Source organism: Cucumis sativus, chromosome 2 (genome assembly GCF_000004075.3).
Source record: "Cucumis sativus cultivar 9930 chromosome 2, Cucumber_9930_V3, whole genome shotgun sequence".
Lineage (NCBI taxonomy): Eukaryota > Viridiplantae > Streptophyta > Magnoliopsida > Cucurbitales > Cucurbitaceae > Cucumis > Cucumis sativus.
In genome coordinates this window covers 8,180,983-8,244,027 of record NC_026656.2, presented here as the reverse complement: position 1 = coordinate 8,244,027, position 63,045 = coordinate 8,180,983, and the positions used below count along the sequence as shown (strand labels likewise).

At 32.2% G+C, this 63,045-nt stretch overlaps 5 protein-coding genes across 8 annotated transcripts in view; 3 read left to right on the top strand and 2 right to left on the bottom strand.

Annotated features, from left to right (window-relative positions):
* Positions 1-5,132: 5,132 nt before the first annotated feature.
* LOC101202992 (RING-H2 finger protein ATL52) lies at positions 5,133-6,730 on the bottom strand. The gene has a single exon (XM_004138948.3). It carries the CDS (start codon positions 6,519-6,521, stop codon positions 5,424-5,426), a length of 1,098 nt encoding a protein of 365 aa, XP_004138996.1. The 5' UTR covers positions 6,522-6,730; the 3' UTR covers positions 5,133-5,423.
* A 9,975-nt stretch (positions 6,731-16,705) lies between these two features.
* LOC101206987 (protein SCAI) lies at positions 16,706-23,152 on the top strand. The gene is made up of 10 exons (XM_004138882.3): positions 16,706-17,114; positions 17,434-17,821; positions 18,709-18,915; positions 19,065-19,283; positions 19,446-19,512; positions 19,601-19,768; positions 21,313-21,404; positions 21,609-21,785; positions 21,865-22,001; positions 22,760-23,152. Exons 1-10 carry the CDS (start codon positions 16,975-16,977, stop codon positions 22,962-22,964), a joined length of 1,800 nt encoding a protein of 599 aa, XP_004138930.1. The 5' UTR covers positions 16,706-16,974; the 3' UTR covers positions 22,965-23,152.
* Positions 23,153-36,240: 13,088 nt separating this feature from the next.
* LOC101206752 (mechanosensitive ion channel protein 10) lies at positions 36,241-45,570 on the top strand. The gene is made up of 5 exons (XM_011650761.2): positions 36,241-37,672; positions 42,142-42,265; positions 42,352-42,645; positions 43,512-43,714; positions 45,009-45,570. Exons 1-5 carry the CDS (start codon positions 36,447-36,449, stop codon positions 45,280-45,282), a joined length of 2,121 nt encoding a protein of 706 aa, XP_011649063.1. The 5' UTR covers positions 36,241-36,446; the 3' UTR covers positions 45,283-45,570.
* A 4,932-nt stretch (positions 45,571-50,502) lies between these two features.
* Positions 50,503-52,524, top strand: LOC105434577. Its single transcript, XM_011650760.2, has 3 exons — positions 50,503-50,738; positions 51,673-51,742; positions 52,225-52,524. Exons 1-3 carry the CDS (start codon positions 50,604-50,606, stop codon positions 52,269-52,271), a joined length of 252 nt encoding a protein of 83 aa, XP_011649062.1. The 5' UTR covers positions 50,503-50,603; the 3' UTR covers positions 52,272-52,524.
* A 3,170-nt stretch (positions 52,525-55,694) lies between these two features.
* The window catches only part of LOC101202754 (eukaryotic translation initiation factor 4G), a 9,196-nt gene continuing 1,845 nt past the window's right edge, over positions 55,695-63,045 (bottom strand). For all 4 annotated transcript variants that reach the window (XM_031881019.1, XM_031881018.1, XM_004138947.3 and 1 more), the window contains exons 7-10: positions 61,343-62,797; positions 58,086-61,237; positions 56,592-56,786; positions 55,695-56,464 (exon numbers count right to left, since the gene is read on the bottom strand). In XM_031881019.1, the coding sequence (XP_031736879.1) occupies positions 56,134-56,464; positions 56,592-56,786; positions 58,086-61,237; positions 61,343-62,797 (5,133 nt within the window). In that variant the 3' untranslated portion in view covers positions 55,695-56,133. The remainder of the gene's footprint in view (positions 56,465-56,591; positions 56,787-58,085; positions 61,238-61,342; positions 62,798-63,045) is intronic.

The following is a 63,045-nucleotide window of genomic DNA, read 5'->3' as shown; positions in this document are numbered from 1 at the left end:
AATACATGCAGGTGCTAATTAAGCTAATGCAAGCACATATAAAGTGACACATGCAACTAGGTTTGGCTCATGTAGTTTAAAGCAGCTTTATCATGTCATTCCTCGACGTTGTTGCATCTTGGTTTGGTTCACGTAGACTAAGCAACTTTATCATGCAATTCCTCAACGTCTTGCTGCATCTTGGTTTGATTCATTAAACTAAGCAACTATATCATGTCATTCCTCGATGTCTTGTTGCATCTTGGTTGTGAGGTGGTACACCATGGGATCAATGCACGCTTTGGAAATAACATCTCTTTGTATTATCCATATGCTTCAGCTCAAAATAGTCTAAAACCTGTTGGAATTTCATGATACTTTGGTTTTTATATATTCTTTCTTTCTAGACTATGTCATCATTACTAACTGATCTTTCTTTTGCAGCACGATGGTTTACTTTCCAAAAAAAATTCTTGTTTGGAGAGAGACTCCTTGTTATCATTTCTTATAAAAATCAACCAAAAGAAGATAGACTTAGTCTCCTTGTAGAGAAACTATTGGCTGACCCTTTTGCAGATTGTTGGCCAAGCTTAGACAACAACCTAATTTTTCCTAAATTATCAGTGGAGATACCTTTGTCTCAAGGAAAAAGCATATGGGTCTTGCAATCTTTTATCCATGATGAGGTCCCTAATTTCGACCAAGTTTTCACTCTCGAACATCGTATAATTGAAGGCCAAACACGTTGGAGGCCGTGGTTAAGGTCCTAGGAGAATTTATCTTTACTGATTGTTATTGGGAGTGGTTAGAGCTTGTAGTTGGTCGAAATTGATGACTTCTTTATGATGCTTGTTTATTTGGTGTCGTGACAACCTATGTATACACATATGATCGTAACAGTGATGTGGTTCGAGCATTTTGTGAAGCCTAGTATCCTTTAACTAATTCTCTACATACCATGACAAGAGAATTATCCATTTCCTTATGGGATTTGTGGTCATAAGCTAGATTTGTAATCAAAGGCTTTACACAAAGGAAAGGAATTGACTACAATGAAGTATTCTCACCGGTTGTAAAACAAACCTCCATAAGAATGCTTTTTTCATTAGCAGTTCAAGAAGATTTAGTACTTGAACAACTTGATGTTAAAACAACATTCCTACATGGTGATTTGAATGAAAAGATATACATGAACCAACCACAAGAATAAATTGAAAAAGGTAAAGAAGATTAGTTATGCTATCTTAAAATATCAATCTATGGTCTAAAACAATCACTAAGATGTTGATACAAAATGTTCGATGATTTCATCTCTAAACTTGATTTTAATAAAAGTTCCTATGATAGTTGTGCATTTATAAATTCAAATTCTTATTCTTCTAAGGTTTACTTACTCTTGTATGCAGATGATATGCTACTTGCAGGTAAGTCTAAAATAGATACTAAAAAGGTAAAGATAGCCTTGAAGGAAGAATTTGATATGAAGAAACTTGGAGAATCTAAGAGAATTCTAGGCATTGACATCACAAGAGAAAGAACAAAGAGGATTCTGACAATAGACCAAAGTAATTATTGTTATAAAGTACTTAAAATGTTTAATATGTTAGATGCTAAGCAACAAGTTGTAATTCCTCTTTCACAACACTTTAAACTATCAGCTACTAATTGTCCAAACCCAGAAGATCCCAACCATGTTAAATACATGGCAAACATCCCTTACTCACAAGTGATAGAGAGCATAATGTACCTAATGATTCCTACTAGGCCTGATTTATCTTACTCGTCTAGTTTAATTAGCAGGTACATGGCTAACCCAAGAAAAAGGCATTGGAAAACAGCCAAATGGGTCCTTAGGTACCTAAAAAGATCTATGAATGCTAAATTAATTTATAATATATGTCTTAAAGAACTGTTTGAGTTTTATGGTTTTGTAGATTCTGACTATGCAGGGGATTTGAACAAGAGAAGGTCACTAACAAGATATTGTTTCCTAATTGGAGTCAACCTATTAAGCTGTAAAGCTTCACTACAACCTGTGGTGGTCCTATCATCTACTGAAGTTGAATATATAGCTCTTTCAGAAGCTATTAAAAAATCTATTTGGCTAAAGGGACTACTGAAAAACTTTGGCTTATCACAAAAATCTGTAAAGTTCTACTATAATGATCAAAGCACCATTCATTTGTCTAGGAACCAACAATATCACAGTAGAACTAAGTACATAGACATTAAATTCCACTTCACCAGAGAACAAATCGAAAAACAGGAAGTGTAAGTGCTCAAAGTTCATACCAGTGAAAAAGCAGTTGATATGTTAACGAATGTAGTCACTCGAACGAAGTTCCTCAAGTGTCTTCGGAGAAAGAGTGATTACATAAAAGCTTTGGGAGTCAAGACATGCACAAATTTCTCATACTATATTTATCTTGTGTGTTCTTCTCCTTCTTCCTCCTCCCTTCATCTTCTCTTTATCTCACCATCTTCTAAAAGAAACCCAAAGAACGAAACCCAGAAAAATACAGTAAAGAAAGTAAGGAGAAGAAAGCTTGGAGAACTCTTCTTAATCCTATGTAATCCAAATTCACACAAAGTGAAAAGAAAGGGAAAGTAAAACACAGTGGAGAGAGAACCTATCATTACAGGCAAATAGGTGGTTGTAATAACTATATTAATTCGAGGATTCAATTTTTATAAATTAGATGTCTAATTTCTAAAATTAGTACAACTTGAAAGTCAATTTTAACCATTATTAAACGTATGATTCTTACAATAACAATTTTAATGTGCAATTACAACCATCACAATAGTTGAAGGTGTTTTTCTAATTTGTCCAACTTCTTTTGTTGTTTTTTGATGAAGTGATTACTAAATATGCTCTTCCCTCTCAAGTTAATATTCAACTTTATTTCCATTTCTTTTCTACAAATTTTTTATCTTCCTAAGTTTGTTTTTTTTTTCTTCCTCTCAAGATTCTACCTTTTTTTTTAAAAAAAAAACCTTGAATTGTAGCTCAATTTTTTAAAAAAAAATATTTATTTATTGTAGATTCTTTTTCCCACAATTCTTTGACAGGGTTCTCTCCTTTCATTCTTAAGTTTTACTTTTTCTTATTCCAATTTGCATGTATTATTCTTTATGCTTTTTTATTTATTTATTTCTACTCTCAAACTTATTCCTTTCTATATTTTTATATAAGAAAAATAAAACCTTTAGCCTTCTTTAAAAAAGAAATTGACCAAATATTTTCCTAAAAGAACAAATTGAGATCACACTTTAATTTACTACTGACCTAAAATTATGGTACTATACAATTCAAGGTGGCCACCCTCACATAAAATTGTACAAATATCCCATCATATTCAACATTAATTAAATTATAATATTTTAATTTTAATATAAAATTTAAAAGCAACAAACAAATACAAAAATTAGAGATAAATATATGGAATTTTTTTAAAAAATATAACAAACTTGTAGCAGTTTGTAAAATAATTTGAAGAATGAAAAAAGCTCACACGCTCGTAATGAAAATACAAAAAATGCTTAGTTAACACGCGGTTAATTAATCACTCGCGTTCATAATATTTTAGTATACGATCGTTTTCAAATCTAGACGATTTTTTTTCAAAATCTTTTGTATTTGGTACACGATTTTGAACCATATAACACTCTAAAAAATAAAAGATTTATAATTAATTGAAAACAAAAATCATGAATTTTAAAAAAATAGAAAATAAAATTTGAAGAAGAAGAGAAGAAGGACAGTGGGAAGGTAAAGGAAAGTTGCAGAAGAAGAAGAGACGATGAAAAGGAAAGACGTGGTTCACTTTGAAAATGGCAGGGTTCGCTGCTCTTTCGAACAATAGTATCATAGTTTAGGAAGCATGGAGGGTGTTCAAAATTGAACCTATTGACAAATTGAACCACAACTGAACCGAAATCGAAATTGATTTTAAAACCGATATGAATCGCTTTATTTAAATAAAAAATTATACAAGTCTAACTTAGCGTAGGGTATAAGTGTAAAATTAATTTAATATATGTTTGTAACTTTGTAGGACTTTTATTTATGTATAATGTTTAAAAAATGTTTTTTTTTTCAAATCGGTTTGACATAGATGTGCGGGTTCGATTTGGTTTCGGATGAGATTTTTTTGTACTTTTCGGTTCGGTGCGGTTTTAGTTTTAATTGAAGCTGCAACACCACTAAATGTTACTCTTTGTTTTCATCATGGCTTTACTTTTGAGATGTTGGTTTCATACTAATGGAGATAGTTGCTTACTTATATACCCAAAATATTTTTCGTCTTTATCACTACATGTAAAAAAAAAGATGATAAAAAACTTTGACACATTTAAAATAACCATGTAGAAAGAGTGTTTGTAAACAATAGTGTAAAAACAAAAAGTTATATATCAGTACAATAAGTGGTCATGACATCTCTGTACTTAGGTTGAAAAGATCATAGGGTGAAACCATTAGAAGAAAAGAAAAAAAAGAAAGGGAAGTTAGTGATGCAGATGATTCAATTGAATTTATTATGGAAGAAGCAATGAGGGAGGTTGGGTTTAGTAAAGGTTACATAAAGTAGTTTGTAAGTTCATATACCAAACCAACTGAAAACCCCATGAACAGGATGCTTGTTTTTTTTTGCAATAAAAGTAAAGTGTGATGGTACCAACTATTTGGACTCACTTTTCTTCTTTTCAATGGGTCCATTTTGGTTATTATTTAACCTTTTAATTAAATACTCACATTACTATTCTACAATTCTACTTTTAATCATTTGGATTCTTCTACTTTTCTTCCTAACATTATATTATTGATATGGTAATTAATAATGGTAAGTACCACTCATTAGCTTTTTGTTTCTATTTAATATTGTACTTGGGTTTAACACTATTCCTTCTATGACACTAAAATAATCAATTAACAAAGAAATTAATTAATTAATGAAAAACCCACTCTAATTTTTAAAATTAAACATTTGGAAATGGATTCCAAATACATCTAAGTTTTATTGCTTCTTCAAGGGTACGAAAAATATTTATTAGCTTATGTAAAGTTATAAGTTAAATTCGTAAGTTCAATTATGATACAAGTAAACTTAAATAGTCAATAACTTTTAAATATAAACTGAAAATAAAAAGGGTGAAAGAAGACCAATCCAATTGGTACAATTAAAGTTCTTTAGTTACAATAGCCTTTAACTTTAGTACTCTATTATCATTAATATTTTAACTCTATATGTTTCGAAAATTGCCAGATGGACTAAATCAGAACCGTCCAAACCGACAATCTTGACTTTGAGAGAGAGAGAGAAAAAAAAAAAAGAAGAAGAAGAAGAAAGAAATTTCTTCGTAGATCTTTGCCAAATGATTTTTGTTTTTTGATTCTTTGATTCTTTGATTTTTTTTTTTTTTTTTTTTTTTGTTTTTTAATGTCAAATTGGTGAATTCGAACTCTTCCCTTTTGCATTCCTCGCGAAAGAAAAGATTCCAGATGAAATCGACATTCTCACGGCGGAATTCAAAACCCCGTTTCTGTTTCTGCATTTTTCCGTTTCTTTCCCGTTGCCATTTGACGGACCACTACCTGCCGCTGCCATTGGTGAATCCACAGGAGCTTCAACCTCCTCGTCCTCTTCGTGGTTGATGCTCAATATATCTGCAACTGAGAGATTTCGATTTCCGTATGCAGACAACTGATAATCCTCTGAAACTGACCTAATCGAACCCACAGATTCTTCTCCACTTCTCCCTGTTCTTTCATCTCCTTGATCCAAATTTCGCGAGTTTGAATTTCGATTTAGACTTCCTTCCTCTTGATTACTCGAATCGGTTACGACTTCAACCACGACGGCCTCCAGGCTTACATTTTCGGACAAATCTTGAATGACAACAACGGCGGCGTCACTGCTATGGCGGTAACCTAGCGCCGTCACGGACGGCGGCGGAGGATTCGTAGACGCAATATTGCAGCGACAGAGAGGACAACTGGAACTGGATTTGAGCCAAGTATCAATACACGCGAGATGAAAAGCGTGGCTGCATTTAGGCAGCAATCGCAAACTCTCGTTTTCTTGAAATTCACTCAAACAAACAGAACAATCGCTTCCTTCGATCAATCCTTCCCCCTTCTTGAACTTGTAAATCGAGATTGATTTAATGAGCGCCTCATCCAATCCCGCTCCCGCACCGGACTGCCGTGTATCATTAACCACTCGATCCGCCTCCAAATTATCTCCGGATCCGCCTCCGCCACTGTCGTCGACTCTCCGCCGGCAATATTTCGAGACGATGGCGTAGTAAGTGACCAAAACAAAGGCGCTAGCTAAGATCCCGATCACTGCGACTATAAGAGGTGAGAAGAAGGTACCCGAATCGTCGGTGTCGTCGAGGCCGAAGAGAGGCGGCGGCGGGGGGAAGGCGAAGGCGCACCACTGTGGACAGAAGGCTGAACAAATTTCTTGAGAACAGTAGTCCTTGAAGTTGAAGGGATTGAAGGGGGGAGAGGGATCGGGGATTCCAACGGAGTCCATATGAAGTGGAAGGAGAGGTTCCGGAGTTGCTGAGTGCGGCGAAGGTGGAGAAATAGGCGGCGGTAGAGGAAAAAAGAATGGAGAGGTTTTATATTTGAGTGAGGGAGAAAACAAAAAAAGAAAAAAGAGATTCGGGAGGAAACAAATCTGTTGCCTTATCCTATCTTTTTCTTTCTTTTTCTTCTTCCCTTCTTCTTTTTTCTTTTTCTTTTCTCTTTTTTACATTCTCTCTTTTCTAAAAACAAAAACTCATTCATACATAAACATTTTTTCTATTTTGCTATTTCTTACAAATTATATATATATATATATATATATTTATTTTGAAAATGTATAATGAAGTAATGAAAATGAATTCTACTCCCCACCACCAATTGTGTACTAAAAAGGAGACTTCTACTTTCGTTTTTTCATATTCATTTTAGTTTTGAAATGATTTTGCTTCCTTTTACTTTTACCATTATACTATTTTCATTGCTGGGTCTTCTTTCTTACTCATTTACGTTTTCTTCTACACCATTTTTAATAAACATTTGAATTTCTAATCAAAATCTTCTCCAAAAAGTAATAATAAATTGTTTTCTAATTTCTAAATTTGGTTTCATTTTTAAAAATCTTCCTATAAAATAGACAACCTTCTAACATAAAATTGCAGGAATGGAATTAAACTTTGATATGCTTCATTTTTCAACCACTAAAAATCCAATTATTATCGAAGAGATATTAGCTTTTATTTTTTAGTTTATGGTTTAGGGTAAGTTTGGATAAAATTAAGTTTTTAAGACTTTTTTTTTCTTTTTCAAAGTTGGATTCTAAAACATCTCGTGCGTTTGGGAATAAATAAATTTGAATATAAACCTCAAAATTAAGATCTTAACCATTTATTTATTTATTTTTGAAATTAAAATATTCTTGCAATGACATGCATCATTGTTAAGTACAACAATTAAAATCTTAGGTAAATTTAGAAAACAAAACTTCCTAATCATTTTAAATTTTAAATTTCCTTTAGATTTTCAAATTTTCGCTCCGATTTAAAATATGATAAAGTGAAATTTGTAGATTTAATTTTAAAACAAAATTAAGTAATTACTAAATCACGGCTAAATGATTATTAACCCGATCTTAAAATGCTTACTTTAGTTATTAGTTTGTTGTTGATAAAGAAAAGTAATGGGTGGAAACTACATGTTGGTTTAAAACTTACCATTTTTGTATTGCATTTAGTCACATGTCCAGCAGTTGATGGCATTTGGGGTTCAACTTGAAGGGATTAAAGCTCTTAAATAGAGGAAGAAAACACACATACCAAAACTCAAATTTAATTCATATTTGAAATACACATGCATTGACAATTAAAATACAAAATAATAATTGATTTCTAAAATCTAACTCAATCGATTGTCTTTTAAATGAAGATTAAGCATGCATTTTAAAATATGAAATTGAATTCATAACAAGAAATTACTTACTTTAGGTCGTATTTGAATCTACCAATCATCTTATTGAAAGTTATGAATGGTAAGAATTTTACCAAAATGAAAACCTCAATATGTCTCTAAGCAATTTTGAGATTTGGTTTGGAACCAAAGTGTTGGAATGTGATTTTTAGAACTTTTTGTAGAGAGAAAAATTACATAACTATTTCTACATTTTTTTTGTTAACTAACCTCTTCTTTTTGTCTTCTACGTATCAATAAAAGGAAGAAGACATTGGTTGATGGAGATGGAGAACATGAGAGAGAATACGATCTTTCTGCAACTCCCGCGTAAACTGGTTATTTTCTATTTTAACTTAATATAATATATAATTAAATTAAATTAAGAATTTTTTAGAAAAGATAACGAACCGGAAAAATACTTACACTATATACAACAATTTTGAAAACAAAAAAAACTCTCAAGCCCAGAATGTAAAATACCAAAATTATCCTAATCAACACGCGATAAAATTGACCACATGCGCACGATATATGATCATATAGATTTTGATACACGATCTCAGGCATATCATTCCCCCAAATGTCCCAGGATTAAAGAATTTTACCTTTAATTCATTTGATCTCAAGCCTACAATGCACCAAGATGACCCAAGATGAAAGACAGAAGTGTAGATCTACACGATCCATTTTAAACGATGAATTTCAAATATAAATGATCGTGTAGATCATGATACACGATCTCGAGCTTTAGTTGCACTGAGATGTTCCAAGATGAAAGAATTATGCCTTTAATTCATTTGATCTCGGTATACAATGCCCTAAGATGTTCCGAGATGAAAGAATTCTTCCTTTAGTTATTGGATCTCGAGCCTTAGTGGCACTAGATGGTCTGAGATGAAAAAACATACATTGTCTTGAATGCCTCGGAATGAAAGACTTCTGATAATGTGTATAAATACTCGTTATTATAGTCTTTTTTTATCAGAATAATAAGGCCAAAAAGCATAAGAAGAGGATCAAAACGCGTAACTTATTTTGTAAATTCAAAGTATTTAGAAATACATCTTACATATGCATTATGCTTATTTTACGTGATTTCTATGTCTTAATGCGAGATGGTTTGAAAGGAAGAAACTAGTGAATCGCATGCAAGTGACATCTCGTACAAAGACTACGCGATGGAAACTCGTTTGGCGCTAACAGTACCACTTGATGAGGAACCACATCAGCACGTGGGGAAGATTCACTAGATGATAAGGATGGTAGTTGAAGATGGGTGTGACGTGACAAGGCTGCTATCAAGACTGCCATGATCAAAGTAATAGAAATTTCCAACAAAAAGATACCTATAAAAGGACCTCATCTCTACCAAGAGAAAGGAGGCCTCTATGGGCCAAAAGATGGTCTAAATGGACTAAAAAGCCCACAAGGGCAAAAACCTAGAGAGAGACGGAAGGGAGTTGTCCTTCCGTCGTTTTTGTAACTTGTAATACTTTCCATTCTCCTCTCTTGTCATTTTTGTATTTCTTTGTAATATATGTTGTTCTTATAGCACAATGGTCGAATGTCTAAATTCTTTAATATATTACTTGTTTATACCTTTTCAATTTAATACTTCTTTACTTTTCATTTGTCAATGTGTTATTAGTAGTTTAATTTAGCGATAAGTTATTGATAAGAAGTTTAGTTTATAATTCTCATCGCATTAGTTAGGATATGCTCATCGCTTAGCCAACGTCAATCGTCAACTACTTGAGAGGGCAAGTAGCAAGGATAAGGCTAATGCGTGCAAGGGGGAGTTTCACGACAAACTCCACCTTAGTGAGATAACTTCCATCATTTGTATATCGAGAGATGAACAAGTGTGGACATTAGGCACCGAGAGGTTGTTGTCCTTAATTGCGAAGCTCTATACGTTTTATAAGTGAAATCTCCTAGATATATCTCTCCTAAGCACACTTAATCATATGGATTCTGAGAGGTGACCATATGTGGCGTTTAATGACTCTGGGAGGAGCACTCCTTAATTATAAGTTAGTTGAGCGAGATATATCCTATTGAAGTTGTCGTGTTACTTAATCGCATTATAATGCATAGACATTCCTTTGTTCTTTCTTGCATACAAGTTAGTTCGCATTTCTATTTTGTCATCCATATTCCCTTTTATAGAATCTCTAAGCATAGATATCTAGTGGTAGTTTGTTCTTGTATTTCTTTTATACCATTCATTATTGTTTAATTCTTTTATATTGCCTAGATGACAAGTAATACCTAAAATTAATATCTTGAATCAATTTCTTATGTTCGACCCTGAATCACCCCGGTAAACCTACCATTTCACTTGCACTTGGACAAGTAGTAAGAAAACTTGTACTCAAGAAGACTTTGTTGTCATGCGATATGAAGGTCTAGTGAGCAATTCGCATGCAGTGAACATGTTTAGTGATATATTGCCTAGATTGAGTATAATTTTCATTCACTACTTACTAACACTAAGTCCTAATTGTTGAAGAGAAACAACACCTCAACAACCGGAGCGATCGACTTTTATATTTAGTTATTCGATCTTGAACCTTAATTGCACCGAGAGATGGTTTGGGATGAAACAAATTTACCTTTATTTTATTCAGTCTGAAGCATACATTGTCCTAAGATGCTACAGTATGAAAGACTTCTATCTTTAGTTATTCGATCTCAGGCCTTAATTGCACTGAAATGGCTCGGGATGAAAGAATTTTGTCTTTATTTTATTTAATCTCGGGCATACATTACCTTGAAATGCTTCGGAATGAACATTTTTGCCTTTAGTTATTCGATCTCGACCTTAATTGCATCAAGATGACACATTATTAATAAATCGCAAGGGCATCTATGGAATTTGTGAAAAAATAATCTCGCATCATGAGCTTTTCTTATTTTGTTATACAGACCATAAATATTTTGGATTTTGCTATATTTATGTAAATTACTCCTAAATCAATCTGATTAATATTTAATTAGAAATCACTGCCACTTGGATGTAGGAATACGTGAGCATCCCACATTCTCTAAATAACTACCATATATGGGAGTTATTATCTTAATTTAAATTAATGGTCTCAAATTGCAAAAAAATTGAAACTATTTACAAAAACACTCAAATGTGCTATATAGAGAGTTTAATTATTATGCTATAGTTTGTAATTAGTTTCAATTTAATTAGTATATTTGAAAATTCCACTTAAATTAGATTAACACTAAAATAATTAGTTAATATATATAATAATTATTTAAATCATATTTAATTAATATTTCATTTAAATGACGTTTAATTAATATTTCATTTAAATGACGTTTAATTAATATTTCATTTAAATCACATTTAGATGAATATCTCTCACATAACCAATAGTTTTAATTTAATTAAATAGAATTAAACTAAATTATTAATTAATTCTTCAATTATTTAATTTCTGAATTAAATATCTTATATTTGATTTAATATAGATTTGAATCATACTCATATATGAATTTCTCTCATAACCTATTGTTTGAATTTGTATCATATACGTAATAAATTTTAATCTATAGTTTTATTGCAAATTTAATTCGTATTAAACTAATATTGGAGCTCATTCAAATATTTATTATTTCATAAATTAATTTTAAATCATATACAAAATTAAATTTATATAATAAAGTTCAATTAAAAGATAAATTTTATATTATAATGTATCACCATACATTATACTAATTTTCAAAGTAAATTTGAACATTTCAAATTACAGTTAATATGTAATAACCTTAATACCCTTTACAAACTAGGAAGGGACCTAATAAATTTACATTTCAAAGTGTTGGGAGCTAGCTACCATAGTTGAAATCAATTTATTTACTTTAGTTGTCGTATTATCCTTAAGAGCACTTCATGCCTCCACATCAATAATCATTTTATCTCATTGCAACAATCACCCATATAAATATTGAATCAACATATGGTTATGTACCTAATGGTGAAAAACTTGGCATTACTGAGCCAAGTATCTCCCCTAATAATCGTAAAGTGATTCATCATTTCCTTGTGTGATGTCATAGATTTTCTTCCTCACACTAGTAGCATAAAAGGTTGAAAAGAACTTTTCCAAATATTGTCTTTACATCTACTCCCATGAAATAATGCTCCCTGGTGACAAGTAATAAAGCTAATCTTTCACTTCTTCGTGTTACGAGAAGGGAAAAGCTCTCATGTTCATCTGCTCAAGGGTTATAATGTGAGGACTCATTCCATTGCAAATAATATGGGGCTCAGCTATCGAGAATAATATGGGGCTCGACTATCGAGAATATAACGACTGAACACTAAGTGGAAGTCCATAAATTCACTTTAGCAGTTAGCTAAATGAAAATCTACTTATAATATGGAGCAAGCACTAGAAGAAATTTGCTCTTTATTGTCAGTTTAAAACCGACATTAATGGCCTTTGGTGTCAGTTCGGAACTGACATCTATGTTAGCGTTATTAAAGGCCTTTAATGCCATTTTTGCTTTGATGTCGATTTAAAAATGACATCAAATGCATCATTAATGTCAATTTAAAAACGACATTAATGGACATTGATGTCGGTTTTAAATCAACATTTTTTATGGTGTAATTGTTGACCTTTAGTGTCGGTTTTCCTTTAATGTCGTTTTTAAACCGACATCAAAGCATTGTTTGTTTTTTTAATTTATTTATTTTAATTATTTTTTATGGTGTCGAAATCGACATTATTTGTTACGAATTACGACATGAAATATTAAAAAAGTATAAAAAATATATTGTTGCATGATTGCTAGCTATCTACCACTCTATGGAAAACCTTATATATTACTTCCATATTTCACCTGCAAGGCAGAAGATCAACACCTACAAAACAAGCATACACTTCCACACATCCAATGACAAACTAATACTATTTCTAGCTATATAGAATTCAAACCTACAAAACCAGCACATACACTTCCACACTTCCATGGCAAACTACAGAAATACACTTTTCCACACTTTCATAATACTACAGAAATACACATATCAATCAAGTAAATAATATGTAAAGTATTAAAGTATGTGTACAACAAATTCCTCCACTAATACACACTTTCCACATAGTATACTACAACAAATACACTCTAAAGTCAACACCTAAAACACTACAATACAACACCTATTCATAAACTACTACAAGCAGAAAACCCCAAAATTAAAGTATGTACAACAAGTAGTACTAGAATCTCGTAGCTTATGTGCAAGTGTTCCATTCCAAAAGCCGCATTCGTAGCAATCAAGAGGCGCTTCCGCTTTTCAAGACTTCTGCATTAATTGTATTTTATGCTTAATCTAAGGGTGAAGATATATTATACTTTAACTAACTTCTAACAAATTAAATTAAACATATGAAAAATGAGAACAATTGTTACTTTTCATTCATCAACAAAGCATTTCTGAGCGAACCATTGACTATATATTTTGTTATTGAGTGAATCATGATCTCACTAATTCAATCAGTGTCATAAAATATGAAACATCTCACAAATACTCATAAAATACATACAAGAGGTACCAAATAATTCCATAATCGAGAAAAACAAATGACAACGCACGCCTTAACGAAAAAGGAAACTAATTTCTATTAACGATCACAAACAAATAAAAGAATGAATCAAACAATTGAAATTTGAAACACACCACATGGTAAATAGATATCCATAAATGAAGGTACTTAAATAAGACGGGGTGAAGATGACTAATCAATCTGAGGAGAAGAAGAAAAAAATATGTGTAGATGCATGTAACAGTCAAAATTACAAAAAAAAACTTGAGTAATTTGAGATTATGTTTAATTTAAAATTTGTGATAGGGTTATGTTGGAAAAATCATGATGAAAGAGCTTTTACGAGGGCAATTAGTACAAGAGTGAGAAAAATGAAAATTATAATAGTTCGACTAATCAGGTCAAGTCATCAGCATCTTTGAGCTAGACGGGACATTTCTAACAAAATGCTACATATAATAGAATAAATGTGTTTTACATAACGAGAATATTAGTTCTCATTTGTTCATTTTAGCACTTCAGTTTTTGAGTTTTTTTTTTTTTCTGTACGGGTGGATCATTTTTAGGATTCTAAATGAAATTTGATTCAAAATTTAAATTTAAATGAAAAATAGCCTTTTGCTTACGTCAATCAATTGTGTGTTAGTTCCATCTTATCCTTAAACCATGCATTAGGGCTTGGAAGTTAAAACGAGTTCTTGCTTCTCGTGCCTAGCTTTTCTTTCTTGCTTCTAACTTCTTTGTTTAGTTTCTCATCAGACAATTTTCCTTGATATTTTCTCATTCTAGTTTTTCTTTCTAACTTCTCATTTTAGCTTCTAGCTCATTTTTTTAGTTCTTTATCGGTCATCATTTGATATCTTCTCATTTTAACTTCATGTTCTAGCTTCTAGCTCCTTGTCAATCATTAGGTAGTTTTTTTTTTTTTTTATATATATTTTCATGTTCTAGTTTCTAACTTCTTTTTCAAGTTTCTCATTCAACACAACTAATATTCTTTTTATTCGTTCAATTTTTTTGTGGCTTCTACCATTGTTTCTCGCTTCTTCCCCTCGTTCTTTATTGGACAATTTTTTTATTTTGGAAAAGTTATTACATAACAAATAAACCAATAATGCTCTCTTTACTAAGATTTGAAGAACAAAGAAGAAAAGCGCATACGAGATGAAGAAGAAAGAAAGAAAGAAAGAAAAAAAAGGAAGAAGAAGAGGAGGATGCAAAGAAGAAAACGAAACAAAGAAAAGGAAAGAAGAAATAAGAAAGAAAAAAGGGACAAAAGAAAGAAAGAGAGAAAGAAAAAGGGCAACAAGAGGAAGAAGAAAGAAATGTTAAAATGTAATTTGATAGAACATTTTTATTTGGTTTCGAAGTTGGGACTGTTTTTTATTTGGGCCTAATTCCCAAGTTTGAAGCATGTCGTACTTACAAGGAGAGATAACCGCGAGAATGGTAAAATATTAGATAACAAACTAAAAAGTAGCAAATTTTCAAAATGTTAAAGATTAATGGTAAAACCGTCGGCTGTGGACATTTTTTACTCTTTTTTTTTTACCAATTATAGCCCTTTATAGAGGAAAATTCTTTTTCAACAAATATAGTGTATAGATTAAAAATGATGTAGGATATGACAATAGAGTGTATTCGCAAACGTTTAGTTTTGAAAAATCTTAACTAAAATTTTATTTTTGGGCTGGATAAAATTGCACAACAACCCAGCCTAGATTTATGTCTCCAATTTATACCCGATTTTTAGAATTTTAGATTTCAAATCAATTGATTAACAATTTATTTCTATAATTCATAACATATATCTAGTAATGAGTATTTGAATTTAATTTTTTTTGCTACCCCTAAAATGATGGCTAATATAATTTTATCACTCTATTTCGTAAAGTTCTACATAATATTTATTGATGTTTTATTATATAATACATAATGCATATTTGTCATACTTTTAATAAGAATTTGAATTTAGATTTTATAACAATATTGAATTCTTTTAGACGATCATATCCTCTCGAAAACATAAATTTAAAATTTAAGAATTATTTATTTGCTTTTAAAATTTATATTGTTAATAATAATTTGAATTTAAAATTTTATCATCCCTACAATCGTCCAAAGATGTATCCACTTATTTTATTAAAAATTTTATCATCCCCTAAAACTGTACTAATTACAAATAACAATTTGAAGTTTGAAATTAAAATTTTATTAGTTTTGCTATTTTTTCATAACAACGGTTTAGTTTGATATAGGAAAATATTTTATTAGTTTTAATTTGTTTTGATAATTTTTAAATTTTTTTATTAACAAAAAAAATTAATAAATTCGATTTAATCCAAAATATTTGATTGAGCTCCTTACAAATATTTTTATGGTTAGTAAATAAATATATTTAATTAACTTACTTAAAAAAATTTATTTGGAAAATATAAGGAAAATATCAATTTGAATATATTTAATTTGTTCCATTTTGTTTTATTTTTTATTTTTTAATTTAACAAAAGTCGATTTGTCGATTAAATTGACCAGTTTGATTATGTTGATTTTCCCTACAACACCTTAGTATCTCTGAGAACAAACTAAAAGAAAAGTTTCCTACAACACCTTGATAACTTATACCTATGAGATTTTACTAACTATTTTATTTGCTTAACGAATTTGATATCATCTTTTTCATTAAGCTTGAAATTGGTAATTTTAGCATCTATACAGTTTATCCCTTTTCATTAGGTTGTCTGACACGTGAGTCTTCGGTCAGAGGAGCCGACAAGAAGAAATTCCTTAATTTGTACTAAATGTATGAAGACTTTGAATGGTTTGAAGAGGACGAAGTGAAGGCTCAAATCATTTATGCATGAACTCGCACAATTTGTAAAAGATACGAAACAATTGCAGAAATTATGTGGAGTTTTAATGATGATGGTTGTTAATTATATATCGGTAGTTTGATTCAATTATAGGATATTTGTGGTTTCTTGAATAATTATATTTAAGATTTAATTGTTTCACTTGACATTTAAGACATTGTTCGTGTAATTCTTTTTCATATTTCTTAACTTTGCTATTTTATTAATTTAAATAAAAAGTTGTTATTTACAGAAAGTAAACAATTTATTTTGCTATTCTACTGGTTACCCCTTGCAAAGGTATATTTTTGTTCGACTTCATAAAATAAACCGGGAAGGGAATGCATCCTCCCTCCGGTCCTTCCGGTTTCCGGTACATCCCTCTACTCTGAATCCCATACTCCATTAACCCGGAATTTCCCGGTTTTAACTCCTCCGATTATCCCTCCACCAGCTCCGACCACCGCCCTCGGAGGCACACCTTTATATCACCTACCTCTCTCTTCTTTAGGGACTAATCGCTTTGCCTTGAGAACAAACAGCCATTTTTTGGGTGATACTATATAGCCAGACTCCGAGCTCGGCGAAGATGTCGCAGCCGGGAAATCCGGCCAATAGCACCACCATCAACAGTAGCATTCCAGTGAGCGAAGCCTACTGGTCTCTTGTTGACAAAGCTGACCGGAAGTTCTCCAAGATCAGGGACCTGCCTTATTACGAGCGCAATAGGTATTTTCCGCTCTTCAACTTGATCTTTTCAGTGTCGATTGTTTGGTTTATTGGAGAAATCATGTGCGAAATCGATCAAATATTACAGAGGGAATGTTAACTCTTACCTGGGTGTTTGATTACGTTTACGTGCTGCTGTAACTTTCTTCTAATATGTTTAAGAATTAGTTGTAATTTGAAAAGAGTTTCATAGGGTTATTCGTTTATCAACTATTGAAGAATTGAATAATCCCATTTCCAAATCTCTGGTCGATATTTATTTCCGTTCTCCTAAGATTGAATTAAGAATTTTGGGCAATTTGGCTCTAAACGGTTTCAGGTACGATGCGTATTTCCACAAGGCGTTCAAAGTGTACACACAGTTATGGAAGTTTCAGCAAGAGAATCGTCAGAAGTTGGTCGAGGCAGGGCTAAAGAGATGGGAGATTGGCGAGATTGCTTCACGAATTGCTCAGCTTTACTTTGGGCAATACATGAGGACCAGTGAAGCGAGCTATTTGTCTGAGTCTTACGTATTTTATGAAGCAATATTGACTCGAGAGTACTTCAAGGATGGATTGTTTCAAGATGTCAGTCTTGCGAACAAGCAGTTGAGATTCCTGTCCAGATTTCTGATGGTGTGCCTGGTTCTGAATCGAAGAGAAATGGTGCACCAGTTGGTTAATCAGCTCAAAATGTTGCTCGATGAGTGTAAGAGAACATTCCAGGTGATTTTCTTACTTATCTCACTTTAAGTTTTTTGGTTATGACTTATGAGTATGACTTTGTGAGAAAGATGATAATGCTGGACCAATGGATTAGAATTGAGTTGATTGTTTATTGTTTTAGCTTCACCAATCGTTCTTTGAGGTCTGAATTTTGTAATGTACCTTACGTAGTACAAAATACCCCAGAAGTAAGAAACTAGAGTAATATTACATGAAGCTAGATCTTTGTATGGGATTAATGGAATTTTCTTTGATTGTTTCAAATTCATCAAATAATTTAAACTCTGGATATAAGTTATTTATATTTGGATTGTAAACTTTTATCCGTGGAGTTAATTGTTTGAAGTGATAATATATTATTATAAGTGTCACTATTTTATTGGTAGTTAGCTAGGTCTTATGTCTCTTAACTAGACACCTTTCTGGTAGTTTGACGCCATTTCTTGTTGTTCAGCTCTTTTTGTGGGTTTTTTTCTTTTTGTATGTCTATGTATTCTTTCAATACTTTCAGAATGAAAGTCATATTTTTGTATTAAAGAAAATAAAAGGAGAAAAAAAGTAGATGCCTGTTTAATACATGTAGATATACATTTTACATAGTTTGTGATGTTTTCTTTTATCCCGGTTTTTACTACTTTTCACACTTCTGGTGTTTGCTTTTCTTCTGGGCAGACACATTTTCCATGTTTCTTGTATTTGCTTTCTTAACCAGATGCATATGCATATATTTCATTAATGATAAAAAAAAGTTGTCATTTAGATTTGATTGGGAGTGCTTATATTTCTGTTCTCTTTGTAAATTCATTTAGCTCAAATTCATCAATGGCTGCTGATTTATCATTTGGATCTTGGTATAAGCGAATAATGAATCTGGGCTGCTGTTCTAGGAAACGGACTTTAGAGAATGGAAGCTGGTAGTTCAGGAAATAATGAAATTTTTGAAAGCAGACACAGCCTTTATGAATATCAGGCCTTTCAGATATAGTGTTGTGTTAGAGCCTCATCCAGATTCTCTAACACCTGTTCCTCCAACGCTTACAACGAGATACCTGAGGTTACAGGATGCTATTCTGAGTAGCTACAATCATAATGAGGTTAGGTATTGAGACCTTCCTATTGGCTTAAAAGAGAACTTAATATGTTTTTTCATTGAAGTGTCTCAATGAAGTCATTTCAGACAAATTCAACATAGTCTTTACATTTTTTTTGTTGATCCATCTTTCCTTCTCTGGTCCATGCTCAGGTCAAGTTTTCTGAGCTCACGCTAGACACTTTCAGGATGATCCAGAGCCTGGAGTGGGAGCCCAGTGGTTCCTTTTATCGACCAAATAATAGAAGTGGGCAGAATGGTGGTACTGGGCCAAGCCGCAGTAACTTCTCACAGGATATAGTTGATCCTACTCTCCCATCTAATCCTCGGAAGTCAATTTTATACCGTCCTTCAGTGACACATTTTTTAGCAGTTAGTATGATAAGCATACTGTCTATACACCTGAAACCCATTGTTCCATTTGTTATATTGACTTGTTCAAGTACTGATTTTAGACCGTGGCATGCTTCTGAAAATATCTACTTGGGAATACTAGTTGGTAATAATCTCAAGTATGTGAGATTTACTTTGCAGGTTCTAGCTACAATTTGTGAGGAGATGGCAAGTGATGGGGTTCTCTTGATATATTTGTCAGCTGCAGGTTAATGTTCTATTTTAAATTCCTTAGATTATTGTTTTTTACTCTTCTCACTGAGAACTGCAATTCCCTCAATATCAAACTTCTTCAGGCAGTGGAAAGAATTTTTTATCTTCCCCAGCTGGCACTGATCTAGGGTGTGAGTCTATCAACAATGCGGACAATATTGATAAAACCAAGTCTCCTTGCAGTCAGGTTGAAGGAGGTTACAAAGGTCTCCAAAGTGGTTGCTTATCATTTGGCACTCGTGGAAAAGGAGGTATTTTACTGTCTCATTGAACTAAATATTTTTCATTTTGGATGTCCAACTTTTGGATCTGAAGCTTGTTTCTGCGAATTGGAGGGCAATACCAATACCCTTTTTATATCTACTTCAAAATGAAGATGCAATACACAATTTATTTTGTTTAGATGTGGCCAACTTCTTATCAAGAAGAGAACTGGCCAATGTCTTTTTGGATATTATTCTCCTGTAAGGAAAAAGTGTCTCTAGTTTACTGATAGAACACTGATATAGTGTTTCTATTTTATTGATATCTCAAACAGAAAATTACAGTATAAAAGCAGTAAAAGAAAAGTAAAAGAACTCTAAACCTCAAAGAAAAGTAAAAGAACTCTAACCCTCTGCCCTTCCTCTCTTTCAAGGAATGTTGCAGCCCTAATTTCTTCACCAAATTCTTCATACCCTTCTTCTCTCCTCAACTTCCTATTTATAACCTACTAACTACCAACAAATCTAATTACCCTTTTACCCTTACCCTATACTAATCTAGGTATCTAACATTTACTTGATGTAACTCAGTTGAAGATCTTTTCATTGGTCCCTGAATTGAATTTTGAATCAGTGAGGGTACAGTAATTTGGCATCATCTATATTTGCTTTTTTGAATTATGCCTTCGTGATCAACAAGGTGGTTGGCCAACATGCTGATGTGGATTTCATTTTTAGCTTTTATGGATAATTACTGCTATTACTTATAGATAGACTTGAACTCGTCAGTTTTACAGTGCATGTGCAAACTCAAAGAGAGACATTTATGCTTTTGAGGATTACATAGAGTGTGCAGTGTGCCTGACGGGCTCCTGGCATTTTAGGGCTTCCAGAACTGATTTTTTCATGATATATCCCTCTCTTTTCCTATATTGGGGATTGAATATTAAATCATAATGGGTGGATTTTTTTTTCGTCGTTTGATTAGGAGAGCTAGTCTTTTTGTACCTTTCTCCCCACATCTATTACTTGCATTTCTTCTTGTTATGTTGTTGATAATTTATGCTAGTAATAGGAAAAAGGTTTTATGCAGGATAGGATTCGGACCACAAGAGATAGTCAAATGATATCTTTGTTCATTAAATAGATGGTCTTGATTACAGAGACAAAGTGCCTTCGTTTTAGAGATGGTCTTAGCGTATAAGTTAGCTAACTTCAACACTGTCTCTAACCCATCTGCAAGAATGTGGTGGCAACTAATAATTAAAATTTAAAGTGCAAGAATTACTTGATTAGGTCTCTAACTTCATTTTTTTCTTTAGTTTATCTTACATTTTATACATCCACTCTAATTGGAAATGAATTGCTTACTTTGGTGGCTTATAATTCATTAACCATTTTAAGATGCATAAACTCATTCACTTAAAATTTTATTTACAGGAAGGCTGTTTCTTTCAGTTTTACTGTGAATCTGAATACATGTTTAGTTAAAGGATTCGAAGCTTTTCCTTCCATATAAAACCTCAACTTCCATTTTAATTCTCTAATTGGTGAAGAGTAGTCTTTTTCTTATAATATATAGTCCTCTTCAGGATTAAGCTGCATATATCCAAGTGATTTGGTTCCATTTACTAGAAGACCATTTCTTTTAGTTATTGATAGTGACGGCAGTGAAGCATTTGAGGTCAGTATGTCGACCTTGAGGTTATTCTTTTTAGATTTTACTATTTTATGCCTTGGCTTTAGAACGAATTTCCTGTTTGAGGTTTCTAAATATGACTTGGAGGAAAAGATCATCTTCCATTTTCTTCACTAGTCCCATTATCTAATGATATGCATGCTGCTCTGTTCTTATACTGAAGTAAATTAGTTTTATAAATCTTGTCAGACTATTCATGGAGCAGAAAAGGGAGAGCCAGCTGCAATGCTGTTATCCCCCACTGCTATTACTCATGCTGTTGCTACCGATTATTCTCGTCATGGAAGCCTTTTCACCCTCTTTCTCACAGCTCCTCTGCATGCTTTCTGTCTATTGCTTGGTATCTCAGGCTCTGATGTTGAAATGGTATGGTTAAATCTCGTCATGTTATATGCTTGATAATTGACACTTTATTTCAAAAAATTTACAAAAAGAAATGGTTTAGGATACATTTAGTAAAGCTGAGAACGTGCTATCCTCGTCATTAAGTGAGTGGGGGCAGTTATTGGTGACATCAGAGAGCCTTGACCAAGTTTGGGCACAGATTTTGAATGATCCATTCATAAGGCGACTTCTCTTGAGGTAAGATCTACCGGTTTGTTTTTTTTCCTAAATTCTCAGCATACCCTGAGTGTGAAAGCTATACCATTTGACGATCACAGTGGATGGTAGAGACATGTAATGAACTGCTTGACTAAATAAGATAAATTGTTTGATTTCCAATCCAACTTGTTTGTCTGTCTTAACTTTTGAATTAGTGGGGTTTGGAGAATTTTGATTTCCTTTTTTCTTCATGGCTATCATCATATCATAGCTCACAAGTTGTAGACAGTTACCCCACTATTTTTAGCCAAAACAACCTGCCAATTTTGGATTGAAGAAAGTTCAGTTGCGGTTAAAAATCCAATGTGCATTGAGAGTTAAAGGTGCATGTAATTTACATATGAAGGAAAAAAATAAAGTGTGAAGGTAGGCAAAGAAGATGAAAGTAAATGGAGAATAGTTGGGGTAAAAAGAAGAGCTAAGAAGATGTTCAAAAGTGGTAGGTTGCCTGATTTTCTGTAGGCTATGGCCAACTAGAACTTATAATCAGGCTAACAAGTCAGCACCTTTTCTCTTTTAGTTCTATAAAAAGTTGACTGAAAAGATTTTCAATAGCTGCACATGGTCGTGGTCCTACGAGATTAGAATTGTTAACATCATGCTTGAACTAGGGCATCCCTTATAACTGATCTTGATATTTTGATCTCAAGAGGAATTGAAAGAGAGATGTGATTCTTGATCCGACTTTAGACACCTATCAAATTATTCTTTGTTGATCCTATCTTCTGTTTTTCCAGATTTATATTCTGTCGTGCTGTGTTAACATTCTACGCACCAACCTTGGGTAAGAAGGAATATATTCCGAGGTGTGTGCCATCTCTGCCCTCCGTCGTCGATCCGACAACAGCAACATTGCAATCTGTAGTCATGAAGATAGCAAATATCCTTGGTGTAAGCCGCAGTTTCGTCTTCTCAGAAAACCTGCTACTTTCTGAAAACTAGCAATGAAATATGTTCTAAAAAAAACTAGCAAAACTGTATCACTTCTTGCTATTTTTGGTGTGTGCTTTTTGTGTAAATGGATTTGGAATATCTTTGGGTGTGATTGAACTGCAGAGAATGCTATTGAAAGTGGTTTTGAACGTTTCTTGAAATATGACCTAAATGAATCATTTCAATCATTGGTGGAATGTATATAATGAATAATTAACTGCTGCACTTCAAAAAAAAAAAAAACTATAGTATCATTCCTCTATATAATGAATGCTTAAATCAGTTTTGTAATTTTCACATTTTAAAGCATCCAGATGAAGCTTCAACTCATTGAAACACGTAATTTCTTACAGTTCCATCAATAAGTCTGATATTGTTAACCATTGCACGATTTTAAGATGTATATTAGGGATCTCAAGGTTAGCCATAGATGAACAAGAAAGAAGATAGATGTGAAAATTTCATCATATTAAAACTCAATGCAACCTCAAGAAAATATTAATGCTACACAAACTGAATTATATATTTCCATACAAATACAAATTTATCATTTGTTTATCAAATAATAAGGAGAATAAGAATAATCCTTACATCCAATATAATCATTTGTTTATCAAAAAAAAAATTCAGAATAGTTATTCAAACATATGGGGAAAATAATAATTTTTTATGATTTCAAATTTTGGAATAACTTTTGAAAATTTCTGACATCAATGTAATGACATAATAAATAATTTGTTCTTATACTCAAACGCAGTTTTAAACATGCATTATTAGTTAAAAATTTATATAATATAAGAAAAGAGGGTAACCTTTCTCTTATATTGAGCCAATCAAAATCAACCTTCATAATTTGATACAAAAGAAATTGAAATTCAAAAGACTTGTTGTATTCAAACTTAAAAGTTAAATAATCTATTAAGCCCAAATCTAAAAGTTCAAACAACTTATTAAATCTTTTCTAAAATGATTTAGGAAATTAGCTTACTATATAATTAATATTTCTTAAATATCCTCAAATTTAGTAATATTCCATAATTATATTTTAAAAACGTTTCGGAACATTTTTAACATTTTAATATTCCCTTTCACATTTTAGTTTTGTAATAATTTAAATTAAAAACAAATCGAATTTACTTTATTGAAATATATCACTAATTACATCATATCTCATCAATAGATTTTTAAATATTTAAATTTTTTTTTCTTATCAACATCATTTTCAAAATTTGATTGTGTTGTTATTATTTATTAATTTCAACTGATATTCATTCAAACTAGGATATTGATCCTCTCTCACAAGTATATGTTCAATATACTAGTACTTGAAAAGAATATAAATTTACTACCTTGGTTTATTTATTTACTTTTGTTATTTTTTTTAAATATACATTGTTTGATATATAAGGTTATAAAATAGTAATTTATCAGGATATTGATTGATGTAAGAAAAATAAGAAATTGAAAGAATAGTGTAAATGAAATGTTTATTTATTTATACTATAAAGTATAGAAAATGTTACTTATTGAAACTTAAACATCAAATACTCACAAACACAAACAATTTAATCCTAAACTGAAACTTGGAGACATTTCTAAAAAAGTTTTTCTATAGAAATTAAAAATGTTTATGAAGTTGAATGTGTAGGAATTATGTGTAGGCACATAGAGGTTGTTAACTATAACTAAAAACAACTATTTAGCAAATTTATTTATTTAATTAAGACAGAAATGAGAAAGAAACTGTTTCAGCTTTTCATTTTTCACCACCTTATCATCATTTAATATTTTCACATTCAATTTCCAATTTCAACACTGTTTTCTCTCTCTCTCTCTTCCTTTTCAAAAAATTAATTCCAACCCTTTTCTTTCTAACCCTACATCCCACAATTTCTATCTTTCCTTACTCAAATTCTAAATAACATAAACAAGTTTTTTTAAAATTTACGTCTCTATTTAGTAACCTTTATTAGACTTATTTTCTCTCCATTTTTTACAACGATTTGCTGCATATTCCTTAAATACAATTATTGAATTCTTAGCCTCGTGAAAGCTATTTTATTTGTTATTTTTTAAAATCTGACTTGGTTTTTAAAACCACCATTAGGAATAAAGGTAACAAAGAAAGAAAGCTAAATGGTTATCAAACAAAGTCGTGCATTCTTTAAGTTGTTGATAAGAAAATAGAAATCAAATAGTTAGTAAATGAGACGTAAGAAAGAAAAGAGTAGGAGTAAAGTGATTGTGATTAAGGCATGCAAATGGTAACAACTTAATCTTGATTGTGGTAAATAATATCAAACTTTTGTTATGAGTTGGGTTTGGTTGGTACTTGCCCCTAACAAACAACATGAACAAATCCGTAGAATATAAAACTAAATGGAGCAAAAATTGTTGCAAAGAACGTTCTGAAGATATAGGAATTTGATGTCCCATTTTCATAGCATTAAATAGAAAGTTTTGTGTGGATACAAAACAAAATCCCATTTGGATATCTCTGGTTATGTGTTAATTAATGAATGATGAGAAAGTTGGTTGGAAATTGGGTATGAAAAGAGTATTATTATTATATTGATGAAGGTCATAGAAATAGGCTAAAAGAAAAAGAAAAAGAAAAAGAAAAGGTGGTTTTGGTTTTAATTCATATTGATAAGATCTTACGACCAAATGAAAATGTTACAAATTAATTAAGGAGGAAACATATGAGCCGTTGGATGTTTAAATCAGCCCTACGCCTAAAACAGTTTTATTTGTGGAGTTAAATAGTTGAGTTCCTTTCTAATTTTCAACTTTTAATTAAAGTTCCCTTTAAATTAAATATCACACCCTATGTTTTCTCATTTCATTATTTTATATTCATTTTTCTTTTATATTATAAATATCGTCTCGTCCTATTCATCATCGACACACAATTTCAACCATTTGTCTAAAAACTAACTTTATTGTTTAATATTCTAAACGTCGTGGTTTGTAGTTTTATTTAATACAATATTTTTATTTAATTAAATCATAGGTATTTTATTTGACATATAGACAACGTTTATTCCATCTAATAAATTAAGATCCAAAACTATACGACGTTAATTGAACATTATGTGGTTGACATACAAGTGGTTTATGTTCAAGTTACAACTTAAAAGATCTGCAGTAAGTGGATGGAGTTTGGGTGTCTTATCTTGGTAACATTACAACGTTGGGTGTCTTGAACGACAAGTTCCAACTTAAAAGATCAGACAATATTGCAATGTTGTCCCACTTTTTCGACATAACCTTTTTTTAAGCATTTTAACACGAAATTGTCCCCCAATAATGGAATAATGCCACAACGCTATTTCCAAATGTCAGACGTCATACCCTAAGTTCAACAACCGTAAATGTAGCTCAATGAAGCTTAATTTTCCAGTTTAAAGCATCTCATATCATCCAAATTCAATCTTGTTCCATCTAGCTCATCCCTAATCCTCGCTTCCCCTCTTCTAGTTCATTTTCTCTTGTTTATTAGTGATAAAATAGTGAGGGTGCAAGAATTTATTTGGAGTCTAATTGTCGCCACATGCTCGAGACGACGCGAAGCGGTCGATGTCCTCACAAGAGTTTCTTTATTTTTTTATAGAAAAAAAAGAGTCGCCATCAATCCTTTTTTAGGGTGTGATTGGACACCAAAAATAAGTAAATAATTTCTTTTTTTAAAATGGTCTGCGAAAAATAGAGTTGGGTTTGGGAGTCATTTGTGTACGAGGAAGACATTAGCACCTCGTAACACCCGTTTAGAAAACGGTGGCCAAACTTAAAGTCTTAAATAAAATTTATTTAAAAAAAATTTATGTCTTATTTCCTTGCTCATCACTCCCATATTTGAAGCAATGATCCTATAAGATAAGTGAAATAATATTTCATTAATTATACTATATTGAGGAAAATTTCTCACTTCAAGAAAATGAGAAATTATTGCAATTTCTCACAATCTTTAATTATACGTTTAATTGGAACTATAAAATTAAATTACTAACATATCATGCAAGTAGTTAGGATAGTAGTAAAAGTTTGATAATAACCATGGGTATTGTCATGCATCTTAATTTGATTTCAAGAAATAGATAATCGTTAAGATTACATAAGATAAGATCAGTGACGTATCCAGAAATCATATGTAGGGGGACACGATTAACAAAAAAAAAAAAATTATAATGGATGAGTTTTAAACCCAATACCTTAGGATTTCAAAGGAAGGACACAACTACTATACCAAAGACAGAATATAACAAAATAACGAATTTTTAAGATATATTGTAATTTGACACTTCAAAACTAATATTAAAATATAAAAACTGGAAATGTGAGGGGGCAGGTGCCCGACTCCTTAATATGAACAAAATTGTTTTCCAAAGATAACAATCTAGATCAAAATCTCTAGACTTAGTATTATGTTCATATCAAACTCCATGAAAAGTCCCTTATTAATGAATGAAATAAGTAATGGATTCATTACCCTAAGGACATATTATTCATTATAGTTCTTTCCAAATATAATCTAATTCCTTCTCTAGTCACTAGAACATGAAAAGTGCTTTTACTTCTATAGAACATATTATATTATTCATTTTCTAATTACTCCCTATTCCTAAGAATTAAAGCTCACACATTTAACTCCTCAACGAATCCAAAAGAATGAAGGGAAAGATCACGTCGTGTGTTCTTCAAGGTTCATTAAGGAGTTCAAGATCGTTATGTGTGAATATTGTTTGAGATTCAAAGAGAAAATTGTGAAGGTTGAAATATTTAAGAGTAACTTCTACTTCTCTCTAACCTTGTTAGTAGCATGTTAGAGTTGTATGTTTGTTTATCCTTACTAACGTATAATTAGTATTATATTTTGTTAAATAAAATTTACTTTTTATAATGCACGGTGATCATACGCTTTTGCAGAAATTCAATTCTCCTCGTAATATGATTCTAATTTTCTAACTATATAGTTTGAAAGTTCCATAAATTCAAAAATAAAAATGTTAGTTGAATACTTCATCTTGGGTTTGGGGATTTCTTTTTTGCAGTATGATTGGTTGATTTTATTAAAGGTAAAACTTGAAAAGCTTGTTTCAGTTACATGTTTTGTATCGTGTTGATTCTTCGTAGAGATTGGTATTTTATATATTGATTTGTGTAGTGCATTTTTGTTGAACAATTATTTCATTATAGACTTTCACCCAACGTAGTAAATATAGACGTCGATAGTTCCTTAATCTTCTCTGACGCCATGCGCGCACATATATCGAAGAAATGCGAGAATTAAATATTTAATTTATCTTTTGTCGATGTCTTGAACTACGTCGTCGAGATTACTTGTCTTGGTCGATGTGTATTTTTTAACGTCAGGGATGAACTTTTTTCTCAACGCTACTTTCACTGACGCCTATTGTTGTGTCAGAATAGCCCCGATTTCTTGTAGTGATCCTATAGAGTGTTTCCCAATAGATAAAGAAACAACCAACCAAGTTTTACTAACTTCTATAGTCTCTAATTCAATCTTAATTCATAGCTCCACGAGATGTAAGTTTGTCTTAATTCAAATACTTTTCCAAAGAGAATTTTGACAAGGTGTAATTAAAAGATATTATAACAAAAGTCTTTCGAGTATGAAGGATGTTTGGTCAGTTTGAAAGAACGTCGGGGGATAACATGACTATCGGTAGCATTAGTGCTTTTTCAACAATAGCAAGGCTAATTATAAACAATATTTTTAGTAGGTGGTAAAACAAGATCTAAATCAATGCAAATCCACAATATTTTCAATATTTCCCCTTTCTAAGTTTTTTGTGACATCAACAGCATCCACATTAGAAACAAAAACCAGTAGCCTTGAATCAAAGGCTTTCGTTTGAAACAACAAATGGAATGCATAAAACAAGAACATGAAACAAATCAATTACTTCATCTCAAAACTAATTCGTGAAAAGTGGTATCTTTTGACAAAGAAGACGTTTTTGTTTTTTATATCATATGAATGACATCCCTTCATATTAGAAGGATAACCAACAAATGTATATAGATGGAATTGCACAAGGATGAAACTTTGTGTGATTGTAAAGATAATGTTGATGCAAAATATATGTAGCCAAAAAGTGTGAAGCATGGAGTAATCAACATGATATTCATTCAATTGTTTATAAGGAGTGTCCCAATTTAATATAGGATATGGAGTACGGTTTATCAAGAATGTAGTAGTTAATATGCATTCTCCTAAAAATAACAAAGGAACAAGATCAGATTGATGAAACATTAATGCACGAGTTTATGTTGTAAGAATATATTATAGGCTTGTTACGGGGGAACTTTATCTTTATGTTTCGTTTTGGACTTTTCTCTTATTGATGTATTTTGTTATCCCTCTCTCAATTAGGACATTACGTGTCATACCTCGATCTGCAAAACAACCAGAACGCAGGAAGTAGTGCGGATAGAACGCGATTTAGCTTAAAACCTTGAAACTGGTCTTATCGTCTAACTCAAACTTAACTCCTTTAAACTACCAAGCGATAGAGATGAACATAACGCAATTGAAGTCAACTTAAACTTTTATTCAACAACAGTAGTTTAGTACATGAACATACAAATACAACACCTTGACCAAAATAAATGACATTAATAAAAAATTTAAACGTCTGGTAGCTTTCTCAACTTGCTACAAGCCCTTCAATGATATTCTTCTCTACTTGGCCTAAACATTTGATCCTGAAAGATGGAATTTTAAAACGTAAGTCTAAAAGACTTAATGAGATTTTATGAAAACCTTTTCACAATACCCTTTGATAAATCATTTTCTCCAAATCACAAATTTTAGTACAAATCAATTTATAAATAAACACATCATTTCGCAAAACATATCGAAACAAATGTAATCATTTTTTACAATAAAATCAGATCAACTCACAAATCACGTCAATATATATTTCACACAGACACCCATTAGTCACAATCATTTCTTTCGTCAAGGATCCTGAATCATTCTCTACGTTTGGTCTCATTACCTCGTGCTTAGAGTACTGTATCAACAACATTCGAGAGCATATAGATTTATCCTTGTTGCTCAAGCCGTCTAACAAAATGCAGTCCTTTTATACATTGACCGGCTTCACTCCACCATATAGACCTTTTCTACATATGTTGTCTTGTCTTTAACCTTATATGCACTTAACAGTTAGCTCATTCAAAGGAAGCAACTAATGATTTGAAAACCATTTTATAATCACTTAAATCGCAATAATCAAAATCATGTTTTAAACATTATAAAACATGTTGTAAACATATAAGCTTTTCATATTTGAAATCCTCATTCAATCATCAGAGCTTAATAGAGAAAGCTTGAAATCAATATAAAACATTTTAAAGAAAATCACTCACAATACTTAGCTTTAGATCCTCCTCTTCCTTCTCTTTTTGCAGAGCCTCGTCGAACAAACAACAACACTTAACACCTTGTTTTTCTTCTTCTTTTCGCAAGAGCAAAACAACAACACTTTAACTCTTTAACAAAATATTAGTGCTTACTTAATGACCAAATTCTCTGTTTATCTCTTAAACTAGCTTAGTCATGCTTAAACTCTTCTCAGTTAACCAGCTCTTGCTTCTTAGTGGAACACGTGTAAGCTTTAAATGTATTCTTAATCATGCTTAACTTAAATTCCACATGTGGCTCATTAACTACACTTAGGAAATTCCTCTAAACGTTCCTTACTTCTTCTCGTCAAACTTCATTCTGCGATGAACCTTACTCGTCTAACCTTTCTTGCAAATAACCTTCTCGCGTGGTTATGAAGGGATAAAAGCCCTATGGCAACGAAATAATTTAAAGAACGGTTTCTCAAATTAATTTGAAAATCTTAAAATACCGGTACATTAGCAAAATTTTAGAATCAAAATTCTAAATAAATTCAAAGCATGCTTTTAAAGAATAAGATACAAGAACTTATTTTCGATGACGTCTCTGAATTTACAAATCAATCTCTAAATTGAGACACCACCCGTCGGAGGCCTTCTTATCCTTTGGGATGAGATTGGTTTGTGGGAACCAATTGGGATGGAAAAGACTTGGAGATATTTGAGAGAAATTCTTTTTGTAAAGAAAAAAAAAACTTTTACTTTTCTTCTTAATGAATTTCGTTAAAGAAAACTGTTTTCTTCTAAATATTTATAGCTTTTTTTTCTTCTTGTAATAGGAAAAGGAGCAAGAGAGAATGATGAGATTCTTAATATCAAATCTACCAATTAATTAACAATTAACTAATTAGTTAATAATTAATTGAATCATATTTAATTAATATTTCATTCAAATTTTATTTGAATAAATATCTCTCCAATATCTTATACATTTATATTAATATAATTAATTAAATCATATCTAATTAATATTTCATTCAAATCTTATTTGAATGAATATCTCTGCAATATTATTTTATAAATTTAATTAAGTAAAACTAAATTATTAATTAATTCTCCAATTAATTAATAGCTAAGTTAAATATATTATATTTAACTTAACTTAAATTTGAATCATATTCAAATATAAGTTTTTTCATAATAATTTTAATATGAATCAAATTCACATTAAATTAATATTTGAACTCGTTTAAATATTTTATCTCTCATAAATTAATTTTAAATCATATCCAAAATTAAATTTATAATAAAGTTTCACAAATTTTATATTATAATGTATCATTATACATTAAACTAATTCCCTAAGTATATTTGAACATTTCAAATTACAACCAATATAAATAAATCTCATTACCCTTTACGAGCTAGGAAGGGGACCTAATGGACTTACAGATCATAAGCTACAACGATATGAGATTAATTGACTAAACTCATTAACCACATTAATCAATATTCGTTAACTGTGTGTACACCCCACTAAAGACTCATAGCTGAACTCTTCTCACTGTACATATATTTCTGTGTCCATGGATATAGACCAATAACAATAAGTTAGTCCTTCACGAGTGTTCGTAACACCAGCTGGATCAATTTACCGTTTTACCCATGGGTTACCTCTAATCCTTAAATACCAGTGCTCCTCCAATGAACAACATGTTTATGGTCCTACCAATAAACAAAAACCTCTCTTGTGCCATGGAGAGGGTAGGACCCTTTGTTCAAGATGTAGAGACTCATCTACTTACCCTAAAGTAGGGAATAAGTGAATTCCATCTTGTGTAATTATGTTTCCAGCTCCCCACTCGGTCTTGTCCCCAAAATGATAAGCTTATTAAGTCGGCGATATGACCACTCTCACCCGTACAAATCAAAGGACAATCCCTCGTGAACAAAAGTTCATAACACACTCATGATTAAGACTAAGTTACCTAGGTCATCCTAGTGAAATAGAAACTTAACTAGTTAACGGAGTTACATCTAGTGGTTACTAATTCGCGGTCCGGTCTTATGCAAACTCATTAGATAGGATACCCTCACTCGCATGTCAACTACACGAACGCATTGGATCATTGCGTTTGTATCAAATACAAAGTGAGCCGTATCAATAGTGTTACCAGGATAAGGTACCCAACCTTATCCCTATACTATAGACCCTTTAAGCTGATTTTGAACATCGATTCCTATATGTCTCTACATACTGTTCAAGACTCATTAAACAGTTTAGGATGTTAGTTTATTGGATTTGAGTTATTAAGACAAAATTAATAATTTATTCAATAACAATTATTACAATAATAACACTTTATTAATAACAGTCAATTGATTATATTTACAATCTACGAGTTTTAGGACATAAATCCCAACAGGTTACACTTTTACTCTAAGAAGTCTTCCTTGTGAACTAACCAACCTTTCCTTGCATAGAACTCTAACCGCAAACTTAAACTTCAAAGCTTTCTCGCTGAATTCTTCTCTGCGAAACACTTGGTTCTTCCCACGAAGATCACACAAAACACCTAGTCTAACACTTAGTCAAAACTTTCACTTCTTAATTCTTAACTTAGGCGCGAGTTTTACATTACGAGTGCTAATCAATGCATGTTATATATTGTCATTGTTTTTTCTTTATTTGTAATTAGCCTAAAGATTTCGTTTGTATTTTTCTATTCATTTTCACCATTAATATATGGGTATTAAAGCTTTAAGCTCTTCTTTGACTTCCTCAATGAATCCTAGTAAGGGGTCCTCTTCTTCAAAGGATGGTGAACATGATTAACAACAAAGTAACTCCTTGTTCATTCCAGTGTCTTCGCCAATGCTCGTTTTTATCTCCACGTAGCTTAGTAGAGGTGTGCAAAAGTTGGACAAAACCAACGAACCTAATTGAATCATATCGACTGGTTTAATTTGGTTTCTTTTAGAAAAATGGGACCAGTTGTTCACTAATATATAGAACCGAGGGTTTGATTCAGTCATTGGTTCAAAATTTAAAAAAATGTAGAAAACCGAACCGAACCAAAATGTACATATATGTAATAATTTTAATATTACGAACACACCCTTTAATAAACCCAACTATGAAATTTTAAGCCCAACTATTGAATAAGAACGCATCCCACAAACTAAGAAAATTATAGAGTTAGAAAACCCTAAAACTAAATATACTAACCGAATAATTCACGGCTCAAAACCTCAAATGCATAACCTCCATCTTCTTCTTCTTTAATCCAAGTGTTAGCCTCCCACTTCTTCTTTTTTAGTTCTCTCACACTTTCTTTGTCATCCTTCTCAACCCAACCTCTATATGTTTCTCTTATCTTCATTTCATTTTTGGTCGACTCCCATTTTCAATTTGCATCTCAATCAACCATGATATGAAATCTCACACGAATTAGAATTAGGAATCCTTTCAAAATGAGAACCCCTAATTTTCAATCACTAAAACTTCCAAATCAATATGACTTCAATTCTAAGGATTGGGTTAGACGGCAATTTCCTTAAGATCAATATCTTGAAACAAGAATGAGTTCTTTGCTCTAAGATTTGAATACTCCACAAATAGGATAATACTCAATCCCACTTCTTGAATGTTCTTGAAAAAACAAGAACAAACGGTGAAACTTAATTCATCATCAAAAACTATTTTAAACAACCTAAATGCAAGACTTAAATAGCCTTATGATAAAACTCTAATACATTATAAAAAAGACTAAACTAATCCTACCTAAATGCTATTAAAAAATATTCAAATTATATCACATTTATGAAATAAAATCTAATTATACGTGCAAGCACACACACTATCCAGACTATCCAGTCTAAATGTAGATATATTGCACTTAAAATGAGTTATCAAACTTTATATTCTATTTTGACTTTAAATTTTTGTGTTTATCTTTGATTTTTCTAAAATTATTGTAACATAGTGTATAAGAAGTTTCGTGGTGGATTTGATAAGCTTTTGTTTCGGTTCAAATACTTTTCTCGACTTGAAAAGAGTTAGAAGTTTAGCATTTTAATCTAAAATATGTTTAAGAGACAGAGAAATTTTCGATTATGCAAGTGGACTTTGCTTTTCTTGTTTTGTTTTGTTTTTGAGAAGAATAAAACTCTCTACATCTTAGTATATCTCATGATTTGGAAAATTTAAATCTTGAAAGGTCATATAGTTTTTACAAAAGAATAATAATAGTCAAACGTGCGCTAATTATATTTTAATACCAATATTTCAGATTATAGTAACAATTAAATTCATATATTATATGAAACTCACTCCTATTTTTAACTAATTCTCTTAGAATATATATAATAACTTTAAAGTTGATTTTTCATAGTAATGTATATGCTTTAAATAATTTGCAAACATAGTACCAAGTATAATGTATTAATTAGTATTAATTGATTTTATAGATTTCTAATTAAATGATACTTTCTCGATATTCAAAATCAGATTTAGTTCACCTAACAATAATTTTGAGAATGCTTCTTATGCCTAAAGACATAGGATGATGATGGTGATTTAGCTTGAAGATAACCACTCTTCTTAATTAGTTCTCTCTTTTTTTTTTCTCTTGCCTTCTAATAATGTAATAATGTAAAGGTTGTGAAAGGAAAAGTAATGTCAATCCGAGCATATTTTACTAATTGTCACATTCATTCCAATATTTTTTATCTTATATATATATGGTTTCTAAATTTAAAATTTCATACCCACAAATCTATCAATCTTTTATTAAAGGGAATGCATGCTAAGTTAGATTCATCTCGATAAATATCAATAACTTTTATTAATGAAAATCTATTTAAACTCATATTCACATTTGTCAATGACTTTCATGATGAAAGTCGTATTAAAATAATTTGGACGCATGAAAATGAAAGACTAATTCTAACTTTTTCTTTCTTTTTAATAATCAAAACATACATTATTAGTCTATTCTATTTGAATTTTGCATATGTTCTATATCTATTTAATAATTGAGACCTGCGTTTGCTAATATAATGTAAATGTGGATTTAGATTTTGTTGTTGAATGGATCATATTTTAAAATATTTGGGTTTCTATTTTTTAAAAGTATATGAAAATTTTAAATTAAGTTTCTAAACTTTAAAAACAATGATTAATTTTGAATTTTTAAGCGAAAATAAGCTTTAATGTTTTAAAGAATTGAATTGTTGAGAAGTTTGAGATCACTTGACTCATAAAAAAAGGATAAATTTACTAAATAAATGTGAAAAATAAAAGTAGAGAGAAAAGTTGAAATTTTTCGATAAACGTAAAAGTAGAAACAATAAAGAGATAAACTACTTCATAAACATGTATATTTGAATAAAAATGAATCCAATAGATGGATGATCCAAAAATCGAAAAAAAAAGAAGTGAAATGACCCGTTTTTTGAAATAGATGCCGAATAACCCTTCGATGACGTCAAATTCAAATGGAATTATTACCAAAATGCATTTATGTGCATGCGAAAAGTAGTCTTGTCTCGCTCTCTTCTATCTCGCCTAATCTCTATGGTAAGTTGGGTGTCACGCTTGCTCATCTTGTTTAGTCTTGTTGGTGTGATTCAATATCGTGGGTTTTGGTTGGTGTGGCTCATGTCCATATTGGAGAAGAAGAGCACGAGTAGAGTAGAGAAAGAAGATGTGTGGGAGATGAGAAAGAATAGTAAAAAAGAAATGATGAATATTGTTGTAATTGAAGTAAGGATTTGGAGTTTGATTTTCTAAAAAATGTGTACCAAACTTAAGAAGAAGAGGAAGGTGAATAAAATTGAATATCTATTAGTATTAATAAAATAATATTGAAAAAGAAAAAGGGGAAAATGAGAAATAAAATCACCTCAATGCGGCTGCTTCGTCGTCTTCACATTCAATCATTTCATTTTTGCCTTTTAAACCACATTTTTTATTTTTTATATTTTTTTATATTTTTACAAAATGTTCCTTAAGCTCCATGGCGTTTCACATTTCCCTCTCTTAAATCCACCTATTATAAATTTCCATTGCCCACTTCTTCACTTCACTACACACCTCAATCCCCCCATTCATTCATGGACGTCCGAAAGTCAGATAATGACCATCTAGTCCTCACCATCGACCCACCGGACAAGGAACAAATTTCACCCTCTCCCACCACCACCCCCACCCCCACCAGAACCAAAACCCTCCGTCGTCTCAGAACTAAACCAAAATCCCGCTTCGATGAACCTAACTACCCTCTTTCCACTCCCAAAACCATCCCTGAATCTACAGATCTCCTTCAACCTCCGCTACAACAAGAAGACTCAACTTCTTCATCTTCATCTTCTTCCTCTTCCTCCGACTACGAAGACGGAGAAATCGGACCGGAAAATGAGAACGAACGTAAAGCCGGACGAAGACGGAGAAGGAAGGGTAAGCGGAAGAAGATCAATAAACGAGTGTTAATTGAATGGATATTGTTCCTCACCATAACCACTTGCTTAATCTGTGCTCTAACACTTGAATCGCTTCAAGAGAAGCAGATTTGGAGCTTAGAGGTCTGGAAGTGGTGCTTAATCGTAATGGTGGTTTTCTGTGGACGTTTGGTTTCGGAATGGCTTGTCGGAGTCCTTGTCTTCGTAATCGAACGAAACTTCATGCTCCGTGAACGAGTCTTGTATTTCGTCTACGGTCTCCGCAAGAGCTTCCAGAACTGCGCTTGGTTGGGGCTAGTTCTAATCGCTTGGATGATAATGTTCCCGGACGTTCACCACAACAATAAAGTCCTCCTAAAGGTTTTCCGATTCTTAATCGCCGTCCTAATCGGCGCCACCATCTGGCTTCTCAAGATCCTTCTCGTGAAAGTTCTTGCATCCTCGTTCCACGTCGCGACGTTCTTCGATCGAATGAAGGAGAGCGTGTTCAACCACTACATCCTCGAGACACTATCCGGACCGCCACTGGACGAGGAGGAGAGGGATAAGGAAGTAAATCGTCGGCGGCGGTTGGTACATATGTCGAAATCACTGCCAGCGCGGTGGCGGGAGGGCGGAGGAGGACAGACTTTGTCGAGATCGAAACGGCAGGATTCTTGTCAGAAGATCGATATGGAGAGATTGAGGAAGCTGAGCTTGGAGAGGAGACCGTCGGCTTGGAGTGTGAAAAGATTGGTGAGCTATGTGAGATCGTCGGGACTGTCGACGATATCGAGGACGGTGGATGATTTTGCCAACGCCGAATCGGAGATTACAAGTGAATCGGAGGCGAGAAACTGCGCTCAGAGAGTGTTCAAGAATGTCGCTAAGCCGGGTGCCAGGTTCCTCTCTCTCTCTCTTTCTCTCTCTACAATACAATTATATTTTATATTATTTCTTTTTAACATTTTAATCATTTTTTCCAAATGGTTTAATTCAATGTTTTATTTATTAACCAATTTAGTGCCTCCAGTTGGTCTTCCTTTTATTCAAAATACTCTCAAATCCTAATATTTAAATCCTTACTAAAATGAAGTGTGGCAGGCAGTCTGTTCAACTTCATTTTCTTTGCAAATTCATACTTAAAAAGATAAATGTTTAAATTACATGGCACCCATTTTTTCTTTTCTTTTTTTTTTGTCTCCGCAGCAATCATTCTTTTTTAGCACATACTTTTAATTATTAATAAATTAATACACCTTTATGTATGTAACACACGTATATAATATAGTTTAACATAAATTTCTAGGTTTACCTCCTTTTAAATGATTTTAGTATTCGATATGATGATATGTATATACTTGTTTCTTTTCCCTTCCTCTCCTTTTATCTTTTTTTTTTTTTTTTTGGAAAAAGTGAATTTTGGTTGTGCCCACAAATGAAAAGAAAAAATGTAGTATCATATCTTAAGTCATTGCCCCAATTAAAATATCTTTCATTCACAATGCTACTATTCGTACCATATTTTGTAGAGTATGGGAATTCACCATTTTCACAATTTTTTAAATATTGCTCCACTTGATAACAACAAAAAATGCCCATGTTTCATTTACATAACATTGAAAAACTATTTTCTAAGTACCATTAAAGTTTAGCTAAGATCTTTTAATCATTTTAAATTAATTCTAAGGTTTTCTTTCTACTCCCCAATCCAGCACTTTGCTTCTATCTGAGATGTAAGAGGCATATAAAATATGAACGTACATGTGGCTTTCTCTCCTTTTTTCTTTTTTCTTTTTTCAGGATAGGTCGAGTGTGGGGTTTGCTTGTTTTTTTTTTCATTATGCTTTATTCATTTAAAAAGGGAAAAAAAATCTATGCCCCACCAAATTATTCCAAGTCTCTATAATTGAAAACATAAATCTGGCATAACCCAAATTGAATCATGTTGCCATTGCTTTTTTGTGAACGTAATTTTTTCTCTTAAATTTCTATTTTAAAGAATTAAAACCCAAAAAAGAACCAAAGTATTTCTAGTTATTTATTTATTGTAGGCAAACAAACTACGCTCTAAAGTATTTATGGATTTTTTTAAAAAAATAATGTTTTAAATCAGGCCAATTACTATTTTCCTATATATAAAGTTGTTAAAGAGTGTAGTTTTATGCTAGGTTTATAAAATAGGTCCTACGGATATGGTGATTGGTCAACATAAAAAGTATTTGAAAATCTCTCATTCTTTTGTGCGGACCTACACGTAGGACCGCGCAGGACACAACTGTCCTTGTTCACAAGGTAAGTTACTTTGGCCCGGTGTTGTCCTGTAGGTATTGCATCCTTTGATTCAATTTTTTTCTAAAAATAGAAAAGAGGTTTAAAATTTAAATAACAATTGGTTATGTATGTGTCTAATAAAAATGATTAAATATTTGGATGGATAAAAATTGATGGATTTCTATGCTGTCGTCTATCAAAGTATACTAATGTAAGAGACTTGAAATCACACAAACTAAGATCAAAATAAGTCTCATAATATTATGTCTAATCAAAACTTATATTTTAAACTATTATATTTTGTTTTGTTTTAACGTTTTAAATGAAATGAAATAAATAAATAATTCCACAAAACTTTGTAGGATATTTGCTGTGATGGATGCACAATTTCATACATGGAAAATATATCTTCTTTCCATTCTACTTTGAAAAACGGAATGAAACTTTCAAACTCGTCATTTTTATAATTATCAGGGTTAAATAAATAAATACGTATATATGCGTATTTTTTATTTCAACTTCTTAATTTCATAACTTTTTTTTTTTTTTGCATTTTTTGAATCTAATTATTTTTTGTTTCACTATCCATTAAAATTTTAAAAGAAAACAAAAGTAGGCTTAATCCTTTTTCAGTAGTAGATTGAGAAAAAGAACTATCCACCTTCAAGACTATATTTATTGACATTTGAATAAAAGATTACCTTTTCTTTATTTTCTTTTTTTAAAAAATAATTAAATAGTCAACCATTAAAAATATTTATAAAATATAATAAAATTTTATTTACTAGCACTGCAGATTTGAATAATAAGTTTTATCTATGTTTAGGTGTATATTTGAAAATTTTCCAAAATAATCCTAACAAAAGACAAACAAAATTTAGAAGGGTGGAGTAGAAGTTAGAAGATAGGTAAAATATACTGGAACCAAACAAATTGAGTTCCTATAAAAGCATATCAAGATATCCACAGATATTCTGGATCCAAATTCCATCACTGTCATTAGATGTGTTGATTAGAAAAGACAGCTTAGCAGCTCTAAAATGAAGTATATGTCCTTGTCTTTTGACAGTACAATGCACAATGACTTTAATCTGTCCTCTTCCTGCCAAAACAACAACAATAATAATAAAATCAAAGAAACAGAAAAAAGTAGATTCAAACTGTACAAAACTTTAGTTGTCCACTGGTTCATAGATTAATAAGAAAAAAACTTGGGGATGCACCTGTGTTGCTGCATCTCCCACGTGGACATTTTTTACCTTTTTCCAATTAATTTTTTTAACTATTTTTCAGGTAGATTGTGAAAAACGCAGCTTAATGTGCATCTAATTATTGCTTAATTAATTATAAAACTAAATTTTCTTTAGTAAAAATTATACAAACCATTGAAATTTAAGAACACGTAGTTGGCTTAAATTGATGAGAGAAAAAAATGCACCAAAGAAAAACTATTTTAAACATTGTAAACACTTCAGTTTTTTTTTTAAAAGTGACTAAATTTTAAAGTTAATCAATTAGAAAGTTAATTCAAACCTTTTGTAATTTAGTAAGATAATAATAAAAACCTTTCAGAAGAGAAGTTAAGGGTTGTAAATGGTTTTATTGTTTCATCAAGTGGAACAAGACTAATTAGAAAAATAATGATGAGTGCAGCACATGGCACTACTTCATTGAGTTTAGCTGGGGATGCCATTGCAATCGATAGAAGATGCGTACATCCCGGCTGCACCTGAATAAAAGTCTAAATAACTGAGCGTTTCTTATTTACATTTTTATGAGTGTTTCTTTTATTTAATTTTCTATATGTTTGATTGATTGCAGATTAGTGTTTTCATTTGTTAACTAGTCTCTTTCTAGCTATAGTTCTAGATAATTAATCCATGCCAACTTTTTGACAAATGTGTTAACTAATTTTTTTTCTTACTTGTCTGATTATGATACTGGTGGTGGCTTACATATGCAACTTTAGAAAATTTAGCTATTACTCGAAAAAAAAATATTATAAATGACAAAACTGTTTAAAATATTTACAAAATATAACAAAATTTTTTAATATATTATATTATCTTAGTCATAAAATATAAAATTTTACTATATTTTATAAATATTTTGATTCATTCTATCCTAACTAGATTTGGTAAATTGAAGCTAAACCATATGCAATTAAGGTAAGCTATGTTGTTGACACATATAACCTTATGTTATATTTTTCAAATTTTTGTTTGAATAAAAAATAAATAAAAGCCTATCGAAATTGTATGTGGAGTCGAATAAAAAGAAATCATGTTGTCAGAGTCATTATATTTATTTTAATATGATTTAAGAAATATATTTATTATCAGAACCAACCGCATTTGAATGGGTCCACATGCCATTACTAGCTACTTTATTGGGTTTAGTTTAGAATTTTTCTCTATTATTTTATTATTATGATGGTGAAGGAAAAGACCCACGTTATTGTAAAAGAAAAGAAATGGAGATACGATACGATGGGAGTTTCCACTAATCTAGATGATTGTTTTTGTAGAGAATTATATTATAATGTGAGAGAAATATTATAATTTCTGAAGCAGTGAAGTTGACTAAAAAAAATTAAATAAAGGAATTTAAGAGTTAGCGTTTATTTTGTCAAATTTTCTCGCAAACTATGCTAGTTTATTTTTTGAATTTCTTCTATTATTTACCTGTAGTATTATATTAATAAAGGGTTGGTTGTAAAACTAATTGGTTATAACGTGTGTGCTCTCTTTATTTTTTAAGGTAAAATTCTAAACATATACTCCCAATATTGTGTAAGCTTGTTAGACTTAAAAAGTGTTTTATGTCATTAAAATTTCAGTCAATTTTATGTTTATTAAAATTGGCTTTAACTTGTGTCTAACTGATCTTCTAAAAAGAAAAACAGTGTAATTTTAACATGAAACACTTGGAAATAGAACTTACTTTCAAATTCATTTTGTAGCTTCTCAAAAAGAAAGAAACTGATCAATTTTCAAACAAGACTATAAAAATAAAAAGATGGTGGATTAAACTTGTAATTTAACTAGGTTGGAAAAACAACTGAAGCAATCTTTACTTTGTTTTGATGTTTTTACAGATACATTGAAGAGGAAGATCTACTGAGATTCCTGAAGGATGAAGAAGTGAACACCATTTTCCCTCTCTTTGAAGGCGCCATTGAAACCGGAAAAATCTCCAAATCCGCTTTCAGAAACTGGGTGGTTTGTAAACTATCTCCCCACATCCTAAATTCTTTCAACACACTTTTCCAAATGGTATAAGAATTTTGACATGTCCTTTGATGCAGGTTCATGCCTACATTGAGCGGAAGGCATTGGCACATTCTTTAAACGACACCAAAACCGCCGTCCAGCAGCTCCACAAGCTGGCCAGCGCAGTCGTCATTGTGATCATCATTGTCATTTCTCTTCTCGTCCTTGGCGTCGCCACAACTAAGGTCCTCTTCGTCATCACCTCTCAGCTTCTCCTTGTTGGATTCATGTTCCAAAACACCTGCAAAACCATCTTTGAATCAATCATCTTCGTCTTTGTCATGCATCCTTTTGATGTTGGCGATCGCTGCGTCATCGATGGCGTCCATGTAAGTATATGTTGTTAGGAATACGAATGATGTCTTAGAAGTTACAAGTTTATATGGAATTTAAAATGTTTTTTCTAGTCCTTTCCTTGCTATATAATTAGATGGAAAGTTTAAGAACCGATTAAAACAATATTGAAATTTAAGACTTGGTTTACTAGACATTTTATGAAGTTCAAAAATTTATACCAATCTAAAACTTAGTTGCCACCAGACTTAAAATTTAACGAATAAATTACTAAATAGATGTTAAGGAGGTTTGGGACATTAATTTTATTATAGTCTATAAGTTATATTAATATATATTTGAAACGTAGACTATTTAGAACTACTTGGAGTCATAATTGAATGAGTTTGTAGTGTAATCTAAAATTCAAGTTTGAATCAAGCCTTTTGAGTCAACTTGTTATATCAAACACATTTTGTTTCTACAATTCTCAATTAAACTTTTTTCTATTATTTTCATGTTTTACGGCTATTCTAATTTTTCCGTTAAATTTCTCACTCATCCCAACAACTCTTTATTTATAGTAATCTTTATTATATTTCAGCCACCCTTTCTTATTTCATTACATAAGGAGGGAAATAAATATATATATATATGATAGGTAGAGAATAGTATATACAGATTTGAAATTGTAATACAATTAACGATGGTAGTTTATAATAGATGAAAATACAACTACTATAATTGGTACCTCAAACATTGTAATACTATAATTTTAAGTTCTTAGTTTTGTTTGTATACATTCAGTCCACTGATTTTAAAATTTACGCTGTTACTCTTGCTTTTGAATACTCAATATTGATGCTTCCTGTAACCATTTTAAACCGCAATTTATAGGAATTGGGTGATTTCTTGTTTTCAGATGTTTGTAGAAGAGATGAATATTTTGTCGACGGTGTTCTTGAGATTCGACAATGAGAAGATTTACTATCCCAACTCGGTTCTGCTGACGAAGCCGATCAGCAATTTCAGAAGAAGTCCCGACATGTCGGATACAGTCGATTTCACCATTGACGTCTCCACTTCTTTTGACATCATCACAGCCCTCAGGAAGGCAATGCAAATGTAAGCATTCTCATCTTCCTTTGTTAAAAACGCATTACGTTTTAGGTTTTAGAGATGTTTACACATTACATTCTTATACCTATATCATACATGATAATCTGATTCATAATCATCACAATTATAATCTTGAGTTTTATACTCAACTGTTATACAAGTTAAAAACTTTTTTAACAAATACCTTGAAAGTACAAAGTTTAGTCTCTGGAAAAAAGCATTTGGTTGTTTGAACTAGTGACTTGCTAAACTTTCAATTTCGTGTGTAACACAAATTCTTAATTTCAATTTTGCAAAATAAATTTTGATCTATTTGACATTTTTAATTAGTCGTTATTTTAAGTTAATTTCAATTTTGCAAAATAAATTTTGATCTATTTGACATTTTTAATTAGTCGTTATTTTAAGAGTTCAAATCTCGTTACTAGATATAAATTATGTTTAATGTATGTTGTACTTTTTAAAAATCTTCAACAATATGGTGGTAGAATTGAATGTGCAGGAAGCTATTAGACATTTATACTATTTTTGGACATTTCAGAGTAATTAAAAGATTATTTACGTATTAGGAATCAAATCTTTTAAAAAATTGAGATATTAAATTTCAAGTTTTAACATTTTTTTTACCGAAGTTCCAATTGTTAAATTTGACTGGCCTACCCATTTAGAATTTTAATTTTTAGTTTATATTCATGTTTAACTTTACACGTTAGCCTAAATGTTTAGGTTTTTAGGTCATCATTAGTTCAAAATTTGTGCTGTTCACTTTTCCTTTCAATATCAATAGTTTCTTGTGTTGAACATTATATGAACACTTGAACCCACATGTGAGAGAATATAGAACAACTTCAATTTTTTATCCTCTTTGTTAATTCATATTATATTTAAAACATCATGATGTTATTTTTTTTTATTAGTTAAATTATTTTTTAGTTTTAGATTAAACCATCTTTTAAAATGATAATTGATGTCTTAATTTACTTTGCATAGCTCTAATACTTTCAATCAAATTAATTCAAACAAACAAAGCTATGTCTTTTCAATCAATTTTACCATAGTTATAACTATTAATTTTGGTTTTCTTACTTGAAAGTTTAATTGAAGGAAGAGTTAGAATTTACTCTATGATTTTGATAACACTTAATATGTGGTCTATGATTTCATTACTTCATGAATAATTCTTGTCATAGAGAATATTTAGTAGAGTTTCTATCAAACATATGGACTAGAATTTAAAATGTTTTTTTTAAGGTATAGGATCAATTCAAAATTGGGTTAATATATGTAAAATATTTTGCAGATACATTGAGAGCAAACCAAAGCATTGGAGCCCAAAACACTCATTGGTAGTGAAAGAGATTGAAAATGTGGACAAGATGAAGATGAGCTTGTGTGTGCAGCACACCATGAACCTTCAAAACTTCCCTGAAAGAAACAACAGAAGATCAGACCTCATTTTGGAACTGAAAAGGGTTTTTGAGAATCTGGGCATAAAATACCATCTCCTTCCCCAAGAAGTTCTTGTCACTCAGTTCAACTTGACTAATGGCAGAATGGCTATCCCGTCTTCATGAGAAACGACATTCATTTGCTGTACATTTATGATGTATGTATCAATTGCGTTGTGACAGCCACACGTTGAATATTTTCTTGTGTTGTCCAGAAAAATGAGCTAAATTAGTTCTTTCACCCTACGGGTTGGCTTTCACAAAGGTATGTGGAAAGTGAGTATTTGGAGGATTAGTATTATTGTTATACATAGAGTTTTGTAGTTTTGACTTCTAAGAAAAAATTGGAAATGTGAATTTTCAACAAGGAGAGTTGCTTCAGGGAGATATTCTCCCAATCCTTTGATTTTCTTTCATCCAGCTCCACTCAAATATATACGAATATAGGTATGTATATTTGTTGTGAGGAGATACAGATAACAGAAGAAAATGAAGTACATGTTAATAAACAAATACATAAATAATTAATTAACTTTCTATAAACAAAAATTCTCTACCATGTCCCATCTCAGTGATGTCTTGTATCAATAGATAAAAAGGGCTAACAGCAGAAGTGGATTTGTCAAGGGGCGAGGGACATTCCTCCTCATATTGTTGAATTTTGTATTTTAATAATAATTATAAAGAGTCTGATTACAATATATATTAAGTTTAGCTTCATTTCAACGAAATATTGATTCTAATGTCGTGGACTCCACTACAAAACTTTCATGTTGTGGACTTTGAGTAATGGTATGAGATTTCATTCACTGATGAATTGATTAATTGTAAAGATTAAAGAGTAAAGAGTAAAAGAGAATTAGTCTAAACAGTTTCCTTATCCATATTCATTAAGGAAAAAGAATTTGGAGTGAGGTGTGTGAATGTAGGCTTCCATTGTTGAATCACTCTAAATCTGATTTTCATCATAATCCTTTTTCTGTAGAGTTGATTCCTTCATGGTCTCTAATTCAAAACAAATGAAGAACTGAAGTTTAAAGTTCAACTCATAAAGAAGGTGTAGAGTAAAAAGAAATTAATAAAAGGAATTTTGACCTTGTATTTCAACAATTGGTATCAAAACGCTAGGTTAATCAAGAACTCTCTCAAGAACCAGCTTCCTCTCAGATATTCGTCAATGGCTTCAACAAAATATGAAATTGAGAAATTCACATGCAGGGACAGGAGATTTTACTTTGTGGGCTAAGAAAATTATAGCAATCCTGACATAACAGAAGGTAGGAAAAGCTCTTGAAGATGTAGAAGAACTTCCTACAACAGTTTAAAAATGATCAAGAGCAAAATATGGAAGTAGCCTATACAACACTGTTATTGAATATTTTAGATAATGTACTTCAACAAGTAATTGAAGAATCAACGGCCCATGAGGTTTGGAAGAATCTACATTCGTTATTTGACAAGAAAGATCTACCCAACAAAATATACATTCGAGAGAGAATATTGTTGGATCTGTGTGAAAATCCTAGAGGGGTGAATATGGTTTAATTATTTGATATGCATGATTTGAAACTACATTCATTAGGATTTAGGGTTTAGTGAATAGATTCCAAATAAATTTTCATTCTAGCTTTCCAATATGCATAATTTGAACTATCAAAATAAGGAGGTCTTAAATTAGATTGACCTTTAATAATCTCATTTGCTTTGCCATAATGCTCTAACGATAAAGTTTATCAAGAAATTAAAATTTCAAAATGAACAATCTTGGTCTGATACCAATTGTTAGATCAGTATGACAATCTAAAGGGGTTAAATAGAGTTTAATTAGATTTTTTTTAACAAATAAACTTAAATTAAATTAATTATATAATTTTTAAATTAAATAAAGAATCTTTCTAAAAATGTTAAATAACAGTATTGATAAAAAAATATATTAATTAGAGTATGCAATCAAACTCAACCAACAAGAATATGTAACTAAAAATAAACGCACAAATAATTAGAAAACAGTTAGAGAACAAAACAGTGTAATTTTATGGTGGTTCGGTTAAACTCAACCTACATCCACTTTTTCGAGCACATTTTGGGATTTTGATTGAAAATCTTCTTTTGACTCTTTCCACGAATTAGAGTCGAACTGATACTGCTCATTTTTTAGGTTCAAGAGTAAACTCGATTTTTTTCACTTGTTAGAATTCAACCGTTACAATATGTTAAGTTTTAAATCACACGCAAAAGAAGACTCTCTAAAAGAGTGAGAAGCTCTCAATCATTAATCCTCACAATACAAAATTCTCTCAAGGATAAGATGAAAAGAATAAAAATTGAAAGCTTTAGAGAGAATAACAATGTTGGTTTTTACCCTGGTAAAGTTTAATAATGAAAAATATCTCCCCTTTTTTATGATGACAAATCATTGAAGAAAAATAACTTGAAACACACGTGATCGACAAGTAATTCTATTATCAAGACACATAGACCATACTTGAAAACAATCAAAAGAGAAACTTCTTCCCTCTTAATTAATTTTTCCTTTAAAAATATGCATTATTCAATAGAAACAATTATGCAACAAATTCATGAAAACATATTTTTCTTATACTTTCTCTCATTTTGGAATCATAAAAAAGAATAACAAGGAAGTAAGCTCTCCAAAAAAAAATATGGACACATACAAAATATCTAAAAATATGAATTCGGTAACAACATCAAGTAAGCTATATAATCAAGATAATTCCAACGAATAATTCCAAGCTCAAACCTAGTTTTACAAAAACTATCTTCATTCAAAGGCTTGATAAATATATCCGCTAATTGATTATTAGAGCTCACAAACTCAAGAGTAATATGACCATTTTGCACATGCTCTCTAATAAAGTGATGTCTAATATCTATATGCTTAGTTCTAGAATGATGAATAGGATTCTTAGTCAAATTTATTGCACTAGTATTATCACAAAATATATGCACATTATCAAATTTTAATCCAAAATCACAAAGAGTTTTTTTCATCCAAAGAATTTGTGCACAAAAACTAGCAATCGCAATATGGTAGTGGATAAAGCAACCGAATTTTACTTTTTACTAAACCAAGATACTAAAGAACTACCAAGAAATTGGCAAGCCCCACTAATACTTTTATGTTCAAGTAAACTACCAACAAAATCTACATCGGAATATCCTACCAAATTAAACTCAACATTTATAGGATACCATAATCCAACATCAATAGTTCCAAGCAAATATTTAAGTATTATTTTAACAACATGCAAATGTGATTCTTTAGAACAAGATTGAAATCCAGCACGAAGACATACACTAAACATGATATCAGGTCTACTAGCAGTCAAATAAAGTAAAGATCAAATCATACCTCGATAAGTCTTTATATCCACACATTTACCTTTTTCATCTTTGTCAAGCTTAGTGGTAGTGCTCATAGGAGTTTTTGCAACTTTACCTTCATTGAATTTGAATTTCTTGAGCAAATTCCTTGTGTATTTTTCTTGACTTATGAAGATGTCATCCTTGAGTTGTTTGATTTGAAGACCAAGGAAAAAACTAAGTTATTCCATTATACTCATCTCAAATTCATTATGCATACACTTGGAAAATTCTTCACACAAAGATGAATTAGTAGAACAAAATATAGTATCATCCACATAAATTTTCACTGTAAGCATGTCATGCTTTTAACTTTAATAAAGAGAGTATTATTAACTTTCAAATCTTAAAGTCATTCTCAAGTAAAAAGTTGTTAAGTCTATCATACCAAGCTCTTAAAGCTTGTTTTAAGCCACAAAAAGCCCTTTTCAACTTATAAACATGATTAGGTAAATCAAAACTTTCTAAACTCAGAGATTGTTCTACGTAAACCTCCTCCAATATATAACCATTTAGGGGTCGTTTGACCCTCAGATTATGAAGGAGTGGCTTCATGTTTGCCCCAAGGATTATCATAATCCTAGGATTAGAACTATTCTACCTTTTTCCTTATTTCTCCTATTCCTCACTCCCTCTTTTCACTATTCAATCACTCCTCCATTTCACTATTCTTGATCACCTCTCATCTCTCATATATGTTATTATTCCTCACTCTCTCATTTCATTATTCCTTACTTCCCCAAACATAGATTATAATAATCCAAACTATAATAATCTACATCCCAAACATAGATTATAATAATCAAAACTATAATAATCTGCATCCCAAACACATATTATAATAACTCATAAACTATTATAATCTACAGACTATAATAACCACAAATTATAATAACTCACCTCACACCCCAAACGCCTCCTTAAAAAAGCATTTTTTTACATTCATTTGATATATAATGAAATTCTTATAAGATGCAAAAGCAAGCAGCATTCCAATAGTTTCTAATCTAGCAACCGGTGCAAAAGTCTCGTCATAATCTATACCTTCTTTTTTACAATAACCTTGAGCTACAGGTTCAACTTTATTTCTAATGATATTTCCATTTTCATCCATCTTATTTCTAAAAACTCATTTAGTTCCAATTATAGATGCATTAAAAGACCTAGGGCCTAATTCCCAAACTTTGTTCCTTTCAAATTGATTTAATTCTTCTTGCATAGCTAAAATCCAAAACTCATCACATTCGGTATCTTTAAAACTTTTAGGTTCAATTTGAGACACAAAAGCAAGATTACTAAATAAATTAAGAGAATAACGAGTTTTGACACCTTGTTCAGGATTGCCAAGAATTAAATCTTTGGGATGGGATTTAGCATATCTCCACTCTTTAGGCAAGGATGATAACCTGCTTTCGCCATCAATTAGTAAGCCTTGGAGTCGAATCCGTCTTGCATCCGCCTTTAGGGCAAGTTCACTTCCGTCAGGTCTATCTTTATCTTCTGCTTTGTTATCTTAGTTAGTGGTGTAGTGAAGCTTTTTTTTAAGACTTCAATGTCACCAACCTTCAAGCCTTTTGGCGACTTCACGAACGGTGACTCGTCTTTCTGACTAATTGATCTTCTCTTGATCCTACATTCTTGTATGATTCGATGAAGTGGGCGATGTGTTGTTTTAGATTGTCCTTTCCATCGAACTACTGGAAATTTGGAGGCTGGTACTCAAAAGGCATTCAGACTCGGTTAGGATCTAACACGCTTTACAAATATTTGATACGTTTTAAAATACAATGAAAATTATAGCATACCACGTAATCGGCACAAAGCGAGAATTACAAAAAAAAAAAACGCATGAGGGTATTTTCTATAAAACTTATTAATTTCGTTTTTTCTCTCTAAAATACCAACGTCATTCCGTCCAATTTCATGGGCAAAGAATTGGGCTTGTATTGAGTTAAAAAAGATGGGCCTATTGTTTTGCCCAGCATCTGCTTCCCTTCTAAGATCACTTCACTTTACCCGAAACGAAACCAAGCAATCGAATCGCGGGTGAGATCTGTCGGCAAATGGCTGCCGACGGTGGTTTAAGCACGGCGGCGTCCCCGTCGATTACAATGGAAGAACAGAAACTGGAAATTACAAAACAGATGAGAAGTCTTGAGGTCGCCATTGCAGAGCTCAATCATCTTTCCTCTACCAGAGTATGCCCTACCGCGTTCCTTCACTACTACTTTGTCTTCTTCGTCAAATTTGTACTAGATGTACAACTATGTACTGTCATTCCGTTTGGAAAAATTTTCCGAACTCTGCCTGTTTTTCTTTTCTTAGCTGCGCTAGTTACTAGGGTCTAAGTGGAACTGAAATCTTTATTACATGTTAATCTAGGTTTTGAGTCTTCCAATAATTGTTGAACTCATCTTCTTTTGGATTCGATTTTAGGTATTTTTGAAACACTAGACGGACTTCTGGTTTTTTTTCTTCTTATTGTTTCTAAGAATGTTAGTTTGGTAGTGACTTCTGATTGCTCTATTTTTCATTTTGTTGAGCTCTAATGAAGGATTAAAATGTCTCAAATTAATGGAAATATATGTGAAAACATTCATGTGAATCAATTGATATTCTTACAAGAACATGTACAGATGTTGCCTAAATTGTTTCATTTCTGCAAATATTAGTGGAAGCATTAATATGTGGATGAACACAATTTTTTTTATATCCATGAGTGTTTGTGACTAATTTCATGGACAAGCTGACACATTAGAAAGCCTTCAGTAGGATATTAAATTCTAAGCAAATGACAACTATGGATTGAATTCATGACTTCTTTTGACACTTTTTAGGATTGTTTATCATTTTTTAACACTAGGTCAACTCAGGATGGTTGAACACATAATATCACTTCAGTAACTAAGGTCCTTTCGTGATTATGATCATAGTTGGATTTCATTGGATTGGAGTTCTATATTTTTTATGGATTTTTTTTATGTCTTTGTATTTTCTTTTTATTCTGTTCAATGAAACTTAGGTTTCCTACTTTTGGGGAGAAAAGCATCAAGAAGATTAAAAGATGAACAGCCATCGCCTCTCTCTGAGCAATGTTTCACTCATTCTGACCATTACTATTGCAAATTGCAGGCTGTCTTTCAGAAAAACGGAAACCTGTTTTTTCGCACAACTGTTCAAAAAGCAACTACTTCGGAACAGAGTAAGAATATTTGCTTTAACAAATTTCTAGACCCCATCTTTTATGTCTTCCCTCTCAATTCAACCTAATTTACTTCCTCATTTTAGGCAATTTCATCAGTGTTTTTATGACTCAAAAGGTTTTGAGTATCCATTCGAGGAAATAATTTTCGTTTTTGAAAATATATTGTGGAAGTGTGGTTAAAAGAATTGAATAGATATCAATAAATGTTAGATATATAGCAAAATGTCAAAGTTCAAAGGGGGTTAAGTGAAACTTTTTATAGTCCAGGGACGTAATTGAAACGCAGCGCAAGCCACAAATTAGTAACTGGAAAAACGTTTGCCTTTTTATGTGAGAGTTAAAATCATTTTTGAGTTGTTGACATGTAGATGATCTTTTTTCTGTTTGAACTTGGTTTCTCCTTCTAATTTATGAAGTTCAATTAACTACTTGGTTTTGATCCCACCTCACCATTTTGATTGGCTATTTTCTCTTTTTAGAAAAACTTGATGCGGCTAGAGCAAAGCTTGAAAGTCTGAATTCCTGATTCGGACCCTCAACAAGGAGGGAGTATTTTCTAAGTGCTTCAAAAAGCGTTTTTAATTGAAACTCAGGAGCAAAGGGTTATTTAGAGGTTCAAACTTCTGCTTAGAAAATCTATTTGCTAAAACTTCTTTCACTTGAATAAACCCTGAATATTTGGAAACGAATCTCCCCTAGTTTCTCTTGTACATAGAGTTTTTATATTAATAAAGAAATTTATCTCCGTTTCAAAGAAAAAAAGAGGAAAGAATATGAAAGATTAATATCTTCTTGTTTTTATTATGCTTCATCATGTAAGTCTAAGCTGATGTATATGATGATACACTTAAACAAACACACACACACATATATATTTTGAGCAGTCACTTTGATCACTGACTGTTCTGTCTAGAAATGTATAATGCTATACTACTTATTTTATGCCTTAGAATCTATGCACTATTTTTGTACAACTTGAAGTGATAATTCATCTGAGACAACAATAAATTCTCCATTTGACCAAAGTAGATTGATGCTCAAATTTCCACTTTCTGGCTAGGTGGTCACTTGGTAAAGTTGTTGATAACATCAATGCTCTACCTTGAATCTAATATCCATCCTACAAATTTCCTTGGATATTTTATCATTTGATTGATTTGTATATTAAATTGAAAAATGTTATAGCTGCTGGTTTTGATTAGGAATCTTAACATAGGGGAGGGAGAGGTGCAATATCTGCTTGGATTTGGATTATATTTATTATGGGAAAGTTAGAATCTTTCATTAAAAAAAAAAGCTGAAGTGCCAATTGGTTGGTTGTTTCAATATGGGGCTTCGTCAATGAAAATGGATTGTTTTTGCTTTTTTAGGAACTCAAAAAGAAACCTTTTTGGAGATCCGAAATATCACTTTCTTACATGAAAGAATTTTGGAATATTTGAAGGCTTCTTTTGCAGTCCAACCTAAACCTTTCCTTTTCACTTTAAAGAATGCCAATTTATAACTTCATTTTTAATTTGTTTCTATTGTTTTCAAACAAATAACTTTTTAAATATAAAAATTATATACATTTCACAATGTGTAGTACTTAAACCCTTTTCTTTGGGATAACAAGAGAAATAGCATTTTTACAACTTTTATTTTGAAAAATAGCCAAACCTGTTTAGATTAAAAGAGAAATAGCAAAATAAATTTGAGTATAATTAATTACTAATTCTCTTATTGCAAAATACCCTAAACAACAGTGGCTAGAGTTAATTTATTAGAAAATACATATTTTGTAAAAATATTTATATTTTATAAAATCAATTTAAAAACCAAGAAAAGCTCACATGCCTATAATGAAAATACAAACAAATGTTCCATGATTAATTTGCATCCAACACCTAATATATTTAAAAAAAACTATGGTCTGATTTGGTATTGATTGTTTAAACTTGACTATTTTGATACACTATTTTTTTTTTAAGATTCTTTGTATTTAGAATTGGCTATCCAATATCCAACAATTTTTTCATTTTTATATTTGGAACAAACAAGTTTTGAAAAAAAAATTAAAAAAATAAATCCATTATACTTGTTACAAATAAAGAAGCGAAAGGGAGAAGAGAAAGTCAATGAAAATGAAAAGGAAAAGGAAGGCAAATCTGACTAGTTTCATGGACTTTTTCATTTGTTACTCGAGCCATATTTTGACGATTTGTTATATTTATGAAAATTAATCTATTTTTTAATATCATAATAAGCTAGATTTATTGACATTTAAAATATATTTTATTTAAAGAAAATAACATTTGATTCAACCCCTAAAAACTAAGATAGGATGAAGCTTTTGAAAAAATAAAAACTAAAATGTGATCTAAACATTTAAAATAAATGATTGACCTATATTTCAAAGATTAAAACACAAAATCTACATTAGAACCGGAAGAAGAAAAGATTACAAAATAATTAGAGTCCAAACTTTTCAGATTAAGATTGATAGGAAGAAAAAGAAAATAATTAGTGTAAAATGTTAGGAATCTTGTTTTATTCTCCTAAAGTAAGAGAATGGGATAGTAATGAAATTGAAGAAATAGAAAAAACGAAATAACAATTTACCAAATTTCAAGAATACCACAGATTGCTACAAATTACCAAATTCCTAAAATAAAATACCAAATTCCTAAAATGATAACAAAATAGATTTGATTAATTTTTAAGATCTAATTCAAAGATGGTTGAGAGAAATTTTAGGAGAAATTCAATGTCTTATGATAAAGAATTTGGAAATAACATTTTTTGACACTTATGCAACTGAGAGGGTTTTGGAATTATTGAGAGTATTTTACTAAAATCCTTTCCCTACCATATTCAAAAATCATTTAATAATTATAACAAAGAAACATAAAATTAGTAGAAAAGGGATATGAAAATTGAAAATAAATAAATATAATAGACACTAAAAAGTTTAATTTTCATAAATACAACCGAACACCAAAATATTATTTGTAATATTTAAGTTGATGATCACAATGGAGATGACCTGTTGTTGTTTATAATGGAGAAGGCAGAGTTGTCGTTGATGGAGAAATCCAAGTTGGTACAAAAAAAATTAATTAATTTTTATGTCAAAAAGCCATATATAAAAACATTAAAAAAAAGTTTAAACACAAAAAGAAGAAAAATGATAAGAATTAGATAAAATAAGATTTTAAATTAAAGATTGATACAAATTTGAAGTTTGAAAAAAAACAAAAATACCATAACGGAAGGAAAACAAGATATAATTAGATTATTTGACATTAAAAAATAAAATCTAAAACACAAAAATATGTGGACAGAAGGAAATATAATAATTAGATAAATTCATTTGAACAAATTTTGAGAGTTAAAAAGTGAGATTTTTTAGTTATAATTACAGGGAATTATGGAGGGCATTTTGGGATTTAAAAGAAGTGCAGTTTGCTATGTTTATAAAGAATTGTGTATTTTGATATTTTTGTCAAAATCAACTATGGGGTCCTAAGGTATTTCTGTTGGGTCTTTCTATATGTACGAAGAAGAGAGTGAAGAAGGAGGAATCAACTTTTCACATCATTTTTGGCTCTAAACATGAAAGGCTTTAAAAGAAAAAGGAACACCTTTTGTTGCAAACCCCAAATTTAAAGATGAAATAAAAAATAGGAGTGCTTTTCAAATTGATGTTAATCCTATGAATGCAACAGGTTAAAGTAAGACAGTACATAATTAATTGACTTTGGATGGAAACCACTTAAAAGATGCTCTTTTTTAAGTGCTTTTCTTAACCATCACTTAAACAAAAAATATCCTACACAGTATGAACTTCCTTAAATCCCAAGTAATTACAAAGGCTCAAGTATCCCACCTCACATATATATTATTAGACTTGCAATAAAATAAAATAACTATATTTATGAACGGGAAAAAAAGTTCATGCAATTTAGTATATAATAAATAAATCGTGACAGCTCATGGCTTTTATTAACTTTGCTATACATGGATTCGAAGAAGGAAAAGAAAAAAAAACGACTAAACGAACACTCCACAACATTCAAAAGCAGGAAGGAACCATAAAAAACAGAAAGAGAAGAAAAGAAAGAAAAAAAATCAATGTTTTCTTGGTACTCTTCAGCTGAACCTGAACCTGAACCTGAACCTATTCTATAATGATAATTTCAGAAGGCATTGTTGAATTTAATTACGTTAAAAGATGATGATGGATAAACCCCAATTATAAGGCAATTTCCCACCCAACCCTCAAAAAGGAAAAATATATAAATTACTTTTTCTGCAAATTAATTTAAGTAGACTAAAAAAGCATTGGGAGAGCATGATCACGATCCATCTAACAAAATTACAGCAGCAGCAATTTTGATTGACTACTCCTAAATAAATTCCTCTAACACTCTTGATTTCACAGGGTCCGGAGGCAGAAACGTCTCTAACCGCAAATTTGAGTTTGTGCGCAGATCAGTTAAGAACCCCTCTCCTTTCTCTGTTCTGATTGTTTTCAAGATGTTGCCAAGAACATCAGCTGCAAGCCCAGATTGAAGAAGGCTCCCAGGCATCTCTCCACCTTGATAGATCAAATCTCCCACTTCTCTTAAAGAAGCCATGCTTTCTGTGATCACTTTCCCAAGAATTTGACCCAAATATTCTGGAGCTCTTGGGGCATCATTTACAGAATCTTCTAAATTGCCAAGAACTTCTTCAAACCTGCCCCCCAATGGACCGAGAGGAGGGAGATTAATAACAAAAGAAAATGTCAGAAATTTTCACAAATATATATAATGCTATTCAACAAATGGATGGTTGGTTAATAATGCTTTTTTTCTCTTATTACCCTTTAACAAGATGAGCTTGGTTCAATGTGCCATTGCTAGCCCTCGAGAGGTTAACAACAAGTTTGGCCAATAGATCCCTTTCCAAATCCGTCCTCTCGAACACGTCTGTGACCCACAGACGGATCATGGTTGGATGGAATGCTGGAGAGTTCAACTCTTTAATGCACAAAGCCACTTCCTTCTCATCTAGGGCACTGAAAGCAGAAAAAAGAACGAAAGGTGAAGCAAAGCAGGTTATTATATCCCTTTCTATTATGGTATGAATCTCTCACACGATAATCATCAGATCCCACAACCATTTGATTGTAAGGAACTCGGGGGATTTAAATATCCTAATTAAGTAGCCACCAAGAAATTTGAACTACTTTTACTTCTTTCACATTCCCCAATCATGCAAGGCCAACTATTTGTCCAAAAATATAAGATATATGACATCATTGCAGCATTGAAGATCCAGATTTTTTTAAAAAAAAAATGTAGTGGCATGGTTAAAATTTGTAAAATGGTAAATTAAATATATTACCATGCCAAGTCAAACTCATATGGTTCAACAATTTCTAATGGTAAAACATTTATACAACCGGGAACTCATCATTATGCACTAAAAAAATCGAGGAAGAAAATGAGCTTTAACATTTTCTCTTCAACCATCAAAACTCATGTGCCCTAGTAAAAAACTCATTACCATGACAAAAGTCATTCAATGAAGTGTGAGCTTCAAAGTTTTCCCATTTATATTTATTTCACATGCAGCTGCTCTATGATTCTCAAGAAACTTCAACGTAAAGAGGTCAGACGAAAAACCACCAGCCCAAGTTTTACAGTTCGTCCTAAGATACTCCACTCCATTTTGAAGGCAGAATATGACAAACCTAAGACATAGGACATCAAGTGCTTCTAAAGAACATTCAGCCCATTAGAGTTTCAAATTGACTTCTAAATCAGATTCCCTTCAGCACAATCCAGTCCAATGATTTGATACCACACCAAACAATGACACAGTATTACCTTGTTCTCAGGCTGAATGTGCTTATTTAAGTCCCCAAAACAAAATTAACAATGACTGACACGTATAAAGAAAAAAAACCCAATTAGGGACGTTGCATGCGTTCCAATCTTTAGAACTTTATCCAAGAAACTGCCTTACAAATACTAATAATCTCATAGACTGGCCATAAGGAACCTTCAATTTTTCTAAATAACTAGGATTTAGAAGCTCAAGGTCTCACAATACACCACGTTAAAACTACACCATTTCCTTATGCATAAAAGCTTACCACCAACTGGCTTAGGATTATAAAAACTAAAGTGATCACAAAAACCTAATGACATAGTTACATTAACAAATTTTATACAATTTTGAAAGCCAACTTTGTCAGAGAACTAATATTTGTAGCAAAACCCCATTAAACATAGATCCAATATTACCATCTATGCTTGGTCATAAAGTTCTTTTATATTGCAAGGAAATAAAGTACTCAAAGATGGCATACCTGTAAAACTCCTTGATTGCCGTCAATGACAATTTTTCTAACTGATCTTCAGACAGTCCTTCTTCAGATGGAAGATTTGGGGTCAAAGCTGGCCCTGGTGGTGTGGCAGGTGAAATTGGACGAGATCTATCAAAACTCCGCCCTGAATGTCTCAAATCCTTATTCCCATAATTTGAATAACGCTCTGGACCACTTATATGGTCCATTGAAGTCGGACCAGCAAATCTCTCGGGCATATGTCTTGAAATTAGATCCTCCTTGGAAGTTAAGTTTGCACGCCCTGATGCAGAACTATATCCGTTCAAAGAAGCTGCTGGTGCACTTCTCAAATCTCCTGAAAGGGGGGATATATCAGCAGGAGCAGCAGAACTTGGTTGTGGTCCTCTAATGGACATTCCTCGAGCAAGGCCACCTTGTGGTCCCAAAGTAATTGAGTCATCACCGCCTGCTCTTTGTGATGTAACAGACAATGTCCTAGCTTCGTAAGACTGTCTTTCATCTTGACGAGCATCCTGGTTTCCACCATATCCACGGGGTTGATGTAGAAACCCACGGAAACCCCCCATCTGATTTCCCGGGGATGACACAACTGATCCCCTAGGGCCATAATCCATAGGTGGGCCCCCTCTCCTTGCTGAAGAATTTATGCTTGGGCCACGACCAAACCTACCAGTTTGAGCCTGCCTCTCCTGAGCAGCATCTCTGTGTACTTCCTCAATCTTCTTTGGGCCTTCAACTTTTCTCCTCTGCTGCCATTTGTTCTTCCTCAGATCAATGGCATCTTTTAGCATGAACCGAACCCTGGATGATAATTTCATGTTGTTTGATAACATTGTCATGATCTCAAAATAAGAATCCATATAGTCTTTAGCTCTGGGATGATCTATCATCTCTCCAATTGTGCTCATCAACTTGCACAAAGCTTCAACATCTTCCTCATCTGGATTCTGATATTCTCCCAGTAACTTCTTGATGCACTCGTGCATTATTCTTTCAGTCAACATTTTCTTCTTGTACAATTCCCCTATTAATCTAATGTTACCAAGCATTCTTCTCCGTGCCTTAACCCGTTTTTCTTCTCTTTCTTCTTCAGACTGCTTTACCTCACCTTCTTCTTCAACTTTGTTGGCTTCTTCCTGTTCTCTTTCACCTCTCTCAAATTCCTCCTGACATTTGTTGAGTAGCAATCTCTTAAAAGTAATCTTCTCATTGTCTTCACTTAAATCAGGCAGTTCTCCAGCAAGATGGAAACAAAAGTTGGCATACATTTCACAGAAAGTAGGCTCCATTAAAGCTTTGTCAAAAATCTGTGATATTACTCCAGTTAGCGTTCTACCATTATCAATGTTTACTGCTTTTACTTGTTCAAAGAGCTTTTCAAAGTTCTGAGGAGTTAGCTTGTTTAGTATAGCTTTCAATTGCCTCTGTTTGGTTTCTTCTTCATCTGACACCTTACCCACCTCATACTTCTTCTTAGCTTTATGCATAGTTTGCAATGGTGTCATCGGTGAAGGAATTAAACCCTTTTGAAAATTGGTAGCCCGCTGCCATCTATCTGCATCAGAATTATTTCTCTGTAATCCCTGTGGTCCCATGGACTGCATAGGCCCAGCAAGTATTCCTGAAGCATACTGAACAGGAGCCTGTGCCCGAGGGTTCCTTAGAACACCAAAATTGGGTCCTTGACCAGGTCGGAAACCCGCAGTAGCTCCATAAGCTAGATCCAAACGAGGATCCTGTCCAGGAGCAAAAGCTCCAGGCAATTTGCTCCATCGGTCATCATCAACCAAATTACTACCACGACGATCCAATCGTGATCCCCCACTCGAAGGTCTATCTACACGTCCTGGACTTGGATATGGATCACGGTCATGATGATGGGATACATTGGCATGAGAACTCATTAAAGACTCTATATCAGGCGTAACTTCAAAGTTATGAGGAAGGTCCAGAAACTGCTCGGCAAACTTGAGGAGAAAATCCCTAGAATACTTCTTGGCCATATCTCCTGTTCTGTCTCCACTGTCAAGCATCGATGTACCTACACCATCTCCATTAGCTGATTCCAGTTTGGGAGTAGCAATGTCAGCAGCATCTTCCCAATCATCAGGCTCAGCTTTACTCAGAGCACCAGCATCTTCTTTAATAGCCTCATTGGATTCCTGCTCTGTGTCCACACTAGATGATCTACTTTCTGTCCTCTCAATACCCTCCGAATGTGCTACTGTTTCTTTCTTCTCTTCATGTCGCTTGTATGCATTATAAAGGTCAGAAGTTGTTCCAGCAGCATCTGCCATTTGAAGAATTGCCTTTAGCTTCTTCTTACCTTTCCCAGTAGTACTCTTAACCCTGGTTGTCTCTACTACAGATTTATCCTTCACACCAGAAACACCTTGTGAACTATTGGCACCGGTACCAACAGTATCCAACACCTCTCCATCATTCTTTCCTTCTGAAAGTTCGGGGTTTAGAGCTGGTTCAGATGGTTGGTCGGATTTGACACCTTTTTTCAGAACTTCATTGCTACTCATATTGTCCTCTCCACCAGAAGAATCAACAACTACCTTGTCACCTTGAGAATTTTCAGGAACAGTTGAACTAGAACTCACGGAGGCAGAGACATCAGCTCCTGCATTACAACTCACAGGTTCATCCACAGCCCTTAGAGCAGTTTCAGAGCTCAAAACCTCGTTGCTAACAGTAGCTGAGCTCACAATCAAGCTCCTTTCTGTTTTTTCAGCAACCTCCACAAATTTTGCAACATCATGATCCAAAACATTTTCAGAATTCTTAAGATCTGCAGGAGGTTCAGAAGATGTTACTTGCCCTTGTTCTTCTATTTTCAGTTCCACGGGTTCTGAATGCTTTTCCTTTGAAGATGTATCCTGCTTATCATCAGAAATGAGATCCAAGTTCTTGACATTCCCCAGACCAGGATTTTCAGGAGAAGATGAATGAGCTACAGAAACCAAAACAGCATCCTTAGATTCTAAAGGATCAGAAGTAACAGCACTGACTGATACTGACTTTCCTTCCACAACTGCTGAAATGATCAAAGATTTAGCTTCAACTGCTTCAGATACTAAAGAAGGAGAAGTTGTATCCTGCACTTGACCAGGTAGTCCCAATGCTGATGAAGCTTGTCCACTAATCTGTAAAAATGAGGAAAAACACATGCCAAAATAATATAACAATCTAGAGAAAGAAAAACCATGACTACAAAGACCACCAGGCAAGTTAAGAACTGACAAAAGTACCTGATGCTGCGATTGGGCGTATCCTTTCTTGCTTGTTTTTTTCTGATGGTCCTTGTGCAAGTCAGACCTTAATAAATTTTCCCTTCTCCCTTCACTATGTGCTACAGCTAACTCAGATTCCTCAGAAGCAGCAGTCAATGAAGATTGCGCGGAGCTGGAATCTTGGCTGTCCAGAGAAACCATTGGAGGTCCGTCAGTAGACTGTTTAGATACTACAGGTGAAGACTTCATCCCGGACGGCTCTCTTCCAAGTTTTAAATCATGTAGAGAACTCTCCAAGGTTGTATCTACTGCCCTTTGAGAAGGTGGGATTAATTCTAGTGATGGGCTTGAGGGTTTTTGTGATTTGCCTTCTTCAGTTGTAGGAAATTTATTCGGCAATGTGTCAGAACCCTTGCCACCTGTAGGATCAGCAGGCATTTTGATTGTAACGTGAACTGTTCCTGAGGGAGCAGGGGGTTGAAAAGTATGAGTATCACGAGTATGCTCTCTATTAGGTGGATCTGAAATTCCATGCATTGGGCCCCCACTAGGCTTCTTAACATGCATGTCAATGTACGGCACATTTTGAGACCCTTGGCTAACTTGATAATTAAATCTGTGAGGCTGAGAATTTGGTGCAGATTGACCACTAGGCAAAGGAAGAGAACTGGGGCTCGCAAAATATAAAGGATTGGGATTGTATGAATTGGGATAGAAGTTCATTGCATGACTTGGTGCATATGGAAGAGATTGTGTTTGAGAAGGAAGATTATACTGAGGCCTAGGGCCTGAAGTACCAGTATCAGCATATGCATTTGATTGCTTATTATCAAATATTAACTCCTCGTGTGTTTTTGGATCAGTAATTCTAACAGCAGACTTACGAGGGCCACCAAATTTCCCTCCTTGCTGTTGAGGGTATTGCGAAGTTACATTGATGCCTAAGTTGCTTAATTGAGGAGGCAACTGAGACCCTATTTGAGTTGCAAAACCCATGCCCTGTCCCTGATGAATGATCCCCTGCGGCTGCATTGGATGGGGATGAAGTCCAGGAACAAACATTGGCTGTTGCCCTTGAGGAGAGCTTCCAATCTGCAATGGCACAGGAATGGACATGTGCAGTGAACTGGGGGTTAAGCCCTGTGATTGCATTTGTTGGTTAGGACTTCCAAATGGCACTGGTACTTGTGGCGGGTGGTAAGGCATTGTCATAGAGATTCCAGACATGGGAGTGGTGGGCTTTTGAGTTTGGTTTGTGGGATGATTTGGTGATGCTTGCATATCCTTTTTAGCCTTTTGAACTGTATGAGCATCCCCAGTATTGGGTTGGTTAATAATACCAGCATCCTTCTGTTGTAACTGCTGTCCCACATTAGGTTGATCACCAGCTCCAGTATCCTTCCTTTGTGTCTGTGGCTTAGGAGCTAACGGTATGGGCATTGGAGGAACTGGTCTAAAAGATTCATGGCGTGCCTGATGTACAGCAATAACATATAGCTTTAGAAACAAAAACCTGGAGCTAATAAAAAGCTAAGCATAGCTCATCATAACTGCCGATCTATTTTTTTTATATAAGAATCATAATTGCCAATCTATTTTTTATACAAGCAGTAATCTCAAATCCAGACAAGATAAAATCCTAGACAGTTAGCAGCTTCTTGGTGATATAAAATGTAAAACTGAAACATGCAAAAGGATGGCAAGTGTTTTTTCATGCTGCA

What these genes read in the sequence shown, in the direction of transcription:
- LOC101206987 (XM_004138882.3), top strand. Translation starts at nt 16,975, where the DNA reads ATGTCGCAGCCGGGAAATCCGGCCAATAGCACCACCATCAACAGTAGC. An exon ending in GATATATTTGTCAGCTGCAG is followed by an intron (nt 19,513 to 19,600) that starts GTTAATGTTCTA and finishes AAACTTCTTCAG; the next exon opens with GCAGTGGAAAGAATTTTTTA. An exon ending in ACGGCAGTGAAGCATTTGAG is followed by an intron (nt 21,405 to 21,608) that starts GTCAGTATGTCG and finishes AAATCTTGTCAG; the next exon opens with ACTATTCATGGAGCAGAAAA.
- LOC105434577 (XM_011650760.2), top strand. Translation starts at nt 50,604, where the DNA reads ATGGCTGCCGACGGTGGTTTAAGCACGGCGGCGTCCCCGTCGATTACA. An exon ending in ATCATCTTTCCTCTACCAGA is followed by an intron (nt 50,739 to 51,672) that starts GTATGCCCTACC and finishes TGCAAATTGCAG; the next exon opens with GCTGTCTTTCAGAAAAACGG. An exon ending in AGCAACTACTTCGGAACAGA is followed by an intron (nt 51,743 to 52,224) that starts GTAAGAATATTT and finishes TTCTCTTTTTAG; the next exon opens with AAAAACTTGATGCGGCTAGA.
- LOC101206752 (XM_011650761.2), top strand. Translation starts at nt 36,447, where the DNA reads ATGGACGTCCGAAAGTCAGATAATGACCATCTAGTCCTCACCATCGAC. An exon ending in CCGCTTTCAGAAACTGGGTG is followed by an intron (nt 42,266 to 42,351) that starts GTTTGTAAACTA and finishes CCTTTGATGCAG; the next exon opens with GTTCATGCCTACATTGAGCG. An exon ending in GCGTCATCGATGGCGTCCAT is followed by an intron (nt 42,646 to 43,511) that starts GTAAGTATATGT and finishes TCTTGTTTTCAG; the next exon opens with ATGTTTGTAGAAGAGATGAA.
- LOC101202992 (XM_004138948.3), bottom strand. Translation starts at nt 6,521, where the DNA reads ATGGACTCCGTTGGAATCCCCGATCCCTCTCCCCCCTTCAATCCCTTC.